Consider the following 72,089-nt stretch of genomic DNA (forward strand, 5'->3'; position numbering starts at 1 on the left):
AAAGAACACATCTAAGTTGGGAGATCGATCCTTTATGAAGCACTTGTATGTAAAAATTTCCACTAGAAACGTAGACGAAGTAATCAGAAAAGGGAGCAAAGAGGCGGAGTGGAGATCGACCTGGTGGTAGAAGGCGGAATTGGAGGCGTGGCGGCGCGAGGCGGGGTCGAAGGCGAGCCTGCAGACTCCGCGGGCGAGCGCCTGGTCGTAGCTGCTGCGGCGGCTGGGGTCGGAGAGCGTCTCGTAGGCCTGCTGGACCTGGATGAAGCGGCGGGTGTGCTCCTTGGCGGCGTCCGGCGGGGAGACGTCCGGGTGGTACTTGCGCGCCATCCGGCGGTACGCCGCGCGCACGTCCTCGAAGCTGCTCCCCTCCGCCGAGATCCCCAGCAGCTCGTAGAAGGTCGGCTGCGGCAGCTCCGCCGTGCGCACGCCTCCCCCGGCCGCCCACGCTGCCCGCGCCCGCAGCTGCGTGCGGCGAGGAAGAGGGCGGACGAATTGGTGGGCGCCGCCGGCGGCGAGGCCGAAGGCGGCTGCAGAGGAAGTGGTGAGGTGGGGCATGTCGTCCTGTTGTTTGTGGCACTTGGATTGGATCTCGCAACTGCTGTGATCTCGCACTGGATAGTTAGCTACACTACACTAGAATTAAAGCTTCCATTTTTTATGTCCCTGGAACGAAATGCGTGGAGAAGATATGCTGCGAGGAGTCCCTTTCCTCTTCTGTCATTGGCTTGATTTTTATGAGCTTCTGGGTTTTTTTTTTCAAGTAATTTTTATGTCCTTTTGTTGGTAGAGAGTGTATATCGGGTTCTCTACCTGAAGCCACGCAATTCTTGTGATGTGGATTTCTTGTTCGCTGTGGAAACACAGGTTCAGCAGTATGTTCCAGAAGTTATGCATGAATGGCTGTAATTTATTTTCTTTTCACTTGAGAAAAAAAAAGATGGCCCTACATATGCTCATCGTCCCTTTTCCTGCACACAAACAGGCTTGGAACCTTCTGGACTGAATAAGACCTGCATCCATAGATTTATTTTTCACCTCAGGGCATCTCCAGCGGCGCGACGCAAATGGTCGCTGAGCGACCGTTTTCGTCCGCCGTGACCGGAAATGCGTCTGGGTCCTGCTGGGCGACGCAGTGATCGCCCGTCAGCGAGACGCAAACCTGGCCCAAATATGCGCCAGTTTGCGTCTCATGACGCTACGGTCGCGCCGAGTGACCGCCGAAAAGACGTAGGACCCGCGTCGCTGGCAGCGAGGCCGATATAATTCCCGCCACTGGCCATTCCCCGCGCGAAAAAGCAAACTAGACCGGCGCGAAACATTCCAGAAGCGATGGACGTCCTCGCCGCCGCAGCCACCGCCATGGATGCGGATCAAACCCTCGCCGCCGCACCCGCCGCCGCCCCACACTCCCCCGTAGCCACGACCGTAGCCACAATGGAGGGTCCGCCGGAAGCAAAGCGGGCCGGCACCAGCGGCGGCCGGGAGGCAAAGGCGAAGGCTGCAAAGAAGGTGCTCTCCCCGGAGGAGAAAGTGATCGAGGCCGCGAAACGTCGCTGCCGGCGCAGGAACTAGAAGATGAAGATTTCCGCGGCCGCCAACCAGCAGGCGTGGCAGATGCAGATCAAAGCCGGCGTCGCGCAAGTAGCCCTCCATCCGACCTTGGCGGAGGGCTACATGCTCGTCAAGAGAGAGGGGATCGCCGGCGTCGCTCCTCCGTCCTCGTCAGTCAGCTCGGTAAGTTCCCAGCTGCGTCCTGGAACTCCCGCTCCCTTGCAGGGCCACCCGGCGTCGCGGTTCGCGTCCGGCCTGCCGCCGGTGGAGTTGACCGGGGCGGCGGAGCAGTTCAACGGGGTGGCTGTTCCCGACCTCAACCGGACTCCTAGAAGCGGTGACTCCAGCTCGGGCGCGACACAGAAGACGCGCCAGGTGCCGGAGGAGAGCATGCCGCAGCCCCGCATCCTGTTCGACGAAATGGCGTCGGCTGCCCCGACGATGGACGACCCGGTACGTGAGCTCTCTCAATGTGTGCGTTCGCCGTGTTTCATGCGTCTGACGTCCGGTGATTCGTAGGAGTATTGGAAGGACCGCCGTGAGGCTGACATCCAGGAAATTATCTTCGGCGGCGGCTTCGTTCGCGGTGATCCGGTCGGGACCCCGCTGGATGACTGGGAGCCAACGGCAGATGAACGCGCGGAGGACATCGAAACCGCACGCCTGTTCGCCACCCAGCAGACGCAGCCAACACCCGTGTCGGTGGACGACTTCGACGACGCGCCAACAAAGCCTGCGAAGAAGAAGGGGGAGAGCCACAGGACACAAGGCTTCGTCGACGAGGAGGACAAGTGCTTGTGCGAAGCATGGCTTGCATCGAGCAATGATTGCATTAATGGCGCGTAGCAAAAGGGCAAGGTCTATTGGGCCAAGGTCTCGCAGCAGTACAACGAGACCTGGCGGCACCCGCCCTACAATATCACAAACCCTCGGACGTTAGAGTCCCTCCGAAAAAGATGGAACTACATCAAGCAAGAGACAGCCAAGTTTTGCTCGGCGGTCGAACATGCTGTTAACAACCCCGTAAGCGGCGCTGGCGTCATGACAGTGGTAAACACGATAGAACCATCATCATTCAACACTATGTGCATCATTCTATGTACATCATTGGCGGCTATGAATGCAGGTATCCCGCGCCTTGGAGAAGTTCAGGGCGACGCATAAGAAGGGCTTCCATATGGTCCATTGCTGGAACGTGCTCAAGAACGCCAACAAGTGGATGACAAGCTATGCGGCCTACAACGAAGCTGTGAGGAATGGGACAGCGATCTACCTCGACGGCGAGGACGACGATCAAGGCCGTCCAGCCCTTCCACCTCGTCCACGAGGCCACAAGGCTACCAAGGCCGATCTACAGCGGGAGGCGCAGGCCCTTGCGTTCACCATGAGCATGGAGAAGATGATGGCCGACAATCGTGCCGCCTTGGCTGCTAGGGACGAGAAGAGGCGTCTGGAAAAAGAGGCCGCAGCTGCCATCTACCACAACCTCGCCAAAGAGGTAATTGAGGTCCAAAAGGCAGACGCCGAGGCCAAATTGCTTGACGCCGAGGCTAGGAGGATGGACGCCAAGGCCAAGATCCTTGCAGAGGACACTAGGATCATGCTAGCCGACTTGAGCAGCGTCGACAACGACACCAGGGCCTGGTTCATGAAGAGGCGCGCCGAAATCCGCGCGCGAGACGCCTGATCGCCGGCGCCATGTGCCCAGCACCTTGGCCTCCTTTTGGACATTTTTATTGCTGCACAGGCCTTGTTGTGCCCCTTTTGGTCTCCACTTTGCGCATTCCGATATGCAAAGTGGGGTGAACTTGTTTCAGCCCTCAAAATGCGGCTGTAAATTTGGTGCAAAAGTTTATGCGTGCTTCTATTTTTTGAATTCTGGCCTGCGCCCAAAATGCGTCGTGTAATAACATAGGAACAACGAAGGGTAGATTTAGAGATGGGATGTGCATTTCATCGCAAAACGGGGGAAATTTTCACGCCTTATTGCAACTAAACCTAAGAGGGATCGAGGTTCTCTCTCATTTTGCACTTAGGGTTAGGCAATTTGAGTTAGGGAAATTTCGACATGATCTCTTTTGTATCTTGTTGATTTGGGGAATTGATTTCATTTGACAAGTGTTAATACATTTAACAATAAGCATTGAACAATATAATTATGGAATTCATAATTTAAACACAACTTATGAAATCAAATAACTTTGAATTACAAAGTGAATAATGAATATAAACATCACACAAATTCAAAAGCTCATAAACAAAAACTTGGGCTTTATTGATATCACAACACAGATTACATTGTCTTTACAATATTCTTGATACAAGAATTGATAAATAATAAACAGAAATGAAAATTAAGATTACAATATTGCTCCTAAACTAAAACCTAGACTAAATGACTTGGAGAATATCTTCTGGTCATGTCCATCTTCAAAAACCTGCAAAGTAAAACACCAACACTAGCCAGAATGTTAGTGTTAGCCAAAGAATTCAGTTTGGACAGAACCAAGTGTCATGCACACTTGTGCTTGTCCAAAACCAGGGACAGCACAAGATAAGGGCAGTGAGACCAAACCTGAGCACCACCAGGGGCTCAAGTTTCAGCATATGAGAGCACACAGCTCATGTGTGCTGGGCAGGCCACAGCAAGGCAAGACACCAGCTTAGTCACCAAAGCAAGCCAGGCTTGTGTGTCAATACAAGAACAGAAGTAGGGTTCATATAAAAGGGACACAAACCCTAGAAATAGTCACCAGTCGACCAGATAGGGATTCACCAGGTAAGGGTGAAGCAAGAACAAGCACAGTTCATCCAGTTCTTACTCAAGAACAGAACCAACACACACAACCACCCAACCACCAGAAATCATGGTGACCTGAGAAGATCATCCAAGACCTGGAGGTGAAGGGCTGTGACACAAACCCAAGTCTGCATCAACAAAACATTTCTTTCTAGGAGCTGGAACAAGGTATACCAAATACCTGGACAGATCCAATGGATCTGATCCATCACATATACATGAAATAAGCATGGGATGAGCAGATGCTCATATGGGTAGATCATCACTTGGTTTTCACCAAGGATTACTGCCAGTCAAAAGCCACTAAAATAAAAAGCATCTAGGTACAGATCTTATACACAGAAACTAGCACATATGCACAGATGCACACACTAGCCAGATTTGATGCATAGATAGCACCAGTAGATGGCAAAGATTAGCAGCTAAGACTACACAGTAAATCCTAAGCATACAACCATCGTAAACCCTAGATTTCTTCACGTGCAAGCATATTGGCATTCATATTTATTATGATCCCCAAATATGCAAGCAAAGATGAGTAGCCAACAAGATCCAACCAACCATGTGAGCAACCAACAGTAGCAAGGCTACCGAGGTCACATCACACTTAGCACCAATTAAGAGAAAGCCAAATATATCACATCATTATCCGTAAATGGATTCAGACTCTAATTGCTTGTAAAAGAATCATGAATAGCAAATTCGAGACACAAGCAAGTAATTCAATCATCACGCATAAGCGAGTTCATCATAATTTAAGTAATACAAGCATGAATTTATCACAGATCCATGCTAAGCATTGACAGTAGCATACCGTTAAGCAACATGATTTAATCCATAGCCACTAGAGCAAATCTAGATAGATAAGATGGGCAACAAAGACAAGTAAGCAACATCATAGTGATGCTTGAGCATCAGCATCACAAGATAATTGAATCATTTAGTCACAGTATTAACCAGTAAGCTATCACTGATAATTGAATTGATCAAATGGATCAATTATAGCAAGCCAAGTTACACAGAGAGGTTAGCCAACAAGCAAGGAATGATCCAATGGATCATTGGCTTGCATAGGAAGCACTGAAGCATATCACAGGCACCACTGGCACACACACAAGTGTCACAGATGCATCACAAGTACACCTAGACAAGCAAGCATGATATACCAGTAAGCACAAGCAAGTCATAACCAAGCATAGCATGGCATAGATAGCTGTTGAGCAAGCACAGTAGAGCATGGCAAGTACAGAGCATGCTAGGAGCAGCAGAGAAGCAAGCACAGCATGAATAGCAAGCAAAGCAGCATGTGCCAGTACCAATAACTGGTAATTGGGCCATGAGCTTGCAGTAGACATAAGCACAGGAAAATTGCGCAGCAATAGCATGGCTCTGCGTGATCACAGGACCACCAGAGAGCAACAGAGCATGAGGAGGAAGAAGAACAGTAACAAGGGGAGGCGCACAGAAGAGAAGGTGGAGATGCAACACTTACTTGCGCCTGGAAGCAGAGGCTAGGGCATGGCGAGGTAGTGCTCGCGCGGCCCTAACAGCTGCGAGTCCAGGGAAGGCGCCGACGTTACGCCGGCGAACCCAGACACGAACAAGCACCACCGTAGCAAGCACCTGAGGCGACGGCACGAGTACTGTGAGCAGCACCCACGCCAGGTCAACCCCAGGCGCGTACCCATCGTCGGCGAGGACGAGATCTCGCCGGAGTTCGTCGAGGCGAATCTCCACGAGATCCAGGACGGAGGCGATTCGCCAGGAGAGGACGAGAAGGGGAAAACTGCGTGGACAGATCGATAGATCTGCACGCGGCGGTTCAGGTTCGGTAGGTGGCTACGGCGGAGGAGCACGGCGATGGCCGGAGCGAGGCGGCGGCCATGGCGGCGACGCCATCGCCACGGGTGTCGCCAGAGGTTAGGGTTAGGTCGAGCGAGTGAGAGGGCCGAGTGAGTGAGAGTGAGGTGGGCCGCTTCGGCGCCACCGAACCCAAAAGGGGATCAGCCTTATTGGGCCGTCCCTGGGTTTAGGTTATTGGGCTGGGCCCAATATGGGTCCAGGGGGTATTTTGGTCTTTTAACATTTAATAAAAGGCAAGAACTTTACCAAATTTTGATAAATCAAATACAATTCTAAAAATCCATTAAAAATTGGATTAATGAATGAAAAATAAATCTTAACAAGAATAAAATATGAAATGGAATTTATGAAACAAATTCAAAATTATGAATTTTAAGAATTTAAATAATAACTTGGAATTTAAAATTATTATTTCCTTGTATTTAAAATTCAAGGAAAAATCTCAAATAAGTTCAAATACTTATTTTCAAACATTTCAAAATGAAATTCTAATATTCCAAGTCATTTCTTTTGAAAAAGGGTATTTTTCCCAGAAAAATACTATACTCCTTTTATTTCCAAAAACTATAGAGGTAACTCTATAATTTTCAACTATTTTTGGAATGATTAAAGGAATCACCAAGTAAATAGTTTTACTTTGGATTGTTGTACTTTGTGTGAATTAAAATGGTTTACACTTTTAAATCAATTGTAAATTACTGTCAAAGACATAAATCTTAAACGCAACCCTAAATTGCTATAACTCAGCGGGGTAAAGGGATTTAACATAAAATAATACATCCATGATTGCATTATTTGGATTTTATAACATTGTCCTTACCGGACAATGATGCTTCTTACAGAACCCGAGGTCCAGGTTCCATCAACTGCATTGAACTGCACTATCTCGCAGTCCACAGGCAAGTTCACCCTTGCTCATGTCAACTTGAGTATTTTCTACTACTTTAATGCAAATCTATATACTTATCATTCCTGCATCGCAAATGAAATGTTACTTTACAACTATGAATATGACTATGTGGCTGGCAATGGAACCATGGTATGTGTTGATATGGTGGAGGTTCCATTGCAATGGGTTATATCACCCTAGGATTAATTACCAATGCCGTCCAGTGATTCTAGCGCCGTACAAACCGCATTGACCATGAGATCTATAATGGCTCTGGGGAAGCCAGCCGTATCTTTTCCCTTCTGCACACCAACGGATCGGAGAGCCGGTGGGGTGCTGGAGGCACTGCCGCAATAGGTTGGGATAGCCTTTTAAATCCCCATCCATTAGTGATGATAAGCTCTACGATCTATGAGGGATTATCCGGAGTACACCATGAGTAAAGCCGTATTATCGGGGGAAGTCTACTGGAGGTGTACGGTTGGACAAAAGGGTGGGTTTGCGGTCATGAGAAGGCGGTGTGGGCTTGGATCTTTATACCTGGCCTCACACCAAAGGAAGTGTGAACGGGGGCAAGTCCATGCGGATGGCAAAAAGGGTGAGATCTCTTGTGGGAAAAGTAACGCACCTCTGCAGAGTGTATCAAATTGTGGCTGTCACTCCTTGTTCCGGGAAGGGAACTGCGAACGCGGCAGGAAAGGAACTCCACGAAGTTCTAGTCAACCTGTGAAGACTGACGGGCATAGTTTTCATAATAAAAGCAACCTTTTGAAGAAATGATTTCAAAAACATGCATTGACCTGCGATTTCCTGATCAATGGTCGTAGCTAGTGCATCAAACACCTTTTTACTCTTTTAGAACTTGCTGAGTACCTCTGTACTCACTTTCTTTCGACACCCTTGCTAGACTATGATCCGGAAGTGGAGGCCATCAACGATGGAGCACCAGAAGGAAGTTACGAGCTGGTCTACGAAGAACCTGATCTTACCAGCGGAGTGGAAGGCGTAGACTATGGGATAGTCTACGGACCAGATGACACGGAGGTGGAGGAGTAGTGACATACCCTAGCATCATAGAGCCGAGCAACGTAGAACTTACCTAAATAAGTTGTTGAGCTCTTTATATTTGTTATGAGTTGTAATCGTACTTAAGTAGTATCTTAGGGTGTTCTCATAGGACCTGTGAGAATACCAACTTGTTAAGACAATGTTTGTAATAAAGTATGGAGTGTTATGACCTGCAATGTTTCTGTTGTACCACTCTGAGGGATATGGCAAATTGTGAAGAAGTCCCTTCACAAAGATCATATCAACGACTTGTATACTACAACATGCAGTGGTATGCTGGGTCACCGCAGCTGGTATCAGAGCAAATGTTGCGACCTTAGGCTGGAAAAACCTAGTATAGGGAAGAAACCTGTAGGAGTCTAGTAGAAATAGTAAAGGATTCTCTAGAAATATGGTGATTATTCACTTGAGAATAGCAAAACCATATATTTTAGTGCGATAATTCTTTATTATAGCTATTATGATGCATTATCACTACTAATATTCTGCTTTTGTATACAGCCATAATGGCGAACACTTTTCCTAAGAGGACTTTGAGGAAGGTTGAGGGATGGCTCGGTGATTATGATGGACCAATAACAGCTCTCCTGTGTGGGATGCTGAAGGAACTTCATTGTGATCCACGGATACCTGTTATCAAGTATACCTACTATGATGGGGAAATCCTAGCCAAGTGCAGAGTATCAGTCCAACTACCGGAAAAACTGCTGATGAGTCGTATAATGCCATACGGAGAAGCCAAAACTATCACCACAGCCTACCATATGGGCCTATTCAAGGCAATCCTTGAGATAAGGCAGCACAAGTCAGTAGAACTGCTATGTTCAGAGTTTTCTCATATACCTCATGCCGAGGAAGATGAGGATCCCACTCAATCATTTGGTGTTAGCACACGTAAGTCCTGAAGCTGCAAAGACAAAGACATGGATAGCTGTAAGTCTTTATTGACCACGATGTACCTTTTACACATGAAGATGAGAGGTGAGATTGACCACATGCTAGCTGAGTTCACGGACCCTGATAAAGTCCAAACTCGGATGCGTGATTTGAGGGCACAACCACAACATACTACACCTTTCTTTAGCCTAGACAGCTATGTAGATTTGAGTGACCAGTTGCCCAAGAGAGATCCACTTACACCTAACTTTGTCCCGCACTATCCACACGTGTCAGCATCATATGAGTCTGGATATGGGGGAGATGATTCCAGGAACCTAAACTGCTCGGAGTCACCAATCGAGAATTCGACTGGTTGGCGTTTCAGGGAACCATTTGGAGATGAAGGAGAACCCATCACTTGTGAGTCAGAGGATGAAGGAGGTGCGGTTAACCAGAATGTTAACCAAAGCTTTGGGCAGGAAGAGAAAGACACCAACTCCATTTCTTTAGATTTGGAGATGGGGTTACCCAAAACATCCCGATGCGTCGTAGGTGAGAGTTCTGGAACAAAGAAAAAGAAGAAGAAGAAGATGAGGGGTCAAGTGAATAGGAATCCTCCATGGATGACAGGAGAAGAGGAGCTGTATTCCACTGGGGATATGTATGAGTCTTTATCTAGTTACTTTAGCATGATAGATCTCTGTCTCGGCACTTCGTCCGATTCAGACTACATACCTACGGGAAGAACCTTCATTCCGGACGGTGTTCGGAGGACAGACCGCTGTACCGGATGGACCCCAGGGATGTACGCGGAGGCGAGCTATGATGATGAGGAGTAGAGCTCCGAGGAAGAATAAAGTAATCTAGGTGGTATTGTATTAGAACGTATTTTAAATTCCCGTTGGCTTGGGCTTTGAGCCAAATAAGTGGTTTATATGTACCACATGTAATATAAGTTTGTGAGTGTGTTATGTATTATACAAAGTATATGCATAATAAATGTTTGTTTTGTATTTGCTTCTTGATTTCATTGTGTGACTAGTTCTGGGCATTGAGTTGAGCTCAGAAAGCATTGGCATGGTGTAATTATGAGTAATCGCTCTTTGTTACAGGACTAGGGGGAAATGGCGTTAGTAGAAACCGAAGAGGCTCGCAGAGAGCGGGAAGCCAGAGAGAAAGAGGAGGCAGATGCAGCAGCTAGAGCAGAGAACGCACCACCACCACCACACCCAATGAAGCACCCAGACTTCCAACAGTATATGAGGTCAATGGAGGAAGATAGGAGGCGTTACCAGGAAAGCCAGAGCAAGAACATGCAAGATTTCTTTACCCACGTCATCAATGATAGGGGTAATGAAGGCAAGGGAGTAACTCTATCGGACTTCCAAAATGCAAGACCACTACCATTTACATCAGCTCCAGAACCAATGGATGCTGAAGATTGGCTCATGGATACGGAACGGAAGTTGAAGAACGTTGGTTGCAACGATGAGGAGAAGATCAGATATACCACTTATCTGTTGTCAGGACCAGCAGCGTCATGGTGGGAGAACCTTGTAGCAGTACACCCTCCTGATAAGGTGTTCACCTGGGAGGAGTTCAAGAAGAAGTTCCGGGATGCTCATGTTCCGGACAACGTGGTGGAGCTGAAGAAGAGGGAATTTGAAGAACTAAGACAGAATACTGCACCAATCATGCAATATGTTCGGGATTTCAACAGGTTATCCAGGTATGCACCTGAGGATGTAGATACAGAGGAGAAGCGGAAGAAGCGGTTCATGAAAGGCATGAATCCATACATGAAGATGCAACTAAGGTTGGCACGGACTGCCGAATTCCAGGAACTGATTGACTCGGCAATCACTTTCGAGGATGATTACCGGCAAGTCCAAGAGGACAGGAGGAAGAGGGCTCGTATGGAGCCAAGAAAGTACCCAATCAGTAAACCAACACCTGATCGGAGTTTCAAACCCCGATACCGACCTACTACTGGTAATCAATACAACCGGGGAGGTCAGAGTCAGAACCCAATCAACCAAATCATCTGCAATAATTGTGGCCTGAGGGGTCATTTGCAGAAGGATTTTCAGAAACCCAGAATCATCTGTTATGGTTGTGGGAAGGAAGGACACATCAAGCCGGAGTGTCCAAACAAGGCATCTTGGAGCGGACAGAGCTCTGGAGGACGAGGTGGAAACAACAACAACAACAACCGCAACAACAACAACAACAACAACAATAAGAGGGGAAAGCCTTATGGAAAGCTGAATTGCACATCTTTGGAACAAGCGGAAGAGTCGGACCAAACAGTCTTAGGTACGCTAAGCATTCTTACTCATCCTGGCAAAGTATTATTTGATACTGGAGCAACCACATCATTTCTTGCATTGGAGTTTGTGGAAAAGTTCGGGCTTAGATGTTCTAAGTTAGAAACCCCTATAACTGTTCTATCCGCGGGGGGAACGATCTTAGTAACCCACGTGAAAGAAGCACAAGTCCTAACCATATGTGACTGTGTGTATTTCGCGGACCTATTCATCATACCCATGAAGGACATATCAGTCATCCTAGGGATGGATTGGTTGACAGAAAATGGAGCGGTGATTAACTGTGGAGACAAAACAGTATCACTTCGCAACTCCATCGGAGGTCGAATAGTGTTCCAAGGAGATAAGTACAGTGAGTTGGAGATCGGATTGGAACTAAATAGCCTGAAGGAAGTGAGAATTGAAGATATTCCTGTAGTGAATGAGTTTAAGGATGTATTTCCTAAGGAACTACCGGGAATGCCACCCGATAGAGAGATAGAATTCACAATCGATCTGATTCCGTGCACGCACCAATAGCACAACCACCATATAAGATGGGGCCAAAGGAGTTAGTGGAACTGAAAGCTCAGATAGATGAACTGGAACAGAAGGGATTTATTCAAGAAAGTGTGTCACCATGGGGTACACCAGTTATTTTTGTGGATAAAAGAGATGGAGGAAAGAGAATGTGTGGAGATTACAGAAATTTGAACAATGTAACTATCAAGAACAAGTATCCTTTACCTAGAATTCAAGACCTTTTTGATCAAGTTCAAGGAGCGGGAGTCTTCTCAAAGATAGATTTAAGGTCAGGATACCATCAAATCAAGATCAAGAAGGAGGATGTACCAAAAACAGCATTTGTATCAAGGTATGGACACCATGAATACTTGGTTGTACCATTTGGACTAACAAATGCACCAGCAATTTTCATGAATTTGATGAACAAGATATTCATGAAGTACTTGGACAAGTTTGTGATAGTGTTCATAGATGATATTCTAATCTATTCCAAAGATAAAGAAGAACATGCCAAGCATTTGAAGATAGTTCTGCAAACTTTGAGGGAACATCAGCTATATGCGAAGTTTAGCAAGTGCAAATTTTGGTTAGATAGTGTTGAATTTCTTGGACATGTTATAACCAAAGAAGGCATAGCGGTGAATCCAAGCAAGGTTCAGTCCGTATTGGAATGGAAATCACCTAAAAATGCTAAGGAGATACGAGGATTTCTTGGTATGGCAGGCTATTATCGGAGATTCATAGAGGGATTTTCGAAGATTGCAGGACCAATGACCAAGTTACTCAAGAAAAATACTCCATTTGTGTGGACTGATGAGTGTGAAGCCAGCTTCCAAACACTCAAAGATAAGTTAACCACAGCACCGGTATTAGCAGTTCCTGAACCTGGAAAGGATTATACGGTGTATTGTGATGCTTCCAAGAATGGACTTGGATGTGTTCTTATGCAAGATCGTAAGGTAATAGCTTATGGATCAAGACAGTTGAAACCACATGAACACAACTACCCAGTACATGATCTCGAGTTAGCGGCAGTTGTGTATGCTTTGAAGAGTTGGAGACAATTTCTATATGGATCCAAGTGTGAGTTATACACCGATCACAAAAGTTTGAAATATTTCTTCACCCAGAAAGAATTAAACATGAGACAGAAGAGATGGTTAGAGTTAATTAAGGATTACGACCTTAAGATCAACTATACACCAGGCAAGGCCAATGTAGTAGCAGATGCCCTAAGTAGGAAGAGTACGGAAAATCAACCTACGGAATGGGAGATTCCAAAGGAACTTCAGAAAGAGCTAGAGGAGGCTCAGATTTTGTTTATTCAAGGTGATGTCAAAGGAAGTATAGCAACCATGAGGATTATGGATGAGATGTACTCAGACTTGAAATATGAGATTATCCGAAAGCAAGCGGATGATTTGTTCATCCAAGAGGAAATCAAGAGGATTGGCGAAGGAAGACCATCGGAATTCCATCTAGGGGATTTTGATTCATTATACTTCCAGAAAAGGATCTGTGTACCAGATGATCCCGAAGTAAAGTCAATCATATTAAAGGAAGCACATGAAACCCCTTATTCAATACATCCGGGAAGTACTAAGATGTATATGGATTTGAAGGAGATGTTCTGGTGGAACAACATGAAAAGAGAAATAGCACAATATGTCTCGGAATGTCATACATGTCAACGAGTGAAGGCAGAGCATCAGAGTCCTGCGGGATTACTCAAACCACTAGAGATACCGGAATGGAAATGGGATGAAATCAGAATGGATTTTGTTACTGGTCTACCAATGACTAGTAAGAAGAAGGATATGATATGGGTAATAGTGGACAGACTTACCAAGAGTGCTCATTTCATAGCCGTTAACACAAAAGATACTGCAGAAAAGCTTGTGGATATATATGTGAAGGAAATTGTGAGTAAGCATGGAGTACCAAAGAAGATAGTCTCAGATAGAGGTTCAATTTTCACATCAGCATTCTGGAAACAACTACAAGAAGCTTTGGGATCTAAATTGGATTTCAGTACAGCATATCATCCACAAACCGGAGGACAAACCGAAAGAACCAATCAGATACTTGAGGACATGCTTAGAGCCTGTGCTCTGAACTTTGGAGGCTCATGGGAAGACCATTTACCTTTAGCAGAGTTCTCATATAACAATAGTTATCAGAGTAGCATCCAGATGGCACCGTACGAAGCATTGTACGGAAGGAAGTGTAAATCACCAATTTGTTGGTTTGAAACCGGAGAAAACAAGGAGTTTACACCGGACTACATCAAGGAAAGACAAGAAGTCATCGAAGTGATCCGGGATAGACTCAAAATAGCTCAGAGTCGTCAGAAGAGTTACGCCGACTTAAAGAGAAGAGATTGGGAATCGAAAGTGGGAGACATGGTTTATCTGAAGGTTAGCCCAATGAAAGGACTTAAGAGGTTCGGAGTGAAAGGAAAGTTAAGCCCTCGATATATAGGACCATTTAAGATACTCAGTCAGAATCGAGGAACAGCTTTTGAGTTGGAGTTACCGGCACAACTAAATCAAGTTCATAATGTGTTTCATGTATCACAACTCAGAAAGTGTTTGAAGGCACCGGATGATCCCATCACATATGAAGAAATAGAATTGCAATCTGACCTAACTTATGTGGAAAGACCGGAAAAGATCTTAGAAGTACAGTGGAAGAAGTTAAGAAACAGGGCAATCAAATACTGTAAAGTGCAATGGCAACATCATCCTGAGCGAGAAGCAACTTGGGAGACGGAAGAAGAATTAAGGAAGTCTTACCCCGAGATGTTCAGGTACCAATCTTAACTTCGGGACGAAGTTTCTGTTAAGGGGGAGAGGCTGTAATAACCCAGAACATAGGAACAACGAAGGGTAGATTTAGAGATGGGATGTGCATTTCATCGCAAAATGGGGGAAATTTTCGCGCCTTATTGCAACTAAACCTAAGAGGGATCGAGGTTCTCTCTCATTTTGCACTTAGGGTTAGGCAATTTGAGTTAGGGAAATTTCGACATGATCTCTTTTGTATCTTGTTGATTTGGGGAATTGATTTCATTTGACAAGTGTTAATACATTTAACAATAAGCATTGAACAATATAATTATGGAATTCATAATTTAAACACAACTTATGAAATCAAATAACTTTGAATTACAAAGTGAATAATGAATATAAACATCACACAAATTCAAAAGCTCATAAACAAAAACTTGGGCTTTATTGATATCACAACACAGATTACATTGTCTTTACAATATTCTTGATACAAGAATTGATAAATAATAAACAGAAATGAAAATTAAGATTACAATATTGCTCCTAAACTAAAACCTAGACTAAATGACTTGGAGAATATCTTCTGGTCATGTCCATCTTCAAAAACCTGCAAAGTAAAACACCAACACTAGCCAGAATGTTAGTGTTAGCCAAAGAATTCAGTTTGGACAGAACCAAGTGTCATGCACACTTGTGCTTGTCCAAAACCAGGGACAGCACAAGATAAGGGCAGCAGCAGACCAAACCTGAGCACCACCAGGGGCTCAAGTTTCAGCATATGAGAGCACACAGCTCATGTGTGCTGGGCAGGCCACAGCAAGGCAAGACACCAGCTTAGTCACCAAAGCAAGCCAGGCTTGTGTGTCAATACAAGAACAGAAGTAGGGTTCATATAAAAGGGACACAAACCCTAGAAATAGTCACCAGTCGACCAGATAGGGATTCACCAGGTAAGGGTGAAGCAAGAACAAGCACAGTTCATCCAGTTCTTACTCAAGAACAGAACCAACACACACAACCACCCAACCACCAGAAATCATGGTGACCTGAGAAGATCATCCAAGACCTGGAGGTGTGATACGTCTCCGACGTATCGATAATTTCTTATGATCCATGCCACATTATTGATGTTATCTACATGTTTTATGCACACTTTATGTCATATTCGTGCATTTTCTGGAACTAACCTATTAACAAGATGCCGAAGTGCCAGTTGCTGTTTTCTGCTGTTTTTGGTTTCAGAAATCCTAGTAACGAAATATTCTCGGAATTGGACGAAATCAAAGCCGAGGGGCCTATTTTTCCACGAAGCTTCCAGAAGTCCGAAGGAGAGACGAAGAGGGGCCACGAGGGAGCCAAACCCTAGGGCGGCGCGGCCCCCCCTTTGCCGCGCGGCCCTATGGTGTGGGCCCCCCGTGCCGCCTCTTGACCTGCCCTTCCGCCTACAAATAGCCTCCGTGACGAAACCCCCAGTACCGAGAGCCACGATACGGAAAACCTTACTGAGACGCCGCCACCGCCGATCCCATCTCGGGGGATCCAGGAGATCGCCTCCGGCACCCTGCCGGAGAGGGGAATCATCTCCCGGAGGACTCTACACCGCCATGGTCGCCTCCGGAGTGATGAGTGAGTAGTCTACCCCTGGACTATGGGTCCATAGCTGTAGCTAGATGGTTGTCTTCTCCCCATTGTGCTATCATTGTCGGATCTTGTGAGCTGCCTAACATGATCAAGATCATCTATCTGTAATTCTATATGTTGCGTTTGTTGGGATCCGATGAATAGAGAATACTTGTTATGTTGATTATCAAAGTTATATCTACGTGTTGTTTATGATCTTGCATGCTTTCCGTTACTAGTAGATGCTCTGGCCAAGTAGATGCTTGTAACTCCAAGAGGGAGTACTTATGCTCGATAGTGGGTTCATGCCTGCATTGACACCGGACGATGATGAAAGTTCTAAGGTTGTGTTGTGCTATTGCCACTAGGGATAAAACATTGATGCTATGTCTAAGGATGTAGTTGTTGATTACATTACGCACCATACTTAATGCAATTGTCTGTTGCTTTGCAACTTAATACTGGAGGGGGTTCGGATGATAACCTGAAGGTGGACTTTTTAGGCATAGATGCAGTTGGATGGCGGTCTATGTACTTTGTCGTAATGCCCAATTAAATCTCACTATACTCATCATGATATGTATGTGCATGGTCATGCCCTCTTTATTTGTCAATTGCCCAACTATAATTTGTTCACCCAACATGCTATTTATCTTATGGGAGAGACACCTCTAGTGAACTGTGGACCCCGGTCCAATTCTCTATACTGAAATACAATCTACTGCAATACTTGTTCTACCGTTTTCTGCAAACAATCATCTTCCACACAATACGGTTAATCCTTTGTTACAGCAAGCCGGTGAGATTGACAACCTCACTGTTTCGTTGGGGCAAAGTACTTTGGTTGTGTTGTGCAGGTTCCACGTTGGCGCCGGAATCTCTGGTGTTGCGCCGCACTACATCCCGCCGCCATCAACCTTCAACGTGCTTCTTGACTCCTACTGGTCCGATTAAACCTTGGTTTCTTACTGAGGGAAACTTGCCGTTGTGCGCATCACACCTTCCTCTTGGGGTTCCCAACGGACGTGCCAACCACACGCATCAAGCAAATTTCTGGCGCCGTTGCCGGGGAGATCAAGACACGCTGCAAGGGGAGTCTCCACTTCTCAATCTCTTTACTTTGTTTTTGTCTTGCTTAGTTTTATTTACTACTTTGTTTGCTGCACTAAATCAAAATACAAAAAAATTAGTTGCTAGTTTTACTTTATTTGCTATCTTGTTTGCTATATCAAAAACACAAAAAAATTAGTTACCTGCATTTACTTTATCTAGTTTGCTTTATTTACTGTTGCTAAAATGGCCAACGCTGAAAATACTAAGTTGTGTGACTTCACAACCACAAATAATAATGATTTCTTATGCACACCTATTGCTCCACCTGCTACTACAGCAGAATTCTTCGAAATTAAACCTGCTTTACTGAATCTTGTTATGCGAGAGCAATTTTCTGGTGTTAGTTCTGATGATGCTGCTGCCCATCTTAATAATTTTGTTGAACTATGTGAAATGCAAAAACATAAAGATGTAGATGGTGATATTATTAAACTAAAATTGTTCCCTTTCTCATTAAGAGGAAGAGCTAAAGATTGGTTGCTATCTCTGCCTAAGAATAGTATTGATTCATGGACTAAATGCAAGGATGCTTTTATTGGTAGATATTATCCCCCTGCTAAAATTATATCTTTGAGGAGTAGCATAATGAATTTTAAACAATTAGATACTGAACATGTTGCTCAAGCTTGGGAAAGAATGAAATCTCTGGTTAAAAATTGCCCAACCCATGGACTGACTACTTGGATGATCATCCAAACCTTCTATGCAGGACTAAATTTTTCTTCACGGAATCTATTGGATTCAGCTGCTGGAGGTACCTTTATGTCCATCACTCTTGGTGAAGCAACAAAGCTTCTTGATAATATGATGACCAACTACTCTGAATGGCACACGGAAAGAGCTCCACAAGGTAAGAAGGTAAATTCTGTCGAAGAAACCTCTTCCTTGAGTGATAAGATTGATGCTATTATGTCTATGCTTGTGAATGATAGGACTAATATTGATCCTAATAATGTTCCATTAGCTTCATTGGTTGCACAAGAAGAACATGTTGATGTAAACTTCATTAAAAATAATAATTTCAACAACAATGCTTACCGGAACAATTGATCTGAGGCTTACAAAGCTTGGCTCGATTTATTTCTTAGCTCTTTAGTTTAAGCATTCTGTACTCCTTGTACAGCTTGCTCTTTTTTCTTTTTTTCTTCTTTTCTTTCTTTCTTTCTTTCTTGCTTTTCTTTTTCTTTTTTCTTCTTCTTCTTCTTCTTTTTCTTTTTCTTTTGTAACCTTGTACATTGTTGCCTTTTATAATAAAAATTGCAGTGGGGTTTTACCCCACTGTTTCACCCTCAAAAAAAAAAAAAAAAACAACTATAGGCCATATCCTTATAATAATGGCAACGGCTATGGTAATTCTTATGGGAATTCTTACAACAATAATAGGAGTTCACCCCCTGGACTTGAAGCCATGCTTAAAGAATTTATTAGTACACAAACTGCTTTTAACAAATCTGTTGAAGAAAAGCTTGGGAAAATTGATATACTTGCTTCTAAAGTCGATAGTCTTGTTGCTGATGTTGATCTTTTGAAATCAAAAGTTTTGCCTAATGAGAATCATCATAATAAGATTGTTACTACAGCAAATGCCATTCAAGTTAGAATTAATGAGAATATAAGATTAATGGCTGAACTGCGCGCTAGGTGGGATAGAGAAGAAAATGAAAAACTAGCTAAAGAGAAGAATGTAGCTAAAGTTTGGACTATTACCACCACTTGTAATACTAATGCTACACATGTTGCTGCACCTCCTACTACTAATAATAAAAGAATTGGTGTTAGCAATGTTTCCACTTCTAATGCAAAGCGCGAAAAACTGCCTGAAACTGCTAAAACTGCTGAAACTGCCTGTGATAAAGCTGCTGAAATTTTTTCCAACATTGGGGATGATGATCCCATTGCTTTAGATTATAATGGTTTGAATTTTGATGATTGCCACATCTCTGAAGTTATAAAGTTCTTGCAAAAAGTTGCTAAAAGTCCTAATGCTAGTGCTATAAATTTGGCTTTCACGCATCATATTACAAATGCTCTCATAAAAGCTAGAGAAGAGAAACTAGAGCGTGAAGCCTCTATTCCTAAAAAGCTAGAGGATGGTTGGGAGCCCATCATTAAGATGAAGGTTAAAGATTTTGATTGTAATGCTTTATGTGATCTTGGTGCAAGTATTTCTGTTATGCCTAAGAAAATTTATGATATGCTTGACTTGCCACCGCTGAAAAATTGTTATTTGGATGTTAATCTTGCTGATCATTCTACAAAGAAACCTTTAGGTAAAGTTGATAATGTTCGCATTACCGTTAACAATAACCTTGTTCCCGTTGATTTTGTTGTCTTGGATATTGAATGCAATGCATCTTGTCCCATTATATTGGGAAGACCTTTTCTTCGAACTGTTGGTGCTATTATTGATATGAAGGAAGGTAATATAAAATATCAATTCCCTCTCAAGAAAGGTATGGAACACTTCCCTAGAAAGAGAATGAAGTTACCTTTTGATTCTATTATGAGAACAAATTATGATGTTGACACTTCATCTCTTGATAATACTTGATACACACTTTCTGCGCCTAGCTGAAAGGCGTTAAAGAAAAGCGCTTATGGGAGACAACCCATGTTTTTACCTACAGTACTTTGTTTTTATTTTGTGTCTTGGAAGTTGTTTACTACTGTAGCAACCTCTCCTTATCTTAGTTTTGTGTTTTGTTGTGCCAAGTTAAGCCGTTGATAGAAAAGTAAGTACTAGATTTGGATTACTGCGCAGTTCCAGATTTCTTTGCTGTCACGAATCTGGGTCTACCTCCCTGTAGGTAGCTCAGAAAATTAAGCCAATTTACGTGCGTGATCCTCAGATATGTACGCAACTTTTATTCAATTTGAGCATTTTCATCTGAGCAAGTCTGGTGCCATTTTAAAATTCGTCAATACGAACTGTTCTGTTTTGACAGATTCTGCCTTTTATTTCGCATTGCCTCTTTTGCTATGTTGGATGAATTTCTTTGATCCACTAATGTCCAGTAGCATTATGCAATGTCCAGAAGTGTTAAGAATGATTGTGTCACCTCTGAATATATCAATTTATATTGTGCACTAACCCTCTAATGAGTTGTTTCGAGTTTGGTGTGGAGGAAGTTTTCAAGGATCAAGAGAGGAGTATGATGCAACATGATCAAGGAGAGTGAAAGCTCTAAGCTTGGGGATGCCCCGGTGGTTCACCCCTGCATATATCAAGAAGACTCAAGCGTCTAAGCTTGGGGATGCCCAAGGCATCCCCTTCTTCATCGACAACATTATCAGGTTCCTCCCCTGAAACTATATTTTTATTCCATCACATCTTATGTGCTTTTTCTTGGAGCGTCGGTTTGTTTTTGTTTTTGTTTTGTTTGAATAAAATGGATCCTAGCATTCACTTTATGGGAGAGAGATACGCTCCGCTGTAGCATATGGACAAGTATGTCCTTGGTTTCTACTCATAGTATTCATGGCGAAGTTTCTCCTTCGTTAAATTGTTATATGGTTGGAATTTGAAAATGATACATGTAGTAATTGCTATAAATGTCTTGGGTAATGTGATACTTGGCAATTGTTGTGCTCATGATTAAGCTCTTGCATCATATGCTTTGCACCCATTAATGAAGAAATACATAGAGCATGCTTAAATTTGGTTTGCATATTTGGTTTCTCTAAGGTCTAGATAATTTCTAGTATTGAGTTTGAACAACAAGGAAGACGGTGTAGAGTCTTATAATGTTTTCAATATATCTTTTATGTGAGTTTTGCTGCACCGGTTCATCCTTGTGTTTGTTTCAAATAAACCTTGCTAGCCTAAACCTTGTATCGAGAGGGAATACTTCTCATGCATCCAAAATACTTGAGCCAACCACTATGCCATTTGTGTCCACCATACCTACCTACTACATGGTATTTTCCGCCATTCCAAAGTATATTGCTTGAGTGCTACCTTTAAAATTCCATCATTCACCTTTGCAATATATAGCTCATGGGACAAATAGCTTAAAAACTATTGTGGTATTGAATATGTAATTATGCACTTTATCTCTTATTAAGTTGCTTGTTGTGCGATAACCATGTTCACTGGGGACGCCATCAACTATTCATTGTTGAATTTCATGTGAGTTGCTATGCATGTCCGTCTTGTCTGAAGTAAGAGAGATCTACCACCTTATGGTTAAGCATGCATATGTTAGAGAAGAACATTGGGCCGCTAACTAAAGCCATGATCCATGGTGGAAGTTTCAGTTTTGGACATATATCCTCAATCTCAAATGAGAAAATTATTAATTGTTGTTACATGCTTATGCATAAAAGAGGAGTCCATTATCTGTTGTCTATGTTGTCCCGGTATGGATGTCTAAGTTGAAGAATAATCAATAGCGAGAAATCCAATGCGAGCTTTCTCCTTAGACCTTTGTACAGGCGGCATAGAGGTACCCCTTTGTGACACTTGGTAAAAACAGTGCATTGTGATGATCCGGTAGTCCAAGCTAATTAGGACAAGGTGCGGGCACTATTAGTACACTATGCATGAGGCTTGCAACTTATAAGATATAATTTACATGATGCATATGCTTTATTACTACCGTTGACAAAATTGTTTCATGTTTTCAAAATCAAAGCTCTAGCACAAATATAGCAATCGATGCTTTTCCTCTATGAGGACCATTCTTTTACTTTTCAATGTTGAGTCAGTTCACCTATTTCTCTCCACCTCAAGAAGCAAACACTTGTGTGAACTATGCATTGATTCCTACATACTTGCTTATTGCACTTATTATATTACTCTATGTTGACAATATCCATGAGATATACATGTTACAAGTTGAAAGCAACCGCTGAAACTTAATCTTCTTTTGTGTTGCTTCAATACCTTTACTTTGAATTATTGCTTTATGAGTTAACTCTTATGCAAGACTTATTGATGCTTGTCTTGAAGTGCTATTCATGAAAAGTCTTTGCTATATGATTCACTTGTTTACTCATGTCATGTACATTGTTTTGATCGCTGCATTCACTACATATGCTTTACAAATAGTATGATCAAGATTATGATGGCATGTCACTCCAGAAATTATCTGTGTTATCGTTTTACCTGCTCGGGACGAGCAGAACTAAGCTTGGGGATGCTGATACGTCTCCGACGTATCGATAATTTCTTATGATCCATGCCACATTATTGATGTTATCTACATGTTTTATGCACACTTTATGTCATATTCGTGCATTTTCTGGAACTAACCTATTAACAAGATGCCGAAGTGCCGATTCTGTTTTCTGCTGTTTTTGGTTTCAGAAATCCTAGTAACGAAATATTCTCGGAATTGGACGAAATCAAAGCCCAGGGGCCTATTTTTCCACGAAGCTTCCAGAAGTCCGAAGGAGAGACGAAGAGGGGCCACGAGGGAGCCAAACCCTAGGGCGGCGCGGCCCCCCCCCCCGTGGCCGCGCGGCCCGATGGTGTGGGCCCCCCGGGCCGCCTCTTGACCTGCCCTTCCGCCTACAAATAGCCTCCGTGACGAAACCCCCAGTACCGAGAGCCACGATACGGAAAACCTTACTGAGACGCCGCCACCGCCGATCCCATCTCGGGGGATCCAGGAGATCGCCTCCGGCACCCTGCCGGAGAGGGGAATCATCTCCCGGAGGACTCTACACCGCCATGGTCGCCTCCGGAGTGATGAGTGAGTAGTCTACCCCTGGACTATGGGTCCATAGCTGTAGCTAGATGGTTGTCTTCTCCCCATTGTGCTATCATTGTCGGATCTTGTGAGCTGCCTAACATGATCAAGATCATCTATCTGTAATTCTATATGTTGCGTTTGCTGGGATCCGATGAATAGAGAATACTTGTTATGTTGATTATCAAAGTTATATCTACGTGTTGTTTATGATTTTGCATGCTTTCCGTTACTAGTAGATGCTCTGGCCAAGTAGATGCTTGTAACTCCAAGAGGGAGTACTTATGCTCGATAGTGGGTTCATGCCTGCATTGACACCTGGGACAAAGGATGAAAGTTCTAAGGTTGTGTTGTGCTGTTGCCACTAGGGATAAAACATTGATGCTATGTCTAAGGATGTAGTTGTTGATTACATTACGCACCATACTTAATGCAATTGTCTGTTGCTTTGCAACTTAATACTGGAGGGGGTTCGGATGATAACCTGAAGGTGGACTTTTTAGGCATAGATGCAGTTGGATGGCGGTCTATGTACTTTGTCGTAATGCCCAATTAAATCTCACTATACTCATCATGATATGTATGTGCATGGTCATGCCCTCTTTATTTGTCAATTGCCCAACTGTAATTTGTTCACCCAACATGCTGTTTATCTTATGGGAGAGACACCTCTAGTGAACTGTGGACCCCGGTCCAATTCTCTATACTGAAATACAATCTACTGCAATACTTGTTCTACTGTTTTCTGCAAACAATCATCTTCCACACAATACGGTTAATCCTTTGTTACAGCAAGCCGGTGAGATTGACAACCTCACTGTTTCGTTGGGGCAAAGTACTTTGGTTGTGTTGTGCAGGTTCCACGTTGGCGCCGGAATCTCTGGTGGTGCGCCGCACTACATCCCGCCGCCATCAACCTTCAACGTGCTTCTTGACTCCTACTGGTCCGATTAAACCTTGGTTTCTTACTGAGGGAAACTTGCCGCTGTGCGCATCACACCTTCCTCTTGGGGTTCCTAACGGATGTGCCAACCACACGCATCAAGGTGAAGGGCTGTGACACAAACCCAAGTCTGCATCAACAAAACATTTCTTTCTAGGAGCTGGAACAAGGTATACCAAATACCTGGACAGATCCAATGGATCTGATCCATCACATATACATGAAATAAGCATGGGATGAGCAGATGCTCATATGGGTAGATCATCACTTGGTTTTCACCAAGGATTACTACCAGTCAAAAGCCACTAAAATAAAAAGCATCTAGGTACAGATCTTATACACAGAAACTAGCACATATGCACAGATGCACACACTAGCCAGATTTGATGCATAGATAGCACCAGTAGATGGCAAAGATTAGCAGCTAAGACTACACAGTAAATCCTAAGCATACAACCATCAGAAACCCTAGATTTCTTCACAGGCAAGCATATTGGCATTCATATTTATTATGATCCCCAAATATGCAAGCAAAGATGAGTAGCCAACAAGATCCAACCAACCATGTGAGCAACCAGTCAGTAGCAAGGCTACTGAGGTCACATCACACTTAGCACCAATTAAGAGAAAGCCAAATATATCACATCATTATCCAGAAATGGATTCAGACTCTAATTGCTTGTAAAAGAATCATGAATAGCAAATTCAGACACAAGCGAGTAATTCAATCATCACTGCATAAGCAGTTCATCATAATTTAAGTAATACAAGCATGAATTTATCACAGATCCATGCTAAGCATTGACAGTAGCATACTGTTAAGCAACACAGTTTAATCCATAGCCACTAGAGCAAATCTAGATAGATAAGATGGGCAACATCACAAGTAAGCAACATCATAGTGATGCTTGAGCATCAGCATCACAAGATAATTGAATCATTTAGTCACAGTATTAACCAGTAAGCTATCACTGATAATTGAATTGATCAAATGGATCAATTATAGCAAGCCAAGTTACACAGAGAGGTTAGCCAACAAGCAAGGAATGATCCAATGGATCATTGGCTTGCATAGGAAGCACTGAAGCATATCACAGGCACCACTGGCACACACACAAGTGTCACAGATGCATCACAAGTACACCTAGACAAGCAAGCATGATATACCAAAGAAGCACAAGCAAGTCATAACCAAGCATAGCATGGCATAGATAGCTGTTGAGCAAGCACAGTAGAGCATGGCAAGTACAGAGCATGCTAGGAGCAGCAGAGAAGCAAGCACAGCATGAATAGCAAGCAAAGCAGCATGTGCCAGTACCAATAACTGGTAATTGGGCCATGAGCTTCCAGTAGACATAAGCGCAGGAAAATTGCGCAGCAATAGCATGGCTCTGCGTGATCACAGGACCACCAGAGAGCAACAGAGCATGAGGAGGAAGAAGAACAGTAACAAGGGGAGGCGCACAGAAGAGAAGGTGGAGATGCAACACTTACTTGCGCCTGGAAGCAGAGGCTAGGGCATGGCGAGGCAGTGCTCGCGCGGCCCTAACAGCTGCGATTCCAGGGAAGGCGCCGACGTTACGCCGGCGAACCCAGACACGAACCAGCACCACCGTAGCAAGCACCTGAGGCGACGGCACGAGTACTGTGAGCAGCACCCGCGCCAGGTCAACCCCAGGCGCGTACCCATCGTCGGCGAGGACGAGATCTCGCCGGAGTTCGTCGAGGCGAATCTCCACGAGATCCAGGACGGAGGCGATTCGCCAGGAGAGGACGAGAAGGGGAAAACTGCGCGGACAGATCGATAGATCTGCACGCGGCGGTTCAGGTTCGGTAGGTGGCTACGGCGGAGGAGCACAGCGATGGCCGGAGCGAGGCGGCGGCCATGGCGGCGACGCCATCGCCACGGGTGTCGCCAGAGGTTAGGGTTAGGTCGAGCGAGTGAGAGGGCCGAGTGAGTGAGAGTGAGGTGGGCCACTTCGGTGCCACCGAACCCAAAAGGGGATCAGCCTTATTGGGCCGTCCCTGGGTTTAGGTTATTGGGCTGGGCCCAATATGGGTCCAGGGGGGTATTTTGGTCTTTTAACATTTAATAAAAGGCCAGAATTTTACCAAATTTTGATAAATCAAATACAATTCTAAAAATCCATTAAAAATTGGATTAATGAATGAAAAATAAATCTTAACAAGAATAAAATATGAAATGGAATTTATGGAACAAATTCAAAATTATGAATTTTAAGAATTTAAATAATAACTTGGAATTTAAAATTATTATTTCCTTGTATTTAAAATTCAAGGAAAAATCTCAAATAAGTTAAAATACTTATTTTCAAACATTTCAAAATGAAATTCTAATATTCCAAGTCATTTCTTTTGAAAAAGGGTATTTTTCCCAGAAAAATACTATACTCCTTTTATTTCCAAAAACTATAGAGGTAACTCTATAATTTTCAACTATTTTTGGAATGATTAAAGGAATCACCAAGTAAATAGTTTTACTTTGGATTGTTGTACTTTGTGTGAATTAAAATGGTTTACACTTTTAAATCAATTGTAAATTACTGTCAAAGACATAAATCTTAAACGCAACCCTAAATTGCTATAACTCAGCGGGGTAAAGGGATTTAACATAAAATAATACATCCATGATTGCATTATTTGGATTTTATAACATTGTCCTTACCGGACAATGATGCTTCTCTGACGTAACCCGAGGTCCAGGTTCCATCAACTGCATTGAACTGCACTATCTCGCAGTCCACAGGCAAGTTCACCCTTGCTCATGTCAACTTGAGTATTTTCTACTACTTTAATGCAAATCTATATACTTATCATTCCTGCATCGCAAATGAAATGTTACTTTACAACTATGAATATGACTATGTGGCTGGCAATGGAACCATGGTATGTGTTGATATGGTGGAGGTTCCATTGCAATGGGTTATATCACCCTAGAATTAATTACCAATGCCGTCCAGTGATTCTAGCGCCGTACAAACCGCGTTGACCATGAGATCTATAATGGCTCTGGGGAAGCCAGCCGTATCTTTTTCCTTCTGCACGCCAACGGATCGGAGAGCCGATGGGGTGCTGGAGGCACTGCCGCAATAGGTTGGGATAGCCTTTTAAATCCCCATCCATTAGTGATGATAAGCTCTACGATCTATGAGGGATTATCCGGAGTACACCATGAGTAAAGCCGTATTATCGGGGGAAGTCTACTGGAGGTGTACGGTTGGACAAAAGGGTGGGTTTGCAGTCACGGAGAAGGCGGTGTGGGCTTGGATCTTTATACCTGGCCTCACACCAAAGGAAGTGTGAACGGGGGCAAGTCCCTGCGGATGGGAAAAAGGGTGAGATCTCTTGTGGGAAAAGTAACGCACCTCTGCAGAGTGTATCAAATTGTGGTTGTCACTCCTTGTTCCGGGAAGGGAACTGCGAACGCGGCAGGAAAGGAACTCCACGAAGTTCTAGTCAACCAGTGAAGACTGACGGGCATAGTTTTCATAATAAAAGCAACCTTTTGAAGAAATGATTTCAAAAACATGCATTGACCTGCGATTTCCTGATCAATGGTCGTAGCTAGTGCATCAAACACCTTTTTACTCTTTTAGAACTTGCTGAGTACCTCTGTACTCACTTTCTTTCGACACCCTTGCTAGACTGTGATCCGGAAGTGGAGGCCATCAACGATGGAGCACCAGAAGGAAGTTACGAGCTGGTCTACGAAGAACCTGATCTTACCGGCGGAGTGGAAGGCGTAGACTATGGGATAGTCTACGGACCAGATGACACGGAGGTGGAGGAGTAGTGATATACCCTAGCATCATAGAGCCGAGCAACGTAGAACTTACCTAAATAAGTTGTTGAGCTCTTTATATTTGTTATGAGTTGTAATCGTACTTAAGTAGTATCTTAGGGTGTTCTCATAGGACCTGTGAGAATACCAACTTGTTAAGACAATGTTTGTAATAAAGTATGGAGTGTTATGACCTGCAATGTTTCTGTTGTACCACTCTGAGGGATATGGAAAATTGTGAAGAAGTCCCTTCGCAAAGATCATATCAACGACTTGTATACTACAACATGCAGTGGTATGCTGGGTCACCGCACGTCGCCCCGCTGGAGCCAGCCCCAGACGCAAACGGACACGCGACCATTTCCGCGTCCGCCTCGCGACGCAAACGGACGCCCGCGGACATTTTGGGTGTCCGAAATGCGTCGCGCCGCTGGAGATGCCCTCAGAATTCATATTAAGACGGACTTTTTTTATGAGGTCAAGTTCCTCTTCATCTAGTTAGTTAAGCTGCTTCACAATTCATATTTGTATCAACCACACAACGCTATAGATAATAATCATATACGAAACAATACAGCAGCATGCGTGCTGTATCTTTATACTCTGTCAACAAAACATTCACAGACACAAGCCACCATGGGTGCATGCATGCATCAATCTGATCCGTCGGAACAGAAAGCCTGTCCATATAAAGATGTCAAAAGTTTATTTAAATTTAAATGTATCTAGATCTTGTATAGTATATAGATAAATCCAGATTTAAACAAACTATCATATGGGCGTACATGGTTTGCTGGCCGCAAAACTATCATATATGGGCTTACCGATGTAGCCTTACACGCTTTTAGGTACTGCTAAGAGCAATTTCGCTTCTCCTGCCATTATTCGAAGGTTTGTATTATGTATATTTAGGAAGTACTCTTCATGTTAGCTAAAGTTATAAGTCAGTGTCAATTTTTTTTGTTATACCGCACGAACTATGCTGAACGTATCAGTTTGAGCATGTTACCCATTTTAATTAGGTCCGTGAGAATCATAAAGTCATCTTTTGTTGGCTGGACGTGGAATTGAACTTCTCATGTTATTGTTAAACACCGGGGCACCATCTGCATTACATTCAATGTTAATTCGATCTCTACATAACACCGTGTTATTAATTTTTTTGACTGGTCATTCAAAGGTTTGCTACTTTGATATGTATATTCAATATGAATGTGCGTGCTGCAATTTCAAAATTCTTTTCATGTGTGTGAATGGAAATTTTAGTTGAATCTACCTTTTGCCTATATATGTAGGCAATACGAGATAACATCCCTTTTTTTGCATCTTCTCATGATGCGATATAAGAACAATGTAAAAAAAGAAAAGCATATATGTGAGTTTATTAGTTCTAACTTGATATAGATATATGCCACCTATTAACACATTGTAATTCAAAGTTTTCAAGTTGTATCAACCGCCTCTATTCTCTAAATTCTTAAATATTTTTACGGTTCTTTCCTCAAAATGGACGGGTGTGGCAAAGCGTGCCTTTATGGTCTAGTTTGATACCTAAAATGAGTCGAGCCGCTACATATGCTTTGCACCTAAGTCAGGGAGAGATCTCTGCACTTAAACGGATGGATCCACGCGATGCGAGTAGTTTGCAAGAGATTTTTTTTTCTTAAAGTGTCGGTGACGTATTTAGAATGAGAAGTAAGCTCATTCTTGTCATAGCGAAAACAAATACGGATAGCTTCCATTCCAGTCACATACTCACATCTTATTGCCGTTTTATAATTTGGAATTAAGACATGGATCAGCCAGAGTTTATATGCTCAAAATCAACTTATACTAGAGTAAATTACAGTACTTGTAGGTTCTAATCGACTAGTCGAAGATGCAGTTTTCCGGCGTGTTCATGGCCCATCCTTGGATCTCGTCTCTGAGCATGTCCTGAATCGACAATTCGCCCCGAACAATTCCGCAATAGAGCGTTTTAAGAAAGGGAGCATTGCAGAGCAAGAATTTGGCGAGCGTCCTCTGCGCCCTCCCGCCGTGGTAATGCGCAAAGTTGATCTCCCTCACTCGTTTCCTCAAGCACGGGATGATCACCGCCGGCGCGGCGAGGACCTCGTACTTGTTGCACCTCAGCTGGTGCGCGCGGACGAGCTCCCCCTCCTTGCAGTCGTGCCAGCTTTTGCGCGCGTGCAACCCCTCTTTGCTGGGGTCCGTGTCCAGAGACAGCGAGAGCACCTCCAGGTTCGGGGCGTGCAGGAGGATCCTGCTCACGGCTGCGATGGCTGCCTCGCCGTCGCCGTCGCCGTGCGGGAGGAGCCCGGTTAGCTCGAGGTGGAGGAGGCGCCTGAATGCAGGCAACGACCTTGCCAGAGCGTCGTGCTCCACGCCGCAACCCAGACGTGCAGACCGCAGGTGCAGATGCTTGGTGGAAGCAACTAGCTGCAGAAACTTTCCCAATTTTGCGAGCTCCTTCTCCGACGAGACCTCCTTGCCGCAGATATCGATCATGCACGACGTGGGTTTCCAGCGGCCGCCGCAACGAAGGGCCAGGAGAGGCGTGTCGGGCACCGCGCCGAGGTACTCCAGGGTGTGGAGCTTTTCGTTGACTTCAACGACGACCAGGCTGTGGCAGCACCGGAGGGCGAGCTTGCGGAGTCGGCGGTTGCCATGGAGGTACAGCGCGGTCACCGTCCCGCAGGCCTCGAGCGTTAGGTCGGCCAAGCGCGGGCAGGCGTAGACGAGCCTCTGCACGTTCCGCTCGCAGTCGGTTACACGAACAAGGAGCAACGCCTCGAGGGACGGCAGGCTGATGGTGTCCGGCGGGGAGAGCTTGCAGGGGCCGAGGCTGAGCGACCGCAGCGCGGCGCTGGAGAAGAGCATCTTCGGGACGGTGTACTGCGGCCAGCATGAACTTTCGTCGTCGTCGGAGACCGACATGCGCCTCGGTCGGCTATTCACTTCCTCCTCCTCGTCGTCGGTGGATCGGCTGCGCTTACGACTACCGGAGGCGCGGCAGAGGGAGTATGGACGGGAGCATACGGGCACGCGGCGAAGGCGAAGGTCGAGCTCGAGCCCTACAGGAGCAGGGGCGGCGTGCTTGAGGGCGTAGGACACCCAGTGGTCCACCGTGGAGGCGTCCTCGCGGCGGTAATAGTTCAGGGCGACGCGAAGCACGCGCAGCTGCGGCGCAGGTGCCGTAGGCACGAGGTGCCGCGCCAAGAGGGCGGCGGTCACGGTGGTGCCAAATGGCGGCTTCGGGTTTGGGTCGACAGGGCGGCCATAGCTCCAAGACCCATAGTCCTCATAGTCCGGGATGGGGCTCTCCGGCTGCTCCAGCGTGACGGCGTCGACGCCGGCGTAGACGTTGCGCCACCGGCTCGATAGCGCCGACGCACGCCCCGCTTCCTTAGCCGGGAGGAAGGAGAGGATGCGCCACAGCGTGGCGTCGCTGAGCTTGCTCAGCCGGTCCTCTCGCCGCCTCCGTCCGACCTGCATCGCGATAGGCTCGTACGGCAACAAATCGATTAGCTAGATCAGAAACTCACGTCCACAGCACAGTATATATTTGGGTTTCGAAATTCCAGTCATCATACCGTCATACGTGTTCGTATTCGAATCGGACCGGGCATGACGGGACAGCGGCGGGCTGATTTATGGACAGCAAGACCGTTTGAAAGCAGATTAGCTAACGCTTCGTTTGGATGTAAAGTATTGGAGCCTTGGAATTGAATTGTGTGTAATACCAAAGGTGACTGCTGAGCGTCCCCCAGGGGATTAGATTTCTAATCCCCCGGGTGGACAGCCGTTGGATGTGCTTGATTGGACCGTCCAGATCGTGACACGTGTCACAGTATACCTTAATCCCACTTTTGCTACCATAATGTACCAAAGTAGCAAAAAACGGTTCGTTTGTAGCAAAATCGACCCAATTGTAGCAAAACACGGTTCACCCAAAATACACACAGATCTCATCGGAGACTCGCCGGAGACTATGTAGCAAACATGTTGTACTATTGTAGCAAAACAATTATGGTATTGTAGCAAAACCGATCACATTGGAGACCTCGCAAAAAAACTCGCCGGAGATGTCACCCAGGAACTCGCCGGAGTCATCGCCGGAAACCTCACCGGAGACATGGTAGCAAAAAATATATGCTAAAGTAGCAAAAAAACACAAAAATTGTAGCAGCTTTTTTTTTTTTTGCTATTGTAGCAAAACCGACCTCACCGGACACCTCGTCGGAGAACTTATAGCAGAAATACAGAACAATTGTAGCAACGATATATAGAACAAAAGTAGCAAATCCGACTTCGCCGGAGAAGTTTGCCAGAAACATCGGAGCTACAATATTATACCAATTGTAGCGGCGCGACTGGCCGTGTGTAGCAGCGCCGACGAACTTGTGTAGCGGCGCGGCCGGCCGTGTGTAGCAGCGAGTTGGCTAGCACCCGTTTGGTGCTCTCCGAAGCCATGGCTGCCTCAAGCTGCTAGCTCCATGGCGAGGGCGCTGGCCATGGAAGTTGGAGAAACGACGGGAGAGGTCGGAGCGACGCCTCGTAGGCTGCAGGAAGCCCAGGGTCGAGCGCGGTGCGAGCTCCGGGCGAGCTCCGAACAGAGAAAGGCGGGCTATGGAGGCCCGGAGCATTGACGGGGAACATCAACAACGCGCGGCAACGCGGAGGCCAGCCATGAACCCGGCAGCGGCGCATAGGCCGTCCATGAGCTCGTCGGTCGGAGCTACGCGAGTAGATATGGAGGTTGAGAGGGAAGCGCTGCAGAGGTTCCCGACGCCGGCTGCCGGAGCTAGGCGAGCAGAGCATGTTCGGCCATGTCCGGAGGTGAATGAAGACTGGAATTGGAGGCGGCGACATGAGCGAAGCCATGGAGCTCGCCAGCGGCGGAGCAGGTCGCGTGGGGACGGAGCGAGGCGCCATAGGGGGTCGTCGGGCCGAGAGCTGGGCGGTCTCCGGCACAGAGCTGCCTGATGCAGTTGTGTGGTGCAGGGAAAGAGAAAAAAGGAGAACGGTGAGGAAGAGATAAGGTTGGGGCCCACACGGACACGCGTCGCGCTGTGCGTGCGGAGGAACGGAGGAGTATTCCCCCGGGGGAAGACAAGCGTTTCCCAATACCAAATCAGACTCCGTATTGAAATGGGCACAAATACCAATTCTATTGTTTGGTTCTGCAAAATATTGCTACATGGAATCTGATAAGATAGCAATACCAAATTTGTGTTTGGATGTACATGCCACGGTAATTGAATCATTGACCCATCTTCTCTGATCCACCGCGTCCACCATACATCTCCACTGTGGCGCCTGCCTCCCAATCAATCGTTCCCATGGTGCAGCACCCATCAGCACCCAGCCAGAGGGCGAGCTTCACGAACACCGCCAATGAGTACTCTGCAAAGGCGTCGCCGCCGAATGGCTAAAGGTCGCCGGACAATAGCTAGCCATCCCCGCTCTACTAATAAGTTAGTGCTTCATTCACACCTTATCAGAAACGTAGAGAGGAACGCGCTGCCGGAGAAGGTACACGCTCGTGCACGTCCATGCAACGTTTTGAAGTTTTTCAATCTTCCTCACCAGGTTCCCTGAAATATTACGTCGCCCTTGTGCCGGAGAAGCCGACGGCCATGGATTTGGTCGTTGCAGCCCATGGTAAAAGGAACTTGCTGGCGGCTATGGTCGGGGGCGGACCTCTGGCAGCTGTGTTCGGCGGAGAATCTCTAGCGGCGGTGGTCGGCGACGAACATCCGGCGCCGGCAGGCGGCGGCGCGAACCTCTGGCGGCAGCGATCGGCGAAGAACATCCGACGGCAGCAGCGGTCGGCAGCGAACATCCTGTGGCGGTGGCCAGATGCGAAGCTCCGGTGGTCTCTGAAAATTTGTTGTTGACGAGAAGGAGAGCCAATTCCACACAATACGGAGGGATGAGGCTCCGTATTGGTGAAGGGGTTTTTTTAGTTGTAGTCCGATTCTGTGGTATTGGGCTGCCAATTCTAGTCTTCAATTCCAAAGCCAACCAAACAAGAGAATCCGTGAAGCCAATTCCAATTCCCAATTCTGTGCTCCAATACTGTGCATCCAAACGGGGTGTAAGTAAATTCAATTCAGCTGATCTACTCCGACTCGGACTGGAACTGAATCGCGCGTCGAGCTCTACTCTAATACCGGAAAACGACTCAATCCTTTATTACAACCGAGCCGTGCAAGCAGATCTCAATAAGAGAATCGACACGATCGAAATCGCTCGAGTCGTAAGCATGCCGACGATGGCCGGCGGCGGCGACCGTCTCTCTGGCCTCAGCGACGACCTCCTGCGTCGCATCCTCCACTTCGTCCCCGCCCAAGAGGGCGCGTTCACCAGCGTGTTGTCAAGGAGATGGCGCCCGCTCTGGCGCTCCTGTGGCGCCGTCAACCTCGAGGCCCGCGCCCTCAAGGGCAGCCACGACGACCGCTACTGCAAAGAAGCCCGTGGCCGCTTCTTCGCTAGGCGTGACGCCGTCGTCTCTGCCGCGCACAAGGCGCTCGACACCGCCGCCGCCGCAGAAGCCGACGGCGACGGTCCCGTCAGGAAGCTCACCTTCCGCGTGGAGGCACACACCGAAGACGAGGTCCGCGACTTCCTGCACCGCGACGTGGCGTGGCGCGACAAGCACGACGTGTTCGCCGGGGTGCTCTCCCACCGTGCGGCGCGCCGCCTTGAGGAGCTCCAGATCGCCGCGGTGGACTCGGACGACGGGAAGCCCATGCACTTTGAGACGTCCAAGTATGAGGCCTCCGGGAACATACACGGGCTCGGGATCTTCCCGCTCGCCGTAGGCTCCCTGCCGTCCAAGACCCTCCGCGTGCTGGAGATCACCAACTGCAGCAAGCTCGAGCCAGCATCGCCGCCGGTGTTCTTCCCACGGCTGGAGTCTCTACGGCTGCGACACTGCAACATGCCTCTCAACAATCTCCAGGACATCATCGACGCCGCGCCGTTGCTAGCCATCATCCACCTTGATTCTATCCTCCTAGAGTACGACGAGAAGCGCCACGGGAACGGGCGCCGAGACTCTCGCCGTGACAATGCCCCGCCGCCAGAGCAAGATAGGCTGAACCGCTCCCTCCGCTGCCGGACAGCCATCTCGCTGGTCATGGACAGGTGCTCCTTCAAGGAGGAGGGCACCCTGCAGATCTACGCGCCCATGCTGCGCCGCTTCCGGTACCGGGGAGTTCTCCGGCATATCTCGCTGAGCCCGCCGCCCCTCCATCTGGCACGGGCGGAGCTGACTCTCACCGAGTACGGCTACCTACGACACAGAGACCCACGCGTCGCCCGCCAGAGCTTCTGGGGAACCGTCCGTGGCTTCATCCACGCCAAGGAGATGAAGCTGAAGGTGCGCCACCTGGAGGAGATCGCCACCACCAACGAGAAGAGGCAGGCCAAGCTCCTCCCGGTGCTCCCCAGCCTCGAGCGCCTTCACCTCCAGGGAGTGTACACGGCCCCCGGCAACATGTCGGCAGCGGCGATCGAGAACCTGCTCCGCTGTTGCCCAGCGCTGCGCGATCTCCGGATCGACCTTAGCACGTCGCAGGAAGACGCCAAGAGGAAATTCCAGTACGGGCAAGACTTCTTAGAAAGGAAGCACCGCTCCGAGTTTGAAGAGTCCGTCCAGCGTTTCAAGCGCCGCCGGACACAGCCGATGGTGGGCGCCGGAGACGACGACGATGGCCACGTTAATTACTTCGACGAGGTCTCTGATCTGCCCGGCCTAAGTGGTCACTCGTTCGAATGCCTGCGAAAGTGCCTCAGACGTGTCGGCCTGCAGTTCCAGCGCCAGACAACCGACTGCTTTGGTACCAAGCTCGTCAAATTCTTCGCCCAAGATGCCAAGGTTCTAGAAGAATTGTGCATCGATGCCGGAAACGAGAGGATACATGACCACATGAAACTCAAAGTTGAAAAATGGGTTGCTCATTTATCATCCACCAAAAGAAGAAGGATCAACTCAATTGGTGCAACAAAGCTTCAAGTATTGTCTCTTCCAAGATCATACATTTGGGAAGAATTGGTGTAAATCCCTTTAGATACTCAACTAGCATGGAGCTTGGTTTTATCTTATCTTTTCAAGGTCTTATACGTAGACTGAACTAGTACAAAATATAATTTAAGAAAATTTAGGGATATGTACTCCATCTGTTTTTATCTATGGTTTATGAGAGAGGACTTTCTTTCATATGTGCTCAGTGCGCACCCATATTTGGACATTTGGACTGTTTATACTGCATCAAGATCTATGTTCTTTTTTTCCCTCTCAAACAACTTCTCATTTTTGTATCGATCACACATTCTTTGAACTTGAAATTTTGCAGATCACTTAAAGATAACAACTAGAATGTGCGAAAAACATTTCATATTTTTTTATGTATATATATATTTCAAGAATTTACTTTGAATTTTAAAATAATTTGAAATTGCAAAAAATTATAAACTATTTTTCCGCCATTCTATTTGTTACTTTTTATTGACTTGCAAAAAAATCAAATCGATATTATATAATTTGAGAGAGATAAAAAAAAAAAAACGTTAAAAAATGTAAAGGTGCTCTATTCAAGAGTAAACACGAAAAAAGAAACCTTAACTCGTGTGGAGCGGCTCTTGCCCGGGCATACAATGACAATGAGGATCTAATTTGGAAGCCCTCGTCATTAAAAAGCGACCAGTGAAAACAAAATGATTGCTTGGTTTAACAGCCTAAACAATAAATCATTAGAAACTTTCAGACTAAGCAATTAATACAATAATGTCAACATGAATTGAAATATTCTCCACTTATGCATTTACTCTCTTTAGGAGAGAACCCCATTCAAGATCGCAACACCATAAGACCTTGTTTGGTACTAATGTATTTGTAGAGATTAGTGAAGAATTCCCCACCAAACCCCAAATCCACACGTATTCATAAAAACATATTTGGTTCTAGTTTTTTTAGGGATATTTGGTTCTAGTATATTGGGCTAATTTAGTCCCACTTTTTCCTACCCAATACTCTACCCTACCTAGTGGATTTGAGGGGATTGGGTAAAGGTAAGAAGGATTTCACCCAATCATGTAAAGATTATCCCCACTAATCCCACCAAACCTATTGTAACTACTAAGGCCCAAGAGATTACCACTCGTAAGAACAGCTCAAGTTCGATAAGCTCCCATCCAAACAAAAAACTAAAACACATATCTTCACTATAGTATCCACCCATCCTCCAAAGAAACAGAACCAACGGTATATTAAGATATTACCACTAGTAACTTCCAAAGGATTTGATCCTTTCTTACTTCGCAGCCACAGAAGAAACATCAGAGCTTATCAGTGCATACCAGTACCAGGCCACCAAACACCGAACCAACGACGTCGATGAACAAAAACTATCCATCAGTGAGTAAATCCTAAGTGCACCATGCCTTCTCCTCCCAAATCGTACTTACTCTTTCTAGGAGCGCCAAAAAAAGCTGTCTCACTGCAAGTCACTTGTATTACTCTGCTCCTCTTGTTGAGGTGTGGTATCCGGCTTGAGAGGCGGCCTCTCGGCGCTGCCATTGCTCCGGCTACGAGCAGCTGAGACCACGTGCATGATCATCCCCTCTGCGGTGTTGATCGCTTCCCGTGTCCCACTGATCACCACCTCCCTGCATATGCATCACACACAGAAAGTTACCAGATTGCAGGCTTGTGTATCTCGAAGCTCAAATCATGATGCGTCCAGTCCACACACGGACAGAGAAAACCGACATACCTGTCAGTAGTCCCAGCTATGAACTCACCCTTCGCCGAAGTCCTGATCCATGCGCCGGTGAACTGAACTCCAAGGAACCAATTAACAATTAATTAGCTAAAGCCATCCTCCAGTCCAGTGGCATGCATGTAAGTTTGACTTGGCACACAAATTAACGGGATGCCAGCAAAATATGTTAAGACCAAACCGTTCAGAAATACTACAGTACTACCCCATGCATGCATGTTAACAGTGCATATTAGTGATTCAGGATACCTGTATGATCTCCCTTATTTTCCTCCCACCACAACCAATGACAGCACCAATATGCTCGTCGGCAATAGCAATGGTGAGAGACTCACAGGCATCATCATTGTTATCAGGTGATCTGATGGGCGTGTTCGACTGAAGAAATTCAAGAAAACATGGTTCAGATTTCACAACAAGCGGCATATACAACTGGTTCACTGGACATAAACAGTAAATGGTATACTTGGAAAATTATTAACATGCTGTGTGACAAAATAGATAGAGGCATTTCATGAATAATCACGCTATGCATATGTGAAGCACAAAGGTACAAGGGACTGGGTTGCAGGAAGCTACACCCAGATTTGAATATGTACTTCAGATTAACAGGTTGGAGTCAAGCCCGCAATTCTCATTCATTCCTTCCGAAAAGAAACTTACATATTTCTTCTCCAGAAATATAACAGCCAGTTATACATTTTCTAAAGCACAAAGTACACTATAGTAGGGGTCAACTGAGCAAGGGCTTCAACTTTCTACATGGAAAAGATGATGCTCCTTTTGTCGTTTCTTAGCTTTGTTTGGAAATGGAATCAAGATCTAGTGTATGGCCAACAAGCATTATTACGGAAGAGAAATAAATAATCCCCTTTCTTTTCTTACAATAACTATCTAATACCCTACTAGCATCCATTATTTTTTATTTACCCATTTAAAGCACTTCTTAAAAGATATCTATTGAGAAGCCCTATTAATGCATTAAAGAAGCAATCCAGATAAGAGGAGAATCAGAACATGTACCAGTAGATTTCAATAACAACATCTTACCCTGCTGTGGTATCTTTCGACATGCTCATCTGGCCCATAGTCTTCACACCCAAGAAAGAGAGCGCCTGATTATTTGGGAGCACGATTAGCCAATTAGTTACTGGAGAAAGGTGACAAATTACGGTCTAGTAGCTCAATGCCTGCGAATCATTATGACTAGTCCAGGATCTCGATACACAAGAATACCATAAAAGAATATGAAAGCAACCTATTCTTCAAGTTCAGTCTTGCTGCAAGCCTTTGACAGATACTATACCAAACTACCCCAAGGCAGACAAGATGTGAATGAGGAGGGATCCAACCCAAAACTGAGTAGCAGGCAATACATTTACAAGAAAAAAGCCGAAAATTAAGACAGTAGTAGCGTCCAGTGCTAAAATTAATGCAGACAAACCTGCATAGATACGTGAGTAGCGATCGTCCTCCAGCAACTCAGAAAGTATCAAGAATATCGCCTGCAGCTGGTTGTCCAAGTTTCCTGTGATTGTAACCAACCTATCTTGAAGACCATAGTGTTTGTCGTGCCGTGAGATCACAATTCCAGCATTTGATGCTTCAGCCAGTGACCTAAATGGTAAACAAAAAAAGGGAATAGGGATCAAACCTGTAATTTCTCAAAAGTAGAAATAAACAGATGCTGCCTAGGCACCCAAACAAACAGTGAACTAGAAGAAGCAGAGCTGAAGCTGAATTTTTTCACAGCATGCCTCTGTGTTTATATGTGATCCCATGCACAAAGGTGGTTTAACTATAAGAATCTCACAGTAATAGGTTAGAACCATAGACTGTAATGTGCAAATTAAATGGTATGATCACATAACTGACCAAATTGTGTGGACACGTTCTATGTGGCAACCCAAAACACGCAATTGCACTGCCGTAAACCAAATACGCACATAGATTAATAGATACACAGAGAGAAAAGGATCAAAACAATAACAGTGTTTTTTTTGTGCCAATTAGGAAACATGCAATTCCAAATGAAATGTAGTTAGATACAGAGCAAAATGTTCCCTGGAGATAGATGCTTCGTCGCAAGTACATCACACACAGCAAGATTGGGCGTGGGGAGCTGGAGGAAAGCAATGCGTACTTGATGTTCGTTCCTCCTTTGCCAATGAGCACGCCGCAGCACGCGTCGGGCACCACGAGCACGACGGTGGCCCGCTCGTCGATCACCTGGCCACCCTGAGGCCACCAGAGCAGAGCAGAGCAGAGGATTAACCAACCAACTGAAGACCATCATCAGACTGAACCGAAACGAAACAAACCCGAGCAGAGCAGGGTACGGTACAGACCTGGTAGAGGATTTTCTGGAGTATGATCTCGGCGGCGTCCATGACCTGGTGGAAGAGGCCGGAGACGAGGAGGACCCTGCGGCCGGTACCGGGGAGGAGCTGGCCGCGGCGGGAGACCTTGACGAGCGCCCCGGAGGTGGACTTGAGGGCGGTGACGGCGGAGCCGCCCCTGCCGATGATGCCGCCGGCCTCGGAGTCGGAGACCAGGATCCTGGCGTGCGTCCGCTGCTCCCACAGGTCATCTGAAATGGGGTTCCGACATTAAATTGAGGTAATTGAAAGGCAAACCCTCGCATAAACCCTCGTTTCCGGGGGAAGGAGATGGATCCGAGGATTCGGTGTAGGAGGGAGGAAGCGGCGGTGAAGCGAAGGGAATGCGGGTGGCCTACCTTCGTAGCGGTCGTCGTCGGAGGCCGGCGGCGAGGAAGCCATGGGAGCGAGGAGAAGGTCAGGTGGCCGCCGCCTCGCTTCCTCGCTTTTGGTGGTGCCGTGGGTTCCCTTCTTCCTCTGCTCTCTTTCCTATCGTTTGTGACACCACGCTCACGCCTGCCGGGTCCAGCCAGTCAGCCACACAGACCCTTTTTTCACCCATTTTTATGTTCACAGGAAAATGGGAACCAGTTAATTGAAACAGCTTGCAGTCGAAGCAACTCTTTTCTAAAGAAACTTCTCAACTTTATCTAAATATGGAGGTATATAGATATATTTTAGCTATCGATTTATCTGTATCCAAAAAGTAGATTCATTAAAACCAATTCCTTCAAATCATTCTAAGCAACTTAGCAGTCTGGAATTTATCCAAATTTAAATATATCTAATTACTAAATAGTACTTAAATATATTTAAAAAATTAACAAATCTCGGACAAACTTTAGAGATGGATGTAGTACGAAAAAGGAAAAGATCCAAGGTGAGATGAAACCAGTGATATATTTTTTAATAAGGAGAGTGGTGAGACATCACAGAAATAAACACTGAGCACAAGACTTTGAACCTGGGCGATTTTGACAAAAATAATCTATTTCTGAAAAAAAGCACGGAATGACCCTATGGCAAACTATTTCACCGAACTAACCCTTTTGTGGCGCCATACCTGTCTGTGCGGCGCCCATACGAACGGCGCCACACATCCGACGTGGCGTGGTCGACGCTGCGCGCCGTTGATCAGCCGACGTGGCAGGATGTGTGGCGCCGTTCGCATGGGCGCCACACGTTGAAAGTGTGGAGCTGTTTCGAAGGGCGCCACACATCCACTTATGTGCGGCGCCCGCGCCTGCCCCCGACCCCTCCTCATTTCCTGCTCAGCTCCTCTTCCTCCTCCTCTGACCAGCCACCCCACCTCTCTCCCCACCCAATCCCTCTCAAATCTTGGTGGATTTCGTTGGATATGTCCGTGGAGATTGTTCCCAACCCGTTCCTTGAGGTAATCTCCTCCGTTCCCCTTCTTTTGATCCAATGAATTGATGGATTTGGTTGGATCTACATGTGAAACCCTAGATGTGAAACCCTAAGTTGATTTGAGGGTGGATCTAGATTTGGTTAGATCTTAGGGTTTGTTGAAGTAGGACAAGTGGTAGGGCTAGGTTGTATGGGTAGAAACCCTAGGTTGATTTGTGTTGATTATGGCTAACTAATGAACACATGTATGTATGTGTTGTTCACATTATGCTAGGGCGTGGAAAGAATTGTTCATGTTCATCATGTGGACAAGGATGCTTTTTTGAAGAGAAACCTAGAGCTAGACCCGGAAGAGGTTGACTTGGTGTTTCACCGTAGCCCTAGCTTTGTCGAGGTGGTAGCACAAGTGAGGATTGAGTTGAATTGGAATGGGAAAAATGATGGTGTTGAGCTAGAGGGAAGACATAATGTGGGGTAAGGAATGCACGCCCGTTGGAAGACAATGTGTATCAACTCCGAGCAACGTTGGTCCGTTTACAAGGAGATGGTGGCTGAGTCACAAGACAAGGCTCTGGAGTTGTTTGCAACCAAGACGGTTGATGCTAATATCGAGCTTGACCTTAACTGGCGCTCCTCCCCCATTGATGCTAGGAGTCCACCACCCATGAGCCAAGAAGAAGCCACCGAATCTCCCATTGTCCAATCTCCCATTGCCCAAGATGCACCATTGGAGAAGGAGTATGACGAGCATGACGATGGTGATAATGGTTCGAGATGAATTACAACAATGTCGGTGATTTGGATGCATATTTGACGCAAGGGGACATGGACCACTCCATTCCTTATTCCCGATGCAAGAGCACATGCATATGAGTGGGCACCGCATATGCCAGAAACCTGCCTCCTCCAAGCACTTGGGGTTGAGGTCACTCATCGCCGAGCCAATATGGTCAAAGCTACCATATGGCTCCCAATCCACCTTCAGCATACAAATATTTCAAAATTTACAACATGCCAGTGGAATTTATGAAAAATATAGCAAAAGAGTGATGGCTTCAGAAAGGTTACCTGCTCAGCGGTAAGAGTGTCCAACTCCTCAGTGTAGTACCATTGGATCGTTCGTCATCTCCGAGACATGGTCCCACAAGTATGCCCAAGTGGGCTCCCGATCAAGGTTCTCGTAATGAGCCCATCGCCTCTTGTTGTATCTCTCGGGCTTTGCCCAACTGGTAGGTGTTCCCAGCTCCATATGGAAAGTAGGAGCATGCATCCACCAATACCGCCGACACCAGTCTTGCGACAACCTTCGTCCAACTGCGTACATACGAACTTTGGTTAGTACTTTGTCAAGCATACTACTATACAAGAATATTAAAGTATGAAAATCATTACCTGACGGTACAGGTAGGAAAGTGTCATTGTTCCCCAACTCCACTTGTGCTCCAACTTCGTCAGCGCCTTGAGCCAACAAATGAGCCAACTTCCCACCACTGTCAGCAAAGAGAGTCCTAGAAATGACATACCACAAATACACTCAGGTGTATGTCCGGACAGTGTCACGGTTGGCCCCTTCCGAGCATTCTCCAAAGTTAGCCTTGATCCACTTGAAATTTGCGCCGGAGGGAGCTCTATCTTTTTTATTTGCTGGCTCCGGAGGAGCCATGCCAATAAGGTCCTCCATCTGCTTGCGCCACCCATCAGAAGATGTGTTCATACACAGTGCTGATACGTCTCCGACGTATCGATAATTTATTATGTTCCATGCCACATTATTGATGATATCTACATGTTTTATGCATACTTTATGTCATATTTATGCATTTTCCGGCACTAACCTATTAACGAGATGCCGAAGAGCCAGTTGCTGTTTTCTGCTGTTTTTGGTTTCAGAAATCCTAGTAAGGAAATATTCTCGGAATTGGACGAAATCAACGCCCAGGGGCCTATTTTTCCACGAAGCTTCCAGAAGACCGGAGGACTAACGAAGTGGGGCCACGAGGCGGCGCCACACTAGGGCAGCGCGGCCCAAGCCCTGGCCGCGCCGGCTAGCGTGTGGGCCCCTCGTGACTCTCCCGACTCTGCCCTTCCGCCTACAAATAGCCTTCGTCGCGAAACCCCCAGTACCGAGAGCCACGATACGGAAAACCTTCCAGAGACGCCGCCGCCGCCAATCCCATCTCGGGGGATTCAGGAGATCGCCTCCGGCACCCTGCCGGAGAGGGGAATCATCTCCCGGAGTACTCTTCACCGCCATGGTCGCCTCCGGAGTGATGAGTGAGTAGTTCACCCCTGGACTATGGGTCCATAGCAGTAGCTAGATGGTTGTCTTCTCCTTATGTGCTTCATTGTCGGATCTTGTGAGCTGCCTAACATGATCAAGATCATCTATCTGTAATGCTATATGTTGTGTTTGTTGGGATCCGATGGATAGAGAATACTATGTTATGTTGATTATCAATCTATTACCTATGTGTTGTTTATGATCTTGCATGCTCTCCGTTATTACTAGAGGCTCTGGCCAAGTTTTTACTCTTAACTCCAAGAGGGAGTATTTATGCTCGATAGTGGGTTCATGCCTCCATTAAATTTGGGACAAGGATGAAAGTTCTAAGGTTGTGGATGTGCTGTTGCCACTAGGGATAAAACATTGATGCTATGTCCGAGGATGTAGTTATTGATTACATTACGCACCATACTTAATGCAATTGTCTGTTGTTTGCAACTTAATACTAGAAGGGGTTCGGATGATAACCTGAAGGTGGACTTTTTAGGCATAGATGCATGCTGGATAGCGGTCTATGTACTTTGTCGTAATGCCCAATTAAATCTCACAATACTCATCATATCATGTATGTGCATTGTCATGCCCTCTCTATTTGTCAATTGCCCAACTGTAATTTGTTCACCCAACATGCTATTTATCTTATGGGAGAGACACCTCTAGTGAACTGTGGACCCCGGTCCATTCTTTTAATCGAATACAATCTACTGCAATACTTGTTCTACTGTTCTCTGCAAACAATCATCATCCACACTATACATCTAATCCTTTGTTACAGCAAGCCGGTGAGATTGACAACCTCACTGTTTCGTTGGGGCAAAGTATTTTGGTTGTGTTGTGCAGGTTCCACGTTGGCGCCAAAATCCCTGGTGTTGCGCCGCACTACATCTCGCCGCCATCAACCTTCAACGTGCTTCTTGACTCCTACTGGTTCGATAAACCTTGGTTTCTTACTGAGGGAAAACTTGCTGCTGTACGCATCACACCTTCCTCTTGGGGTTCCCAACGGACGAGTGCTTTACCGTCACAAGGAAGCTACTTTGGCGCCGTTGCAATACGTCAACTACGTGCAAGCAGCTCTTTTTCTGGCGCCGTTGCCGGGGAGATCAAGACACGCTGCAAGGGGAGTCTCCACATCGCAATTTCTTTACTTTGTTTTTGTCTTGCATTATTTTATTTACTACTTTGTTTGCTGCACTAAATCAAAACACAAAAAAATTAGTTGCTAGTTTTACTTTATTTGCTGTCTTGTTTGCCATATTAAAAAACAAAAAAATTAGTTACTTGCATTTACTTTATCTAGTTTGCTTTATTTACTGTTGCTAAAATGGGTACTCCTGAAAATACTAAGTTGTGTGACTTCACAACCACAAATAATAATGATTTCTTATGCACACCTATTGCTCCACCTGCTACTACAGCAGAATTCTTTGAAATTAAACCTGCTTTACTAAATCTTGTTATGCGAGAGCAATTTTCTGGTGTTAGTTCTGATGATGCTGCTGCCCATCTCAATAATTTTGTTGAACTTTGTGAAATGCAAAAGTATAAAGATGTAGATGGTGACATAATAAAATTAAAATTGTTCCCTTTCTCACTAAGAGGAAGAGCTAAAGATTGGTTGCTATCTCTGCCTAAGAATAGTATTGATTCATGGACTAAATGCAAGGATGCTTTTATTGGTAGATATTATCCCCCTGCTAAAATTATATCTTTGAGGAGTAGCATAATGAATTTTAAACAATTGGATACTAAGCATGTTGCACAAGCATGGGAAAGAATGAAATCTTTGGTTAAAAATTGCCCAACCCATGGACTGACTACTTGGATGATCATCCAAACCTTTTATGCATGACTGAATTTTTCTTCGCGGAACCTATTGGATTCAGCTGCTGGAGGTACCTTTATGTCCATCACTCTTGGTGAAGCAACAAAGCTTCTTGATAATATGATGATTAATTACTCTGAATGGCACACGGAAAGAGCTCCACAAGGTAAGAAGGTAAATTCTGTCGAAGAAACCTCTTCCTTGAGTGATAAGATTGATGCTATTATGTCTATGCTTGTGAATGGTAGGACAAATGTTGATCTTAATAATGTTCCGTTAGCTTCATTGGTTGCTCAAAAAGAACATGTTGATGTGAATTTCATTAAAAATAACAATTATAATAATTCTAGGCCATATCCTGCTAATGGTAACTCTTATGGTAGATATGCTTCACCTAATGAGGAAAAGATGTTAGAAATTGAAAGATCCACCAAGAACTTTATGCAATCACAATATGAGCAAAATAAAATGTTTACTAAAACTATGAATGAGCAATCTACCTTGTTGAAGAATATAGGAAATCAACTTGAAAATCTGAATATGGAGATCTCTGGGTTGCAAACTAAACTTGCAAATGCTGAAAACTGAATCTCATACATGTCTGCGTCACAATCTTCTTTAATTAATAAAATGGCTGCTAAACCTGAGGATATAGATAATAAAATTGTTACTACAGCAAATGCCATCCAAGTTAGAATTAATGAGAATATAAGATTGATGGCCGAATTGCGTGCTAGGTGGGAAAGAGAAGAAAATGAAAAAGAAGACAATATAGCTAAAGTTTGGACTATTACCACCACTAGTAATGCTAATGCTACACATGTTGCTGCACCTCCTACTAATAATGGTAAAAGAATTGGTGTAGGCAATGTTTCCACTTCTAATGCAAAGCGCGAAAAACTCACGAAATGCTAAAATCATTAAAGCTGCTAAAACTGCTGAAATTTTTTCCAACATTGGGGACAATGATCCCATTGCTTTAGATTATAATGGTTTGGATTTTGATGATTGCCGTATCTCTGAAGTAATAAAGTTCTTACAAAAACTTGCAAAAAGTCCTAATGCTAGTGCTATAAATTTGGCTTTCACAAAACATATTACAAAGGCTCTCATAGAAGCTAGAGAAGAGAAACTAGAACGCGAAACTTCTATTCCTAGGAAGCTAGAGGATGGTTGGGAGCCCATCATTAAGATGAAGGTCAATGACTTTGATTGTAATGCTTTATGTGATCTTGGTGCAAGTATTTCCGTTATGCCTAAGAAAAATCTATAATATGCTTGACTTGCCACCATTGAAAAATTGTTATTTGGATGTTAATCTTGCTGATAATTCTACAAAGAAACCTTTGGGGAGAGTTGATAATGTTCACATTACCGTTAACAATAACCTTGTCCCCGTTGATTTTGTTGTCTTGGATATTGAATGCAATGCATCTTGCCCCATTATATTGGGAAGACCTTTTCTTCGAACTGTTGGTGCTATCATTGATATGGAGGAAGGTAATATTAAATATCAATTTCCTCTCAAGAAAGGTATGGAACACTTCCCTAGAAAGAGAATGAAGTTACCTTTTGATTCTATCATTAGAACAAGTTATGATGTTGATGCTTCATCTCTTGATAATACTTGATACACACTTTCTGCCGCTAGCTGAAAGGCGTTAAAGAAAAGCGCTTATGGGAGACAACCCATGTTTTTACTACAGTACTTTTATTTTATATTTGAGTCTTGGAAGTTGTTACTACTGTAGCAACCTCTCCTTATCTTAGTTTTGTGCATTGTTGTGCCAAGTAAAGTCGTTGATAGTAAGGTTCATACTAGATTTGGATTACTGCGCAGAAACAGATTTCTTTGTTATCACGAATCTAGGCCTACTTCTCTGTAGGTAACTCAGAAAATTATGCCAATTTACGTGAGTGATCCTCAGATATGTAGGCAACTTTCATTCAATTTGAGCATTTTCATTTGAGCAAGTCTGGTGCCCCAATAAAATTCATCTTTATGAACTGTTCTGTTTTGACAGATTCTGCCTTTTATTTCGCATTGCCTGTTTTGCCATGCTTGATGGATTTTTCGATTCCATTGACTTTCAGTAGCTTTGTGCAATGTCCAGAAGTGTTAAGAGTGATTGTGTCACCTCTGAACATGTAAATTTTGATTGTGCACTAACCCTCTAATGAGTTGTTTTGAGTTTGGTGTGGAGGAAGTTTTCAAGGATCAAGAGAGGAGAATGATACAATATGATCAAGGAGAGTGAAAGCTCTAAGCTTGGGGATGCCCCGGTGGTTCACCCCTGCATATATCAAGAAGACTCAAGCGTCTAAGCTTGGGGATGCCCAAGGCATCCCCTTCTTCATCGACAACATTATCAGGTTCCTCTAGTGAAACTATACTTTTATTCCATCACATCTTATGTACTTTGCCTGAAGCGTCTGTTTGTTTTTGTTTTGTTTGAATAAAATGGATCCTAGCATTCATTGTGTGGGAGAGAGACACGCTCCGCTATTGCATATGGACAAGTATGTCCTTAGGCTTTACTCATAGTATTCATGGCGAAAGTTTCTTCTTCGTTAAATTGTTATATGGTTGGAATTGGAAAATGATACATGTAGTAATTGCTAAAATGTCATGGATAATGTGATACTTGGCAATTGTTGTGCTCATGTTTAAGCTCTTGCATCATATACTTTGCACCTATTAATGAAGAAATACATAGAGCATGCTAAAATTTGGTTTGCATAATTGGTCTCTCTAAGGTCTAGATAATTTCTAGTATTGAGCTTGAACAACAAGGAAGACGGTGTAGAGTCTTATAATGTTTACAATATGTCTTTTATGTGAGTTTTGCTGCACCGCTTCATCCTTGTGTTTGTTTCAAATAACCTTGCTAGCCTAAACCTTGTATCGAGAGGGAATACTTCTCATGCATCCAAAATCCTTGAGCCAACCACTATGCCATTTGTGTCCACCATACCTACCTACTACATGGTATTTCTCCGCCATTCCAAAGTAAATTGCTTGAGTGCTACCTTTAAAATTTCCATTCTTCACCTTTACAATATATAGCTCATGGGACAAATAGCTTAAAAACTATTGTGGTATTGAATATGTACTTATGCACTTTATCTCTTATTAAGTTGCTTGTTGTGCGATAACCATGTTCCTGGGGACGCCATCAACTACTCTTTGTTGAATATCATGTGAGTTGCTATGCATGTTCGTCTTGTCTGAAGTAAGGGAGATTTACCACTAAAATGGTTAGAGCATGCATAATGTTAGAGAAGAACATTGGGCCGCTAAATAAAGCCATGATCCATGGTGAAAGTTTCAGTTTTGGACAAATATCCTCAATCTCATATGAGAAAATTAATTGTTGCTACATGCTTATGCATAAAAGAGGAGTCCATTATCTGTTGTCTATGTTGTCCCGGTATGGATGTCTAAGTTGAGAATAATCAATAGCGAGAAATCCGATGCGAGCTTTCTCCTTAGACCTTTGTACAAAGGCATAGAGGTACCCCTTTGTGACACTTGGTTAAAACATGTGCATTGCGATGATAATCCAGGTAATCCGAGCTAATTAGGACAAGGTGCGGGCACTATTAGTATACTATGCATGAGGCTTGCAACTTGTAGGATATAATTTACATAACACATATGCTTTATTATTACCGTTGACAAAATTGTTTCTTGTTTTCAAAACCAAAGCTCTAGCACAAATATAGCAATCGATGCTTTCCTCTTTGAAGGACCTTTCTTTTACTTTTATGTTGAGTCAGTTCACCTATCTCTCTCCACCTCAAGAAGCAAACACTTGTGTGAACTGTGCATTGATTCCTACATACTTGCATATTGCACTTGTTATATTACTTTGCATTGACAACTATCCATGAGATATACATGTTACAAGTTGAAAGCAACCGCTGAAACTTCATCTTCCTTTGTGTTGCTTCAATACCTTTACTTTGAATTATTGTTTTATGAGTTAACTCTTATGCAAGACTTATTGATGCTTGTCTTGAAGTACTATTCATGAAAAGTCTTTGCTTTATGATTCATTTGTTTACTCATGTCATTTACATTGTTTGGATCGCTGCATTCATTACATATGCTTACAATAGTATGATCGAGGTTATGATGGCATGCCACTCCAGAAATTATCTTTGTTATCGTTTACCTGCTCGGGACGAGCAGAAACTAAGCTTGGGGATGCTGATACGTCTCCGACGTATCGATAATTTCTTATGTTCCATGCCACATTATTGATGATATCTACATGTTTTATGCATACTTTATGTCATATTTATGCATTTTCCGGCACTAACCTATTAACGAGATGCCGAAGAGCCAGTTGCTGTTTTCTGCTATTTTTGGTTTCAGAAATCCTAGTAAGGAAATATTCTCGGCATTGGACGAAATCAACGCCCAGGGGCCTATTTTTCCACGAAGCTTCCAGAAGACCGGAGGACTAACGAAGTGGGGCCACGAGGCAGCGCCACACTAGGGCGGCGCGGCCCAAGCCCTGGCCGCGCCGGCCTAGCGTGTGGGCCCCTCGTGACTCTCCCGACTCTGCCCTTCCGCCTACAAATAGCCTTCGTCGCGAAACCCCCAGTACCGAGAGCCACGATACGGAAAACCTTCCAGAGACGCCGCCGCCGCCAATCCCATCTCGGGGGATTCAGGAGATCGCCTCCGGCACCCTGTCGGAGAGGGGAATCATCTCCCGGAGGACTCTTCACCGCCATGGGCCTCCGGAGTGATGAGTGAGTAGTTCACCCCTGGACTATGGGTCCATAGCAGTATCTAGATGGTTGTCTTCTCCTTATGTGCTTCATTGTCGGATCTTGTGAGCTGCCTAACATGATCAAGATCATCTATCTGTAATGCTATATGTTGTGTTTGTTGGGATCCGATGGATAGAGAATACTATGTTATGTTGATTAGCAATCTATTACCTATGTGTTGTTTATGATCTTGCATGCTCTCCATTATTAGTAGAGGCTCTGGCCAAGTTTTTACTCTTAACTCCAAGAGGGAGTATTTATGCTCGATAGTGGGTTCATGCCTCCATTAAATGCAGGACAGATGAGAAAGTTCTAAGGTTGTGGATGTGTTGTTGCCACTAGGGATAAAACATTGATGCTATGTCCGAGGATGTAGTTATTGAGTACATTACGCACCATACTTAATGCATTTGTCTGTTGTTTGCAACTTAATACTGGAAGGGGTTCGGATGATAACCTGAAGGTGGACTTTTTAGGCATAGATGCATGCTGGATAGCGGTCTATGTACTTTGTCGTAATGCCCAATTAAATCTCACAATACTCATCATATCATGTATGTGCATTGTCATGCCCTCTCTATTTGTCAATTGCCCAACTGTAATTTGTTCACCCAACATGCTATTTATCTTATGGGAGAGACACCTCTAGTGAACTGTGGACCCCGATCCATTCTTTTAATCGAATACACCCATCGCAATACTTGTTCTACTGTTCTCTGCAAACAATCATCATCCACACTATACATCTAATCCTTTGTTACAGCAAGCCGGTGAGATTGACAACCTCACTGTTTCGTTGGGGCAAAGTACTTTGGTTGTGTTGTGTAGGTTCCACGTTGGCGCCGGAATCCCTGATGTTGCGCCGCACTACATCTCGCCGCCATCAACCTTCAACGTGCTTCAAGGAAGCTACTTTGGCGCCGTTGCAATACGTCAACTACGTGCAAGCAAGTGCCTCGCCATGAATAGGAAGACCAAGGATCATGGAAACATCCTGAAGAGTAGGGGTCATCTCGCCGGCCCTCAAGTGGAAGGTGTGCGTCTCCGGCCTCCACCGGTTGACAAGTGCAGTGAGTGCCGCGACGTTCATGTTCGGCGACCCCCGGCTTACAAGCGTGATGAACGAGAGAAGACTGGTAGGTTGGATGTGCTCCGTGTATCGCTCGTCATACGGCATGTCCTTCATGCTACCGTGGTAACGAATCTTCAAGGGCTCAAGAACCTACAAGCACATCCAATATTATGCCATATTCAATGAAATAAAACAAGAGGTGTTAAAAAATAAATATTAGTACCTTCCTCTTTTCCGTGATATGATATGCCCGGTATTCCTTGTCATACTGATGATCTAGGAGCCACACCATCCTACATTTTTTTCACAAATACACACAATAAGAACTACCATATTGTGACCATACATGTTCTATATTTGTGTTCTCCTAAAAAATATGAGCCATTCCTAAGAAAATACTAGGACAATAGAATGCATTTGCTTAGCAAATATTAGCCATTTCAACACATACATACATACATACATACATAGGGTTTTAACACATACATGTAAAATTTCATATCTAGAGTTCCAACAATTCTATGGTTCAAACACATGCATACATGAGGCTATCAATTTCAACACAGACTACAATATAGATTCCACCAACCAACATTTCAAATCTAGTTTCCATGTCTAAGGTTCATGTCCAAATCTAGCGAAATCTATGAAATTAGTGGATGAATCGAAAGGATTCGAAAGGGGATTACCTTGAAAAATGGATGGGGAAGGATTTGGCCGGTCAGATCCGACAAATTCGTGGCCGATTTGGTCGGCGCGGAGGAGAGGTGGCCGGCGGCGGCGGTTCCGTGTTCCAGAGAAGAAAAGAAGAGGGAAGAAGAAGAGGGTCGGGCTGGGCGGGCTCGGGCGCCACACATAAGTGGATGTGTGACGCCCTTCGGAACGACACCACACGTCCCTGCCACGTCGGCTGGTCAACGGCGCGCAACATCGACCACGCCACATCGGCATGGATGTATGGCGTCGTTTGCATGGGCGCCACACAGTGAAGTGTGGTGCCGATGGCAAGGGCGCCACACAAAAGGATTAGTCCGGTGAAATAGTTTGGCCAGAGGGTCATTCCGTGCTTTTCTTTCAGAAATAGGTTATTTTTGTCTTGAACCTGGGTGTGCCATGTGCACAACTGTGAGTTAGACACTGAGATGAGGCTTCTTATCGGTGATACGGACTAGGTACTTTGTCGTCTGTGGGGCTCCTGCTCCCACCAATCCCTTCAAACCATTCCAAGCAACTTAGCGGAATTTATCCAAATTTAGATGTATCTAGTTACTAAATAATACTTACATATATTAAAATTTTCACAAATCTCGGACAAACTTTAGAGATGGATGTAGTACGAAAAAGGAAAAGATCCAAGGTGAGATGAAACCAGTGGTATTTTTTAACAAGCAAAGCGCAGAGCACAGGCTTTGAACTTGGGTGTGCCATGTGCACAAATGTAAGTTAGATACTGAGATGAGGTTCCTTATCGATGACAAGGACTAGGTACTTTGCCAGATTCATTGTAATCCATTCCTTAGAGCACCTCCAGCCGTCTCCCCGATGAGGCCCCCGGCACCCCTTTCTTCATCTGGACGGCGTTATTCGGCCCAACCGCACCCCGGGTTTCTCGTTTTTGATGGGATTCGTAGCATAGAAAACAAAAAATTTCCTACCGCAAGAACGCAATCCAAGCCAAGATGCAATCTAGAAGAAGGTAGCAACGAGGGGATGAACGAGACTAACCCTTGAAGAGTTCCAAAGCCTACAAGAGGAGGCTCTCGTTGCTGCGGTAGACGATCATTTGCCGCTTTCAAAAGCGCGTAGAAGATCTTGACGGTGCCACAATCGGGCAGCACCTCCGTACTCGGTCACACGTTTGGTGTTAATGACGACGTTTTTCTCCCCGTTCCAGCGGGCAGCGGAAGTAGTAGATCCTCCTCGGAATCCCGGTAGCACGACGGCGTGGTGGCGGTGTCGATGGAGATCTCCGGCGGAGCTTCGCTAAGCGTATGCGGGAGATGTGGTGGAGGAGGAGCGCTAGGGTTTGGGAGAGGGGGTCTAGGGCGCCGGCCACTTGGGGGCTGCGGCCTAGGAGGGCTTGGTGTGGCCGGCCCCTCCCCTATGCCCCTTATTATATAGGTGGAAGCCCCAAGAGTTGTATCCCAAGTCTTCGGATAAGACCCCAACACCAAAACCTACCTTTGGTGGGAAACCTACTCAGGATGGGAGTCCCACTCTAGGTGGGATTCCCACCTTTCCTTGAGGAAGGGTGGCCGGCCACCTCAGGTGGAGCCCACCTGGGACTCCTCCCTTAGGGTTTGGCCGGCCAAGCTTGTGGAGTCCCTCTGGGACTCCACCTTCCATAGTGCCTTTCTTCCGGACTTTTCTAGAACCTTCTAGAACCTGCCATAAATGCACCGGATCATTTCCAAACTTGGAATATGACTTCCTATATATGAATCTTATTCTCCGGACCATTCCGGAACTCCTCGTGATGTCCTGGATCCCATCCGAGACTCCGAACAAAACTTCGAACTCCATTCCATATTTCCATATCTACTTAAACGACATCAAACCTTAAGTGTGTCACCCTACGGTTCGTGAACTATGCAGACATGGTTGAGACTTCTCTCCGACCAATAACCAATAGCGGGATCTGGAGATCCATAATGGCTCCCACATATTCAACGATGACTTAGTGATCGAATGAACCATTCACATACAATACCGATTCCCTTTGTCACGCGATATTTTACTTGTCCGAGGTTTGATCATCGGTATCTCTATACCTTGTTCAACATCGTCTCCTGACAAGTACTCTTTACTCGTACCGTGGTATGTGGTCTCTTATGAACCATTCATATGCTTGCAAGCTAATTAGACGACATTCCACCGAGAGGGCCCAGAGTATATCTATCCGTCATCGGGATGGACAAATCTCACTGTTGATCCATATGCCTCAACTCATACTTTCCAGATACTTAATCCCACCTTTATAACCACCCATTTACGCAGTGGCGTTTGATGTAATCAAAGTACCCTTCCGGTATAAGTGATTTACATGATCTCATGATCGAAGGACTAGGTAACTATGTATCGAAAGCTTATAGCAAATAACTTAATGACATGATCTTATGCTACGCTTAATTGGGTGTGTCCATTATGTCATTCATATAATGACATAACCTTGTTATTAATAACATCCAATGTTCATGATCATGAAACGATGATCATCTATTAATCAACAAGCTAGTTATACAAGAGGCTTACTAGGGACTCTTTGTTGTTCACATAACACACATGTATCAATGTTTCGGTTAATACAATTATAGCATGGTATGTAAACATTATCATAAACTCAAAGATATATTATAATAACCATTTTCTTATTGCCTCTTGGGCATATCTCCAACAGTCTCCCACTTGCACTAGAGTCAATAATCTAGTTTACATTTGTAAAGATATAACACCTTGGCCTTCCGGTGCTTTATCATGTTTTGCTCACGGGAGAGGTTTTAGTCAACGGATCTGACACACTCAGAAACGTATGTATTTTGCAATTCATTTGCGTCTTAACGCATCACTCATTTTCCTAATGAGTCGGCATTAAATATGTTTGGTCTTCTGGTGGAACCTTAATTCCGCAGTCTGAAATATGTCACTAATATTGTCACACACAATATAGCTTCAAAGTTCTGACACTATCGGAACTACACCAAGTTCTCAAAGAACTTCTTGACTTAACATCCTTATTCATTATCAAAACAATGACATACTCTACCTTCATTTGTAGAATCCGTCACAATATTTAGAATTCTTCTAAATCTAGCATAGACAACTTCTAGCTCATTGTGCTACCTTTTAAACAACACTTAGTCTAATTTGAGATTGAAATATTATTTTATATGTGACAAAACAAATATCGGTGCAACACCTTACAGCGATTTGTTTGTCATTTTTCCATACAAAACTATATATATATATCCTTTGTTCTTCTAAAGCACTCAAGGATATTCTTACTGTTATCCAATGATCATCATATGAATCATTCTGATATATGCTCATAACACTTTAGAGCACAGAACATCTGATTTTGTACATATTATTCGTGATCTAAAATCACTCATGTGTTTTTACTCGTCGAGTGTCAAATACACTCAAGTCTTGTGAAACCTTCACATGAAAAGAACACTTTCTTAATATTTCTATATTGAACTACTTCAATATCCATTCTATGTACTTTAACTTAAACTTATTATGTGTTTCAATCTATCTTCATAGATCTTGACACTAAATAGGTTTTAGTTCATACCCTTTTCATTGAAATTAATTCTCAATGAAACCTTTTAATCAAGTATATAATTACATTATTTATAACCAACTATATGTCATCTACATAAAGTATTATAAATATGTCTTAGCGCTCCCACTTAATTTCATCCGGTGAAGATTCCAACTCCGCGATACTTCTTTCATCCAATTGAAGTTTGTATACCTATCTAGTATTCCACGGACCAGCAAAACTCTTGGTTGTATCTTGTATACACCTTTAATACATACTTCTGATAAGTAATGTATTTTGCCATCCTACTAGCATAATCCTCATAGACTATAAGCATTGCTACGGAAGATCTAATCTTATCGTAGTCAACTCTTTGAACTTTGTCGTAAACAACTTTTCGACAAGTCGAGCTTCTTCAAGGATATACCATCCAAGTCCATCAATTTTATAGATTCATTTACTTTCAAAAAGTATTCATCTATCATGGATTTCATGGCGCATGGTCGTTTTAACGGAGTCGGGGCCCATCACAACTTCTTTGTTTGTAGTTGGTTTATCATTGTTCAAAATCAATCCTTTGTCCACAAATCATTTATTTGATCACAAAGTAAACCATACCTACAAGGTTCAATAAGTACTTCGATCTCCATGGCTAAAACACTTTGTAGTCATGGAAGCCATGATCGTCGTGGCCGCTTCCGGAACCAATTTCCGATGCTGCGCTACTCTGATCATTATGCTCAGGTTCATAAACCTTATCAAGTTCTATTGTCCTCCCACTCAAATACTTCGCTAGAAAACAATTTCTTGGAAATAAGCAAGTAACATTGACAAACACTTTTGTCTTTTACTTCATAGTGGAAAAAATTCCCAATCAATTCTTTGGGATAACCAACAAAGACATTTATCCGATTTTGGTTGAAAACTCTTAGACCAAAATTTAAAGAAAGGACTATTAGGGTTTATACCCATGCCATAACTTGTATGGTGTCATTTCATCGGATCATGATGATGCTCTATTTAGTGTAAAAGCGGTAGTCTCTAAAGCATAATACACAAAAATATAATGGCATCAATATTTTATCTCATCATTGACCCAACAAGGTTTGGATACATCTCTCGGATACTCCATCATCACTATGATACTCCAAGAAACGTGAGTTGTAGAACTATTTCATAACTCTCTTAGATGTTCGCTAAAACTAGTAATTCAAATATTTCCACTATGATCCAATCATAGATATTTGACTTTTCTATTACGATGATTTCCACTTCATACTGAAATTTATTTGAATCCATTCAAATGTTTCAAACTTCTTCCTTATCGAATATATCCACATATATATACTCAATTCATTGTTGGAAGTTTTCATGAAGTAGAAGAATCTCCCGCACACAACTATGCCTTGTGAACCATATACATCATCATGTATGTTTCCACTAAGTTAGTTGCCCGTTCAAAACTTGGCCTATGAACAGTATTTCAGTCATTCCTTTTAGAAGAGATTTGCAAGCGTCAAATGATTCAAAAATCAAATGAATCCAATAATCCATTTGCATGGAGTTTCTTCATGCGTTCCTTTCCAATATGACCTAAATGGCGGTTCCACAAATTAGTGGAATTCAAATCATTTGCCTTATGGCATTTTAGCGTCAGTATTATGTGTGTGTGTTTCACCATTAAGATTTATAATAACTTATCCATCGTACATGGAGTAATGTCATAATTTGAACAACTCATTGTTTTCATTTGACCGGAATAAAATAACAATTATTAAGTTCTTTATTATAAATTCTAAGGGCTAGGTAGAATGCCAACGACAAACATAATAACACTTTATTATGTTCCAGACGTGCATTATTACCATATTCCTTATCAGTCACTTAGGTCATCGTATTCTTGTATTGCGTTGTATTGTATGACATCTCATACCAACCAATATGGTACAAATACCCAAGAATTTCATTATGTGACCAAACAAGGAATACATCCATAACATGTATATAATTTATATACACCTGAGCTAGACTTTCTAGTCTTTTCTTTCTTTTTGCCAAAATATCTTTTGTAGTTTCTCTTTTAGCTTTCCTCATTATTCAGAAAAACACTTCAACATCATTAACTTCTAGGTTTGTTGGTCAAATACCAATAACCTTGAGGTTCTTACTTTGAAGTTGATCATCATATGACAAGTGTTCCAGATTTCACTATTAGTAACCTTTTAATATGACGAACAAATTTCACTCATAATTTTATCCATCATATCATGACGACTTTTCGAGACCATGTCTATACATGCTAGGCTCGTAAAGTTTAACCTCAGTATTTGCATGTGCAAATCTGGCTTGCACCCATTGTATGCACACGTAGAATCTATAACACCCGATCATCACGTGATGCTTCGAAACGATGAGTCTTAGCAACGGTGCATACTAAGGACGATCACTTCATGGATATGCGAATATCGTTAGTGCCCCAATAGTTGGAGGATTGGGACGCCTTGCGTCTTCAATTTTCGTACATTCCCATAAAACTTATGAGTTTATGTAGTCTCACCAAATTATATTCTATCATCTTGCAATAAGGTCTTAGATATCACATATATCTCATACCTTGATTATTTCTAAAAACTAAATTTTCAGTTCCTTACTTTTCAAACAGATTTGAACTTCAAGTTTCACGGAGACAAGATAACTTTAGGTACTAATTGAAACCATAGCTCTTTGAATCAACAATGTGAGGTTTACTAAAAATTTGCAATATGACTTAATCATTTCTTGATTCTTTAACAATACGGTACCAGTCCGTAAAGTTTATTGTCAGATTTTAACAGTATTTCTATCTCAATAACAAGACTAGCGCATGGTAGAATACAGATGCCAATACTACAAAATTAATTCAAAATACTACTCACACTATGTTTATGATAATTAGTTCATGTTTTAATCTAATTACTAATGAACTCCCACTTAATACAACATCCCTCATAGTTGTTAAGTGGTACACGATCCACATTCACTACACCAAAACCGATCATCACGTGAGATGATGTAGCTTCAATGGTGAACATCAACATGGTGATCATATCATCCATATAACTCGTGTTCAACCTTTCGGTTTCCGTTGTCCCGAGGCCATGTCTGTACATGCTAGGATCGTCAAGCAAACCCAAGTATTCTGCTTGTGCAACATGGCTTACACCCGTTGTATGTTGAGTTTATCACACCCGATCATCACGTGATGCTTCAAAACGACGAACAATGCAACGGTGCATACGAGGGGAGAACACTTTATTATCTTGATATTAATGTGAGGGATCATCTTATAATGCTACCATCGCGTTTTAAGCAAAATAAGATGCATAAAGGATTAACATCACATGCAATTCATATGTGATATGATATGGCCCTTTAGTCTTTGCGCCTTCGATCTTTATCTCCAAAGCACGGACATGATCTCCATCATCAACGGGCATGATCTCCATCATCGTCGGCGTAGCGTCAAGGTCCATGGCGCCGTCTTCATGGTTGTTCACCTCATGTAGCAACTATTACAACTACTTTGAAATACTACTCAACATGAAATTTAAAGACAACCATAAGGCTCCTGCCGGTTGCCACAATACAATAATGATCATCTCAAACATATTCATCATCACATCATGGCCATATCACATCACCAAACCCTGCAAAAACAAGTTAGACATCTCTAATTTGGTTTGCATATTTTACGTGGTTTAGGGTTTTCGAGTAAGATCCAATCTACCTACGAACATGAACCACAACGGTGATACTAGTGTTGTCAATAGAAAGAGTAAATTGAATCTTCACTATGGTGGGAGAGACAGACACCCGCAAAGCCACTTATGCAATACAAGTTGCATGTCGAACGTGGAGCAAGTCTCATGAACGCGGTCATGTAAAGTTAGCCCGAGCCGCTTCATCCCACCATGCCACAAAGATGCAAAGTACTCGAACTAAAGACAACAAAGCATCAACGCCCACAAAACAATTGTGTTCTACTCGTGCAACCATCTATGCATAGACTCGGCTCTGATACCACTGATGGGATTCGTAGCATAGAAAACAAAAAATTTCCTACCGCAAGAACGCAATCCAAGCCAAGATGCAATCTAGAAGACAGTATGAACGAGGGGATGAACGAGACTAAACCTTGAAGAGTTCCAAAGCCTACAAGAGGAGGCTCTCGTTGCTGCGGTAGACGATCACTTGCCGCTTTCAAAAGCGCGTAGAAGATCTTGACGGTGCCACAATCGGGCAGCACCTCCGTACTCGGTCACACGCTCGGTGTTGATGACGACGTCCTTCTCCCCGTTCCAGCGGGCAGCGGAAGTAGTAGATCCTCCTTGGAATCCCGGCAGCACGACGGCGTGGTGGCGGTGTGTTATCACCAGATTTTGGCCAAATCAGGAGGTGGGCCGTAAGGGAGATGGGCTTGGAAGATTACACGTGGAAGATCTCTGAAGCGGCCTTACACGAAGAGTTTGGGCTAGATTGCCCGTGTATCTGTATTATAGTAGATCGCATCTTAGATTAAAAGTTAGAGTTTGTCTCGTGCACGGTGGGGATTATTCCCACGTTAGAAAAGTCCCCTGGACTATAAATATGTATCTAGGGTTTATGGAATAAACAACAACCAACGTTCAACCACAAATCAATCTCGGCGCATCGCCAACTCCTTCGTCTCGAGGGTTTCTACCGGTAAGCATCGTGTTGCCTAGATCGCATCTTGCGATCTAGGCAGCACAAGCTTTATGTTGTTCACGCGTTGCTCGTACTGAAGCCTTTTTGATGGCGAGCAACGTAGTTATCTTAGATATGTTAGGGTTAGCATTGTTCTTCGTATCATATGCTATCGTAGTGCAACCCTTGCATATCTAGCCGCCCTCACACCTATCTTAGGTGTGGGGGCGGCACCCCGCTTGATCATTATTTAGTAGATCCGATCCGTTACGGTTGCTCCTTGTTCTTCAAGGATTAGTTTAATATCTGCAATAGTTAGGCCTTACAAAGGGTTGGAGGATCCAGCGGCACGTAGGGTGTCGTTTGCTAGTCCTAGACAGGATGTTCCGGGGATCAACCTCGTGTTGGTTTTTAGGCCTTGTCTAGGATCGGCTTACGATCACCGTGCGTGGCCGCGAGGCCCAATCGTGAGTAGGATGATCCGATTATGCGGTGAAAACCCTAAATCGTCGTAGATCGCATTAGCTTTATCTTGATCAAGCAGGACCACCATATATTCGTGCACCTCGTACGAATCATGGGTGGATCGGCTCCTTGAGCCGATTCACAGGATAACCTGAGAGCCGATCGAGGCTCGTATTTAATGTTTACGTGTATGCCATGCAGGAAACTAAGCGAGGCATCTCCATCACCTTCCTGACCAGGTATAGGTCAGGTGGCACGCCCTTCCATCAGCATCGGACGTGTGTACCAGAGGCTTTGCGGGCCGTCGCTCGGAGGGACCAGGGCCAGCCGTAGCCCTAAGTTGTTCCCGGCTCTACTATGTTGCCCGTCGCTGCGCGCCGGTGGGTTTTGACCGCAACACATTCTGGCACGCCCGGTGGGACAAGCTTCGTCATCAACCACATCGCCATCTACATCTGAGATGGCGGACGGCACACCAGTCACGTACGAGGATCTGACCGACGAGCTCAAGAAGAAGTATGATGAGGTCAAAGCAATCCTCGAGGCCGACCTCATCGGCTCTTTCCACAGAACCCGTTCACATGGCATCAGGTGGAAGGGGTTCTCGCCTAATGGTGCACTCGATGGGATAGACCTCTCTGCCCCGTCAGAAGAACGCACCAGGTCCCTACGTCAGGAGATCAACTACCTGGTGGCTCACTCGCTGCACCGCCACTCTGAGAACCTGGTGAACACTCTGGAGCGTGTCGCTCTCCGGGTGATCCAGGAGATCATGAGGCACCAGTACTCTCCGTCAGGACCAGCTCTCGGGACACACCAAGGAGAGATGCCACTCTAGTCCCGTCCACCGCTGCCATTTGCGTTGGCAGCACCAGAAGTGCCGAATTCACCGGCATTCGTCGTCTACAAGATCGGTGGTGACCCTAGTGACTGCCAGTTCTTGCATGAGGCGCCTAAGGAGATCCCTCACGGGTATATGTGCACATACGTGCTGCATGCGAATCGGGCGCTCACAAACCAGGCCGCGACATCAGGGACTTACGGGAAAGCGGGAGGAACGTCGGCAACGGATCTTGAGAAGCGAGACGTGGCTAACTAAATATGCCACCCCGACGAACCTCCGGAGCTCAGCTCCTGCGGTTGGCTCGTAGCTGGAAAAGCAAGCATGGCTGGCTAAGTACGCCACCCCGGCGAATCTTCAGAGTTCAACTCCTGCAGCCAGCACAGGCGGATCAGATCAGTACTATACTGAGAGACCAGTTCGGCATGGTGCCGAAAAGGAGGGCAATCGGCTATTCCAAGCCGTACCCCGACGAGTACGAGTTGATCTCGCTACCACCCAAATATCGGCTCCCTGATTTCTCCAAGTTCAGTGGATCAGATGGTTCCAGCTCCATCGAGCATGTGAGCCGATATTTGGCACAGCTAGGAACGGCCTCAGCGTCGGATCCACTACGCGTGAGGTTCTTCTCACAGTCCCTCACGGGATCGGCTTTCGGGTGGTACACTTCGTTGCCACCAGACTCGATCCGGACTTGGAAGCAGTTGGAAGAACAGTTCCACATGCAGTATCACTCAGACGCTTCCGAGTCTGGCCTTGCCGATCTAGCACAAATACGTCAGAAGCGGGGAGAAACTGTGGCAGAATACATCCAGCGCTTCAGAAATCTTAGGAACCGATGTTATTCGGTTCGTGTGACTGAAAAGGAAGCAGTCGAGTTGGCAGTGGTGGGCCTTGCATCACAAATCAAGGACATGGCCTCTCAAGCAGACTACCCTTCACTGGCGCACATGGTTCAGAAACTGTTGGCATATGAACAGTGCCACCCGGACTTGTACCAGGATAAATTCAAGCGTGCGGTAGTCCTGGTTGAGGCAGACGAAGATGAAGGCTCTGTGGGAGATCAAGAAGTAGCAATGGCTGAATGGATTCGGGGGGCAACCCCCGTGTCCTGCAAATGGGTCAAGCCACCAGGTCCGCCCAGAGGGTTTGATTTTGACGTGACCAAAACTGAGCAAATCTTCGACCTCCTACTCAAGGAGAAGCAGTTGAAGATACCCGAAGGCCTCAAAATCCCCATGGTACAGGAGCTGAACGGAAAGCCATACTGCAAATGGCATAACTCGGTCTCCCATGCCACCGACGACTGCAGGGCATGGCGTCAGCAGATCCAAATGGCGATAGAACAAGGACGTCTGATTTTCAACCAGTATGCCATGAAGGTCGACACTCACCCCTTCCCCGCCGTTAACATGGTGGAGTGCACTTACCCTGAAGGTTGCCAGCCAGGATCCTCGTTCGGTATCAACATGGTAGGACCTGGGCACCACTCTGGCAAGGATGGAGACGAGGGCAGCTGCTCTCGTAGCAAGGACACAGAGGAGGCCGCTCCACGCGATCGGCTCCGTCATGATGGCAAGCGCTACATCACAGAGGGAGAAGTGAAGAACATAAGATATCAGCGACCCCTCTCTGATCACCTCCTCAACAAGTATGTGAGTCAGTATGACCAACGCCGACGATCCGGTAATGAGGACGAAAGAGATCGTCTGGCTAGGGAAGCCAGAAGACATCGTCGGCATGATCGCGATGAGGAGGAGCACGAGCGCCGTGCCAAAGGAAAATCAAGGGAGCAAGACGACAACGATAGGCACTGGGACTGCCCCTTCTTCAGACACTGCTGGGATTCAGGAATGAGCCGATTGCCCACAATCGGCAATTGCCCAGAATGCAACCAGAAGAAGGAGGCAGCCAACGTGTCCGTGTTCAAACGTCTAGGGCCTCTCCCAACACGAAGCAAACGCGCTGAGTCCCCTCGTTTGGAAGATCTCGAGGATTCAGAAGACGAGGGAGAAGAACAAGAAGACAGGTACCACCGTCCAAGGTGGTGCCCTGACGGGCTCAGCCGTTCCCAAAAGCGCAGGGTTCAGCGATTGCGCGGCTTGGAGGAAGCCGAAAGGTTATACTTGCATACGCTAAGGAAGACGCGACCTGATCTGGCTGCGAAAGTTCAGCAAGCCCTGGATGAAGAGGGTCGTCCACGGAAAATGGAGTGGCGCCCCAAGCAAAGGAAAGCCGATGATGATACATCGGCTGGCACAAACATGGTGCTCGTCCTTCCGATGGAGCTTAGTGCTCCAGGATTAAACGACACACTCAATTTGGACGACTGCGAGCGCATCGACGTGACGAAGGGAAGGGTTAAGCTGGTCTTATCCACTGGCCTGACCATGTAGCAAGAACAAAGCGATGAGCAAACATGGCGAGGCTGATCCTTGTGATCGGCCCCAAAAATCTATGAAGGGACATTACAGAACCTTCATTGAGCGTTTCGATCAATATGGAGGCCGATTTTCAGCAATCGGCCAAAATTATCTTCACCACAGGTTCTGCTTACGTTCAACATTGATCTATTGGGCAGCTGTCACGTCGGCGGATGAGAGTCAACACGAATCCTAGCGGAGCCGACGTGCAAATACAGTACCTTGGCTAACCACAAAGCCGATATCTGCAGTCACCTGGCAGATTCGGCTCGGGGGGCATCCAATCAGATGAACAGGTGCAGATGAACCTGTGTGCAGTGAAACATTGGGGGCCGATAGATGAACCTGTGTGCAGTGAAACATTGGGGGCCGATAGAAAATCGGCCAGTAAAAAATTTTCAAAGCCGATGCACAGCCATCGACTCTAGTATAACTACGCATGATCTGCTGGCTGCGTGTTCAAACAATGAGAGCTTCACCAAGGTGGGGCCTTCTGCTTCCTCGAGGGGGCAAACAATGAGAGCTTCCGTAGCTGCAATGAGCCGATTGCAATGGTACTATCAGAGGTCAATGTTGGCGTACAACATCGGTTCAACAGGGGAAGAGGCAATCGATGGGGTCGAGAGCGGCTGACTCGGCAAGGTGGCTACCTCAGAATTACTTGAGTTCCAAGCCTTTAGTCGGATCTATGCATCCTCGTCGGTGTTCTCGCCTTGGTTGAGGCTCGGGGGGGCAGCTGGCCCGGTAGATGCTCTGTTTAGGAGCCGATTGATATGTCATCGGCTCATCCTTCGTGGCAACCTTCTTCACAGAATGATGAGTGCAGGCAGAAGAGGATCGCTGAAACTGGTGGGAGGAATTTAAGGGCCCTCTTGAAGATTCCACATTATCCACCAGATCTTAGGATCATCAGTCGAAGAATTGAAGGATGGATTTTAAAGGACCGATGCGTTGCTATCGGCTCATTACGCATTGGCTAAGGGGACAAATCGGCAGGATCAGTATGAGAGGAAATCGGCAAAATCAAATCAAAGGAAATTTTTCATTGATAATAAGATTTCTTACAAAGAGAAGCCGATTGTTCGACAAAAGGAGACAGATTACTACTGCTAACCCTATGCTAGTAGATCCCTACTCTAAGGGCTGTTGTTGTCTTCGCCATCGCTGGGGTAGCCACCGTCATTGCTGCTGTCGACGAGTTCCTCGTTGCTGCTACTGTGACCTTCAGCAGAGGCTTCTTCCTCATCATCATCATCGTCCTCGTCTGACCAAGCCCAGCCCCGGATGCGCTTTGGTAGTGGTTCGTCGGAGGAGGTGTCGTCCTCTTGTTCCTTCTTCAGGTCGGAGGAGACGTCTTCGTCTTCATCATCCTCTTCTTCTTTGGTGACGGAGGTGAATTTACCCCGGAAGGGAGGGTCGTCGTCGTCGCTCTCCGCCTCCAGTGCTCCGTCAACCAGGTACCGGAGGTCATCTTCCCCGTCGGTTAGGGGCATGGCCCCATCTGACCAGACGAGGTCCTCACCCTCTGGCACGAAGTCGAAGTCCCACTCCCGCTTGTCCCAATGCTTGGGAGCACGACGGTTGTACGCCTCCATCTGGTCGTGCTCTGGAACCGACTCGCTTGAGGAAGAGGATTGGAGAGAAACGGAAGAGGAGGAAGAAGACGACATGGCTATGGAAGAAGAGGGTTTTTTGGTGCCGATGGCTGGAACAGAAAAGGGGATGAAGAGGGCTAATCAATTGGCATGGTTAAATAAAGAGGAGCCTAGTAGAGATTTAATGCCATTGCAGTTTCCGAGGGGATGGAGCCAGAATTGTCAAATCATATGGAGAAGGTGAGAAGGCAAGTCATCATGATGAAGAATACTGCGACGGTCTGCTCTGCCACGACATGACCCTTCGAAGGAAAAACAGAGTGGTTTTGAAATTATCATTACCAAAACCAGGGGGGCATGTGTTATCACCAGATTTTGGCCAAATCAGGAGGTGGGCCGTAAGGGAGATGGGCTTGGAAGATTACACGTGGAAGATCTCTGAAGCGGCCTTACACGAAGAGTTTGGGCTAGATTGCCCGTGTATCTGTATTATAGTAGATCGCATCTTAGATTAAAAGTTAGAGTTTGTCTCGTGCACGGTGGGGATTATTCCCACGTTAGAAAAGTCCCCTGGACTATAAATATGTATCTAGGGTTTATGGAATAAACAACAACCAACGTTCAACCACAAATCAATCTCGGCGCATCGCCAACTCCTTCGTCTCGAGGGTTTCTACCGGTAAGCATCATGCTGCCTAGATCACATCTTGCGATCTAGGCAGCACAAGCTTTATGTTGTTCACGCGTTGCTCGTACTGAAGCCTTTTTGATGGCGAGCAACGTAGTTATCTTAGATATGTTAGGGTTAGCATTGTTCTTCGTATCATATGCTATCGTAGTGCAACCCTTGCATATCTAGCCGCCCTCACACCTATCTTAGGTGTGGGGGCGGCACCCCGCTTGATCATTATTTAGTAGATCCGATCCGTTACGGTTGCTCCTTGTTCTTCAAGGATTAGTTTAATATCTGCAATAGTTAGGCCTTACAAAGGGTTGGAGGATCCAGCGGCACGTAGGGTGTCGTTTGCTAGTCCTAGACAGGATGTTCCGGGGATCAACCTCGTGTTGGTTTTTAGGCCTTGTCTAGGATCGGCTTACGATCACCGTGCGTGGCCGCGAGGCCCAATCGTGAGTAGGATGATCCGATTATGCGGTGAAAACCCTAAATCGTCGTAGATCGCATTAGCTTTATCTTGATCAAGCAGGACCACCATATATTCGTGCACCTCGTACGAATCATGGGTGGATCGGCTCCTTGAGCCGATTCACAGGATAACCTGAGAGCCGATCGAGGCTCGTATTTAATGTTTACGTGTATTCCATGCAGGAAACTAAGCGAGGCATCTCCATCACCTTCCTGACCAGGTATAGGTCAGGTGGCACGCCCTTGCATCAGCATCGGACGTGTGTACCAGAGGCTTTGCGGGCCGTCGCTCGGAGGGACCAGGGCCAGCCGCAGCCCTAAGTTGTTCCCGGCTCTACTGTGTTGCCCGTCACTGCCCGCCGGTGGGTTTTGACCGCAACACGGTGTCGATGGAGATCTCCGGCGGAGCTTCGCTAAGCGTATGCGGGAGATGTGGTGGAGGAGGAGCGCTAGGGTTTGGGAGAGGGGGTCTAGGGCGCCGGCCACTTGGGGGCTGCGGCCTAGGAGGGCTTGGTGTGGCCGGCCCCTCCCCCATGCCCCTCATTATATAGGTGGAAGCCCCAAGAGTTGTATCCCAAGTCTTCGGATAAGACCCCAACACCAAAACCTACCTTTGGTGGGAAACCTACTCAGGATGGGAGTCCCACTCTAGGTGGGATTCCCACCTTTCCTTGAGGAAGGGTGGCCGGCCACCTCAGGTGGAGCCCACCTGGGACTCCTCCCTTAGGGTTTGGCCGGCCAAGCTTGTGGAGTCCCTCCAGGACTCCACCTTCCATAGTGCCTTTCTTCCGAACTTTTCTAGAACCTTCTAGAACCTGCCATAAATGCACCGGATCATTTCCAAACTTGGAATATGACTTCCTATATAAGAATCTTATTCTCCGGACCATTCTGGAACTCCTCGTGATGTCCTGGATCCCATCCGAGACTCCGAACAAAACTTCGAACTCCATTCCATATTTCCATATCTACTTAAACGACATCAAACCTTAAATGTGTCACCCTACGGTTCGTGAACTATGCAGACATGGTTGAGACTTTTCTCCGACCAATAACCAATAGCAGGATCTGGAGATCCATAATGGCTCCCACATATTCAACGATGACTTAGTGATCGAATGAACCATTCACATACAATACCGATTCCCTTTGTCACGCGATATTTCACATGTCCGAGGTTTGATCATCGGTATCTCTATACCTTGTTCAACCTCGTCTCCTGACAAGTACTCTTTACTTGTACCGTGGTATGTGGTCTCTTATAAACCATTCATATGCTTGCAAGCTAATTAGACGACATTCCACCGAGAGGGCCCAGAGTATATCTATCCGTCATCGGGATGGACAAATCTCACTGTTGATCCATATGCCTCAACTCATACTTTCCAGATACTTAATCCGACCTTTATAACCACCCATTTACGCAGTGGCGTTTGATGTAATCAAAGTACCCTTCCGGTATAAGTGATTTACATGATCTCATGATCGAAGGACTAGGTAACTATGTATCGAAAGCTTATAGCAAATAACTTAATGACGTGATCTTATGCTACGCTTAATTGGGTGTGTCCATTATGTCATTCATATAATGACATAACCTTGTTATTAATAACATCCAATGTTCATGATCATGAAACGATGATCATCTATTAATCAACAAGCTAGTTATACAAGAGGCTTACTAGGGACTCTTTGTTGTCCACATAACACACATGTATCAATGTTTCGGTTAATACAATTATAGCATGGTATGCAAACATTATCATAAACTCAAAGATATATTATAATAACCATTTTATTATTGCCTCTTGGGCATATCTCCAACAGTTTTCCCTCAGAAAAGGGCCTAAATCCATCCGGAGAGCCCAATCCATCCGGAGAGCCCAATCCATCCACGGCCTTCCGGGGTGCGCTCGTGGAGTCCGGACGAGAGAAAAGCGGAGACGGGCTCGCTTTATCGGCGAGAAAACACGCGAACCCCACCACTTTCTCGTCGCAAATCCCCCTCCCCCCTCGTAGCCCTCTCGCCGCCGGCACCAACCCTCGCCAATCCACCAGCTTGTTGCCTATATTCCGCCACCCCTCCTCCCACCAGCCTATATTCCGTCGACTTCCTCCCGGCTTCCTATATTCCGCCGTCGGGCTACTCCTCGCGCTCCGCGTCTCGCCTTGTGTCAACCGCAATGCATCAGATGTGGGAGGTGATGAACTATTGTGTGTGCTTACACAACATGATTATTAAGAATGAGCGAAAGTATCCGGTTCCTCTGAGCGAGTGATGACCCACAAGTATAGGGGATCGCAACAGTCTTCGAGGGAAGTAAAACCCAATTTATTGATTCGACACAAGGGGAACCAAAGAATATTTGTAAGCCTTAACAGCGGAGTTGTCAATTCAGCTGCACCTGGAAACAAACTTGCTCGCAATAGTTTATCAGTAGCAACAGTTTTATAGCAAACGAGAGTGAAATATAAGCAGTAGTGTAATAAAGACAGCAGTAGTGATTATAGTAAACATCAGGATTAAAATACTGTAGGCATAGGGATGGATGAACGGGGGCTGCATGGATAAGATAACTCACGTAATAATCAAGACAAGGCATTTGCAGATAATAATAAAACAATATCCAAGTAATAAATAACCATAGGCATGTGTTCCGTATATAGTCGTACATGCTCGCAATGAGAAACTTGCACAACATCTCTTGTCCTACCAGCCGGTGGCAGCCGGGCCTCTAGGGAAACTACTGGTAATTAAGGTACTCCTTTTAATAGAGTACCGGAGCAAAGCATTAACACTCTGTGAACACATGTGATCCTCATATCACAGCCTTCCCCTCCGGTTGTCCCAATTTCTATCACTTTGGGGCCTCGGGTTCCGGATAGCAATATGTGTATACAACTTGCAGGTACGATCATAAAACAATGAATATCATCATGAATCAATAACATGTTCAGATCTGAAATCATGGCACTCGGGCCCTAGTGACACGCATTAAGCATAACAAGTTGCAACAATATCATAAAAGTACCAACAACGGATACTAGGCACCATGCCCTAACAATCTTATGGCTATTACATTAACAATCTCATCCAATCCCTACCATCCCCTTAAGCCTACATCAGGGATTTACTCACACATGGATGGGGAAAACATGGATGGTTGATGGAGAGGCGTCAGTGGCGATGATGGCGATGATCTCCTCCAATTCCCCGTCCCGGCAGGGTGCCAGAACGGAGTTTCTGATCCCGAAATAGGGTTTTCGATGACGACGGAGTTCTGGATGTCTTCTGGAAAATTTGTCGAACCCCCGTGCGTTTTTAGGTCAAGGGCTTTAAGTAGTCCAGAGGGGAGCGCCTGGGGCTGGCCGAGGCGGCGTCCCCATGTGGCGGCGCGGCCAGGGGCCCAACGCGCCACCACGTGGTGTGCGCGCCTCGTGGCCCCCCTCCGTCTCGTCTTCTGGCTCCGTGGGTCTTCTATAAAAATACGCCTATTGCTATTATTTCCAGGGATTTTCCTGAATGTTGATTTTGTGCAAAAAATAAGACACCAGGGCAATTCTGCTGAAAACAGCGTTAGTACGTGTTAGTTGTATCCAAAATACACAAATTAGATGCAAAACAATAGCAAAAGTGTTCGGGAAAGTAGATGCGTTTTGGACGTATCAACTCCCCCAAGCTTAGCTTATTGCTTGTCCTCAAGCAATTCAGTTAATAACTGAGTGCGATAAAAGAACTTCCACGAACACATTTGCTCATATGATGTAAATATTCTCATTATATGGACGAGTACTTAGGCAACTCATAATAAGATAAATGCAAATAAAGTCATCTAATAGTTATGTCAATCATGAAAAAGATACCAACAAACTAATAATAAGCATCATGAAACATATCTATCAGCAGGATTGCAATGCTCATAAAAAGATATGATCATGTGGTATCTCGCTTGCCCATATTTGTACAGCAAAACATAAATGCCCAGGCACCTCTGAAGTTCATGGGAAGACTAGAAGTAAAGATTATCAAAGATAAAAGCATCAAAATTATACCACAATTAACCATATTCTGGGACAAACGTATTACACTAAGAATGACAATTATGCTCTCAAGAAGGTTGCTTGTGATGGTAAAGCACACGTCCGTTGGGAACCCCAAGAGGAAGGTGTGATGCGTACAGCAGGAAGTTTTCCCTCAGAAAGAAACCAAGGTTATCGAACCAGTAGGAGATGAAGGCCACGTGAAGGTTGTTGGTGGAGGAGTGTAGTGCGGCGCAACACCAGGGATTCTAGCGCCAACATGGAACCTGCACAACACAATCAAAATACTTTGCCCCAACTTAACAGTGAGGTTGTCAATCTCACCGGCTTGCTGTAAACAAAGGATTAAACGTATGGTGTGGAGAATGATGTTTGTTTGCAAATAACAGCAGAGAACAATGATGGCAGTAGATTGTATTTCAGATGTAAAAGAATGGACCGGGGTCCACAGTTCACTAGTGGTGTCTCTCCAATAAGATAAATAGCATGTTGGGTGAACAAATTACAGTTGGGAAATTGACAAATAGAGAGGGCATAACAATGCACATACATATCATGATGACTGATACGTCTCAAACGTATCTATAATTTCTTATGTTCCATGCTACTTTTATGATGATACTCACATGTTTTATACACATTATATGTCATTATTATGCATTTTCCGGCACTAACCTATTAACGAGATGCCGAAGAGCCAGTTGCTGTTTTCTGCTGTTTTTGGTTTCAGAAATCCTAGTAAGGAAATATTCTCGGAATTGGATGAAATCAACGCCCAGGGGCCTATTTTGCCACGAAGCTTCCAGAAGTACGAGGGAGAGACGAAGTGGGGCTACGAGGTGGCGACACACCAGGGCGGCGCGGCCCAAGCCCTGGCCGCGCCGGCCTGTGGTGTGGGCCCCTTGTGACGCCTCTTTACCTACCCTTCCGCCTACTTAAAGCCTCCGTCGTGAAACCCCCAGTACCGAGAGCCACGATACGGAAAACCTTACTGAGACGCCGCCGCCGCCAATCCCATCTCGGGGGATTCAGGAGATCGCCTCCGGCACCCTGCCGGAGAGGGGATTCATCTCCCGGAGGACTCTACACCGCCATGGTCGCCTCCGGATTGATGAGTGAGTAGTTCACCCCTGGACTATGGGTCCATAGCAGTAGCTAGATGGTTGTCTTCTCCTCATGTGCTTCATTGTCGGATCTTGTGAGCTGCCTAACATGATCAAGATCATCTATCTGTAATGCTATATGTTGTGTTTGTTGGGATCCGA

At 45.2% G+C, this 72,089-nt stretch overlaps 4 protein-coding genes across 4 annotated transcripts in view; 1 reads left to right on the top strand and 3 right to left on the bottom strand.

Annotated features, from left to right (window-relative positions):
* LOC127325772 (chaperone protein dnaJ 20, chloroplastic) overlaps nt 1-714 on the bottom strand; it is a 1,851-nt gene extending 1,137 nt beyond the window's left edge. The window contains exon 1 of the mRNA XM_051352595.2: nt 121-714. Within this exon, the coding sequence (XP_051208555.1) occupies nt 121-558 (438 nt within the window). The 5' untranslated portion in view covers nt 559-714. The remainder of the gene's footprint in view (nt 1-120) is intronic.
* A 1,828-nt stretch (nt 715-2,542) lies between these two features.
* Nucleotides 2,543-3,275, top strand: LOC139836122 (uncharacterized). Its single transcript, XM_071826470.1, has one exon. It carries the CDS (start codon nt 2,675-2,677, stop codon nt 3,239-3,241), a length of 567 nt encoding a protein of 188 aa, XP_071682571.1. The 5' UTR covers nt 2,543-2,674; the 3' UTR covers nt 3,242-3,275.
* Nucleotides 3,276-29,716: 26,441 nt separating this feature from the next.
* On the bottom strand, nt 29,717-31,342 carry LOC139831819 (putative F-box/FBD/LRR-repeat protein At4g00315). Its single transcript, XM_071821158.1, has one exon. The coding sequence runs from the start codon at nt 31,340-31,342 to the stop codon at nt 29,717-29,719; it is 1,626 nt and encodes a 541-aa protein (XP_071677259.1).
* Nucleotides 31,343-37,103: 5,761 nt separating this feature from the next.
* Nucleotides 37,104-40,531, bottom strand: LOC127325750 (protein BTR1). The gene is made up of 8 exons (XM_051352576.1): nt 40,373-40,531; nt 39,984-40,225; nt 39,779-39,873; nt 39,080-39,252; nt 38,686-38,750; nt 37,885-38,013; nt 37,630-37,691; nt 37,104-37,522 (listed from the first exon to the last, which is right to left on the bottom strand). The coding sequence occupies exons 1-8, from the start codon at nt 40,413-40,415 to the stop codon at nt 37,351-37,353; spliced, it is 981 nt and encodes a 326-aa protein (XP_051208536.1). The 5' UTR covers nt 40,416-40,531; the 3' UTR covers nt 37,104-37,350.
* Between the last annotated feature and the right edge of the window lie 31,558 nt (nt 40,532-72,089).

This window comes from Lolium perenne, chromosome 1, assembly GCF_019359855.2.
Source record: "Lolium perenne isolate Kyuss_39 chromosome 1, Kyuss_2.0, whole genome shotgun sequence".
Classification (NCBI taxonomy): Eukaryota; Viridiplantae; Streptophyta; class Magnoliopsida; order Poales; family Poaceae; genus Lolium; species Lolium perenne.

Bases quoted from the DNA above. Each gene is read 5' to 3' on its own strand.
- LOC139836122 (XM_071826470.1), top strand. From the start codon at position 2,675: ATGCAGGTATCCCGCGCCTTGGAGAAGTTCAGGGCGACGCATAAGAAG.
- LOC139831819 (XM_071821158.1), bottom strand. From the start codon at position 31,342: ATGCAGGTCGGACGGAGGCGGCGAGAGGACCGGCTGAGCAAGCTCAGC.
- LOC127325750 (XM_051352576.1), bottom strand. From the start codon at position 40,415: ATGGCTTCCTCGCCGCCGGCCTCCGACGACGACCGCTACGAAG. The intron at 40,226-40,372 runs GTAGGCCACCCG...ACCCCATTTCAG, and splicing joins CGACGACGACCGCTACGAAG to ATGACCTGTGGGAGCAGCGG. The intron at 38,014-38,685 runs GTAAGATGTTGT...GAATTTCTTCAG, and splicing joins TCGAAAGATACCACAGCAGG to TCGAACACGCCCATCAGATC.